Source organism: Cyprinodon tularosa, unplaced genomic scaffold (assembly GCF_016077235.1).
Source record: "Cyprinodon tularosa strain WSP-4 unplaced genomic scaffold, ASM1607723v1 ctg117, whole genome shotgun sequence".
NCBI classification, from domain to species: Eukaryota; Metazoa; Chordata; class Actinopteri; order Cyprinodontiformes; family Cyprinodontidae; genus Cyprinodon; species Cyprinodon tularosa.
The window spans coordinates 273,169-345,257 of record NW_024037970.1 but is presented as its reverse complement, the minus strand read 5'-3'; the positions used below and the strand labels follow the sequence as shown (position 1 = coordinate 345,257).

General features: G+C 36.4%; 3 protein-coding genes and 2 long non-coding RNA genes across 6 annotated transcripts in view; 4 read left to right on the top strand and 1 right to left on the bottom strand.

The window, feature by feature from the left end:
• The window catches only part of LOC119798527, an 11,744-nt gene extending 347 nt beyond the window's left edge, over nucleotides 1–11,397 (top strand). The window contains exons 2-3 of the long non-coding RNA XR_005282730.1: nucleotides 8,453–8,881; nucleotides 9,854–11,397. This is a non-coding gene — a long non-coding RNA (uncharacterized LOC119798527). The remainder of the gene's footprint in view (nucleotides 1–8,452; nucleotides 8,882–9,853) is intronic.
• A 16,015-nt stretch (nucleotides 11,398–27,412) lies between these two features.
• Nucleotides 27,413–44,288, bottom strand: LOC119798520. Its single transcript, XR_005282729.1, has 2 exons — nucleotides 43,971–44,288; nucleotides 27,413–27,875 (listed from the first exon to the last, which is right to left on the bottom strand). It is a non-coding gene; the product is annotated as an uncharacterized LOC119798520 (long non-coding RNA).
• A 1,058-nt stretch (nucleotides 44,289–45,346) lies between these two features.
• On the top strand, nucleotides 45,347–55,269 carry tmem33 (transmembrane protein 33). Its single transcript, XM_038308023.1, has 8 exons — nucleotides 45,347–45,471; nucleotides 46,132–46,198; nucleotides 47,866–47,960; nucleotides 48,057–48,244; nucleotides 48,519–48,586; nucleotides 48,829–48,962; nucleotides 51,312–51,395; nucleotides 54,362–55,269. The coding sequence occupies exons 2-8, from the start codon at nucleotides 46,151–46,153 to the stop codon at nucleotides 54,489–54,491; spliced, it is 747 nt and encodes a 248-aa protein (XP_038163951.1). The 5' UTR covers nucleotides 45,347–45,471; nucleotides 46,132–46,150; the 3' UTR covers nucleotides 54,492–55,269.
• A 1,029-nt stretch (nucleotides 55,270–56,298) lies between these two features.
• On the top strand, nucleotides 56,299–66,328 carry bbs7 (Bardet-Biedl syndrome 7). 2 transcript variants are annotated; one of them, XR_005282725.1, is made up of 20 exons: nucleotides 56,299–57,002; nucleotides 57,072–57,137; nucleotides 59,429–59,491; nucleotides 59,579–59,754; nucleotides 59,846–60,032; nucleotides 60,293–60,365; nucleotides 60,456–60,563; nucleotides 60,878–61,008; nucleotides 61,533–61,617; nucleotides 61,751–61,853; nucleotides 61,949–62,141; nucleotides 62,284–62,358; nucleotides 62,440–62,508; nucleotides 64,246–64,385; nucleotides 64,532–64,696; nucleotides 65,192–65,301; nucleotides 65,378–65,481; nucleotides 65,568–65,691; nucleotides 65,782–65,981; nucleotides 66,221–66,328. XR_005282725.1 is itself a non-coding variant. In XM_038308008.1 (19 exons), exons 1-19 carry the CDS (start codon nucleotides 56,967–56,969, stop codon nucleotides 65,913–65,915), a joined length of 2,142 nt encoding a protein of 713 aa, XP_038163936.1. In that variant the 5' UTR covers nucleotides 56,299–56,966; the 3' UTR covers nucleotides 65,916–66,206. The 2 variants fall into 2 exon arrangements, 1 of the variants encoding a protein (XP_038163936.1); XM_038308008.1 differs by lacking the exon at nucleotides 66,221–66,328 and having other exon boundaries at nucleotides 65,782–66,206.
• A 999-nt stretch (nucleotides 66,329–67,327) lies between these two features.
• ccna2 (cyclin A2) lies at nucleotides 67,328–70,841 on the top strand. Its single transcript, XM_038307994.1, has 8 exons — nucleotides 67,328–67,902; nucleotides 68,257–68,506; nucleotides 68,581–68,687; nucleotides 68,758–68,981; nucleotides 69,065–69,269; nucleotides 69,347–69,460; nucleotides 70,098–70,231; nucleotides 70,298–70,841. The coding sequence occupies exons 1-8, from the start codon at nucleotides 67,690–67,692 to the stop codon at nucleotides 70,347–70,349; spliced, it is 1,299 nt and encodes a 432-aa protein (XP_038163922.1). The 5' UTR covers nucleotides 67,328–67,689; the 3' UTR covers nucleotides 70,350–70,841.
• The last annotated feature ends 1,248 nt before the right edge of the window (nucleotides 70,842–72,089 follow it).

Sequence of the window (72,089 nt, the reverse complement as noted above, 5' to 3'; positions counted from 1 at the left end):
ACACATACTTCTTTTTTCTCTATCCCTCAGCTCTTTTCCGTCTGACATACTTTGCAGATGTACCATCTCTGCACAAACATAAACCCCTTGGACTCGTGTTCGTGTGTTTGTCTGTGTGTGTTTCCAAGGTCTGGGCAGAGCGTCTGGGAGGAGCAGAAGGAGAGCCATTAGCCTAGCAGTAATCAGATTAGAGAGACGTTAAAGGGGATGTGAATTTAAACAGCCAGCAAAGAGAACAAGAGGAAAAGTCTGAGGTGTTATTAAGGTTGTTCATTACTCATACACTCTGCATGCTCATGCTTGTCTGCAGCATAAGCTAAAGTTTGGTTTGCAAGTGGACTTGTGTATGCAGCTTTTATGCATTAGAAAAGTTGAGTTGTTTTTTTCTAGATAGTTGGTTGTGATGTAATAATAAATAATCTGACAACAAATAATTTGCAGGTCAGTTCTATTTATAGTCTCTACCATCTTTAATCTACTAAATCAGGATAGAGCTAACGTGAAGTGAATAAAGAATAAATTCTCTATGGAGGGTGAAGGATAATGTTTGACTTTATGTTGGGGTGAATTTAGGTGTATTTAACATGCACAAGGTTAGCTGATTCTAGTCAGGTAATGCATTACATCAGCGTGGGTCCTCAGAGAGATGGAAGTCCATCTGTTGGTTTCAGAGTGTTGCTTTATGCAAAGTATGCAAGCTGTCAAAGATGAATAATATGTGTTGGGATCTGAGCATTAGGTAATGAGCAGCATGCTGTGAGGTGAGGCGTAACACAAACCACCACACCATCCTACCCTGTGCACCCATAGGGTTCACTTGTAACATATGCATCTGTTTTACCATGTTGTGATGGCCTACAATTATTCACTATGTTCACTACTGTGACAGTGCTTTAGTGATTTTTGATTGTGTTGTTGATGGCCAACTAAAATAAAAAATAACACACTTTGTATTTTTAACATAATCGCCACACTTCTGGGGTCTTAAGTCAGCAGGTGATTCATTAGCAATAGACACAGGAGACCTGTTCTGTCTAAGCTTTTCATACCCATGGCTGGAGTAAAATAAATTCTCTGAGCTGAATAGGGACAATATTTGTTAAATGCACCAACAGACACATATCTATTATCTTGACTAACTGAGGTGACCCTGATGTTTACTCCCCTGAAAAACTTCTGGTTCCTATTGGAGATGAAAGACACTTTAAAAAAATCAAATGAGATATCAGTGCTATATATATGTGTGTGTATATATATATACACTATATTGCCAAAAGTATTTGCTCACCCATCCAAATTATTGGAATCAGGTGTTCCAATCACTTCCATGGCCACAGGTGTATAAATTCAAGCACCTAGGCATGCAGACTGTTTTTACAAACATTTGTGAAAGAATGGGTCGCTCTCAGGAGCTCAGTGAATTCCAGCGTGGAACTGTGATAGGATGCCACCTGTGCAACAAATCCAGTCGTGAAATTTCCTCGCTCCTAAATATTCCACAGTCAACTGTCAGCTGTATTATAAGAAAATGGAAGTGTTTGGGAACGACAGCAACTCAGCCACGAAGTGGTAGGCCACGTAAACTGACGGAGCGGGGTCAGCGGATGCTGACGCGCATAGTGCGAAGAGGTCGCCAACTTTCTGCAGAGTCAATCACTACAGACCTCCAAACTTCATGTGGCCTTCAGATTAGCTCAAGAACAGTGCGCAGAGAGCTTCATGGAATGGGTTTCCATGGTCGAGCAGCTGCATCCAAGCCATACATCACCAAGTGCAATGCAAAGCGTCGGATGCGGTGGTGTAAAGCACGCCGCCACTGGACTCTAGAGCAGTGGAGACGCGTTCTCTGGAGTGACGAATCGCGCTTCTCCATCTGGCAATCTGATGGACGGGTCTGGGTTTGGCGGTTGCCAGGAGAACGGTACTTGTCTGACTGCATTGTGCCAAGTGTAAAGTTTGGTGGAGGGGGGATTATGGTGTGAGGTTGTTTTTCAGGAGCTGGGCTTGGCCCCTTAGTTCCAGTGAAAGGAACTCTGAATGCTTCAGCATACCAAGACATTTTGGACAATTCCATGCTCCCAACTTTGTGGGAACAGTTTGGAGCTGGCCCCTTCCTCTTCCAACATGACTGTGCACCAGTGCACAAAGCAAGGTCCATAAAGACATGGATGACAGAGTCTGGTGTGGATGAACTTGACTGGCCTGCACAGAGTCCTGACCTCAACCCGATAGAACACCTTTGGGATGAATTAGAGCGGAGACTGAGAGCCAGGCCTTCTCGTCCAACATCAGTGTGCGACCTCACAAATGCGCTTCTGGAAGAATGGTCAAAAATTCCCATAAACACACTCCTAAACCTTGTGGACAGCCTTCCCAGAAGAGTTGAAGCTGTTCTAGCTGCAAAGGGTGGACCGACGTCATATTGAACCCTATGGATTAGGAACGGGATGTCACTTAAGCTCATATGTGAGTCAAGGCAGGTGAGCAAATACTTTTGGCAATATAGTGTATATATATATATATATATATATATATATATATATATATGTTTATATATATATATATATATATATATATATATATATATATATATATATATATATATATATATATATATATATATATATATATTTATATATATATATATATATATATATATATATATATATATATATATATATATATATATATATATATATATATGTTTATATATATATATATATATATATATATATATATATATATATATATATATATATATATATATATATATATATATATATATATATATATATATATATATATATATATATATATATATATATATATATATATATATATATATATATGCCTCTGAAACAATACAGCAAATAACAGCAGGGTGTAAAATAAATGCAGGCAGGAAGTGCATACATGTAACGCCACAACCAGGTAGCTGTCATAGTGTACAGGAACATCTGCCATGAGTATGGGCTGGAAGTCCCAAGGTCAAAATGGAAGACACCTCCTAAGGTAGTTGAGAATGACCGAGCTAAGATCCTATGGGACTTCAAGATCCAGACTGACAAACAGATGATGGCTAACCAACCAGACATCGTGTTGATCGACAAACAGCAGAAGAAGGCAGTAGTGATAGATGTGGCAATCCCAAGCGACAGCAACATCAAGAAGAAAGAACACGAGAAGCCTGAGAATTACCAAGGGCTAAAAGAGGAGCTAGAAAAGATGTGGAAAGTAAGAGCAGCAGTGGTGCCAGTGGTAATTGGAGCACTGGGGGCTGTGACTCCCAAACTGGGAGAGTGGCTACAGCAGATTCCAGGTAAAACATCAGAGGTCTCTGTCCAGAAGAGCGCAGTCCTAGGAACAGCTAAGATACTGCCCAGAACCCTAAACCCCTAAATAAGACTGTTTATGAAACTAAACCAGGTGAAACTAAAACTTTTCCACATGGTATGAGGAGTACTGGATAGAGCCCATTGACAGATGAAAAAGATTTTTATCTTTAACGCAGAATGTTAACACATTTTTTTTCTTCAATCTTGGTGCTGCTCTAAGTAGGTCACTTTGTCAGCTTAAGGCATACTTTAGAGTCAGTCCATTTTACACGATTACAATAATAATGATTAATCAGTTATTAAATTAGTTGACAAATATTTCAAGTCACAATTCATCCGATTAATTGTTTCAGAATCAGACACACACACACACACACATATATATATATATATATATATATATATATATATATATATATATATATATATATATATATATATATATATATATATATATATATATATATATATATATATATATATATGTGTGTGTGTGTGTGTGTGTGTGTGTCATCATCACATTCAGTAGCCAGAAATTTCAAAGTGCCATGAGAAAGAAAGAAAAGCAAATTTTACTGCTGTAAATTTGATTCAAGAATAAAAGTGAGTAATTGAAATGAGATAATAAAATAAAAAGGTCAACTGAATGATAACTTTATTAATTATGTTTATATAGCACTGCCAAAGGCTGCTCTGAACAAATATGTTTCTAATCTTATTCTAAAACAAATTGGGGTTTCAGAATTGTTACCCTTTTCCGGTGGTTTATTCCAGATTAGTGTTGCATATGAACTAAAAGATGCTTTTCCATGTTTGGTTCTGGTTCTAATTATGCAGAATAGATTTGTGCCAGAAGACCTGAGAGGTCTTAGTGGAGATACACTGACAACAACTCTGTACAGTAATCCTAAGCCATTCAGTGATTTATAGACTGAAGAAGTATTTTGAAGTCTGTTCTCAGAGATATGGGGAGCCAGTCTCAGAACTTTAACCCTTGGATTATGTGCTCTGCATTCTTAGTTTTAGTGAAGATATGGGCAGCAGGAGATCAGCCTCAGCTTGCTGATCAAGTTTTTAGTCAGATCTGTGAAGTTCTGTTGCAGCAATCAGTTTGACATGAGTTCCTTTTTCATGATCCTGCTAAAACATTAGTACGTTAATCTTAGAGACATTCTTTAGTTAATAGAAGGCTGACTTTGTTGCTGCCTTAATGAGCCTCTGAAGGTTCAGGTCTGAGTCCATCCCTCCACCCAGATTTAGAGACTGATTGGTTGTTTCCAACTGTCTTAACTGAAGCTGTGTGCTAATATTTAAATGCTCTTCCTTTGATCCAAAATGCATTATTTCAGTTTTGTTTTAATTCAGCTGAAGAAAATGCTGGAACATCCATGCCTGGATTTCTTCAATGCATTTACCCAGCATTTGAATGGAATCATAGTCACTTGGTGGCATCATAATGTATATCTGTATGTAGTTTTTGTATAAGATTTAGATTAAGATATTGTGCTAAAACACCAAGATAAATACAATAAGTTGATTTTTACTTTTTCTAAGGGGGGTATGGTGCAGCTGAATACAGCCATTGAATCATGTTGCAAGTAGAAAAGAATATGTTTAGAAATATCTTAACATAAAGGTCTCCTTTGGTGTTTAATGAACACTGTGACTTTGTGTGTAAGTGAGGAGCCATTGGTAAACTTCACCTTATTTTTTAGAAAACATGTTTCTCCTTTAAAATTTTTGTCCCGACCGATATATGTACTGCAGATATATCTTTTCTCTGTAACACGTCATGCATGGACATTTGCACACACATAAAAGGATGTTGAGATAACATTTACAGGTCTTATAGATTTTGCCTGCAGTGGTATTGACAGGCGAGTCAATAAGCCAGCAGGGTAAAGACAAATCTAACCTTACTATTCACTTAACATCGACTTGGGTGGAATCTCCTGGAGGACACAGCGAAAAGAGCAATGCAGGGCAACATACCAGAACGCCATGTGCGATGTTAGTGCTCATCTGATGACTGACAGAGAAAGTGCTGCTACTAGTGACTCACAGTCACTTTAACACCAGGTGTGTGCATTTATCTGAATGCAATTTATTGCAAAAAGATTGAACTATCTAGGCACTATGTTTACTTTCTAGGATTTTACCTAGAAGTATTTTATAACCTTTAAAAGAACCTAAATGTTATCACTGCCCCAGTAAAGGTAAATAAATCATTTACCATTGATCTCTTGCTGAGGTATAATCCACTAATAGTAGAACCAACAATGGAAAATGATGTGCTGCAGTCTCTCCATAAACTCATTCAATACACACATCATACGCTCCAAAAATGAACTAGAAATAAGTAAAAATCTCTTAAATTACATGTATTAACCCCAATATAAGTTGTTAGATAAGATTATTTACCAATGGAATGAGCATTTTTAATCTTAAAATGAGACGATTAGATAATATGCACTTGAAAAAACACACTGCAATTGTTTTTTTTCTTATTTTAAATGTAAATCGTCTTGTTCCATTGGCAAAGTGTCTTACTTACCTCTTCATTTATAGAAAACAAAAGCACTTACTGTAAGAAATAATACCTTTTTTTTGCAGCCTATGGTAATTTTTTTCAGTCAGTTTTTTATTGCCATGTTTCCAGAATATGTTTTTTTTTTTTTTTTGCATTAAATGTTTTAAAAAATGTCCTTAATTTATATGTACAAGTTCAAATAAAAATATAATTAATTATGGCAAATTGCACTAAAACCAAAATGCTGGAGAGTTTAGCATCTGGAGAGCTGTGAGGGTGCTCCGTGGCTATTGAAATATAAAGCCAGAACTGTTACAGATGTTTCAGTCAGCCTAATTTAAGTCTAAATGACAGGTTTGTGTCCCCTGTACAGTTGGCTGTCAGTTGTTGAAGGGCAGCAGATCATGGGATGGTTCTACTAAAACCCAAGAGGTTTCATTGTGGTACAGAAACAAAGCAATTTTCACCAAAAACTTTTTTTTTAAGAGGAAAGACAAATAAAAACCTGAAACACTTGTATCTAATACTGTGTTCTAATACTTTTAAATTAAATAAAAATCAAATAAAAAAGATACCAAGGAAGATGGGTAGGGGGAGGTAATGACAATGATAACACAGACCTGTGTCAGTCTGGATTGAAAGATTATAACTCAACTACATGCTTAGTAAGACACAAAAACAGGCATTTTACTTTGACTGACACACCAGACAAGCACAGGATGAACTGGAGAAGCAATGAGGAAGCTCAGGTGGCAACTATGGCAGAGCTACAGACTCCCCAGCTCACTTTGGAAAATCTGTCAGATATTAGTAGGGCACTCCACAAATCTAGTAATTTTGGGAGGCTGGCAAGTATAAATACATTGTTGGGTAAAGTAATTTTGAGGTTTCCATAAAGTTATAAGGAAAATTGAAGGACATATTCAATAGTTAAGATCAAATTAGACTTCAGCTCAAACAACCCACCCAAAATTTAAGCCTAAATCTAGTTAATACCTGTGGCAAAACTTTAAGATGTATTTTTACAAATGCCCTTTGTCTAATCTGAGTGACTTTTTTACAAAAATATTTTGCTCAAGATGTATTAAGCTAGTAGATACATGCCTCACACATAGTAGCTGCAGCCACCACACAAGTTTGGATTCGGGGGGTTGAATACTGACCAGTGGTCTTAAACTGATGATGTTGCAAACCAAAAATTATTTTCATTTCATTTAGTAATGTGCCTTTGTCTATTAGATCATATGCCAACATGTATGGGGAGCTAATGTGTTAAATGGTAAAAACTTTAAAAAGTATGAAATCTTCTTAACCCTCAATTGAATATTTTACCTAAAACCATTCGTATTAACTTACTGAAACGTCTTTATTCATGGTAGATGGTAAATGTTAATCAGTCATCCAGCATTATTCATCCTGGCTCAATTTATCAGCTCCTTTGTTAAACTTGTTAACTAAAGGAAAATAAATGGATTTTGGGCCAACTGTCCAGCAACCCTGTTCCAGAGGGCATAAGGTCAACCAAATAAAGAATTCAAAAGTTGGCTAAAAGGCAGGAATCCACCAATTTCAGAAGCCTTTACAAGTTTACATTTTATCACACCTACTTCCTGATTACATATAAAAGACTGATAAATGTTATTGTAACATAAGTTAATTCTGTAACTTTAGAGTTTAACATTTTCTGAACAACTCCTTAAATGAGAATAAATTAGTACATGTAGAATGAAAGAAGTATCATCACTGACTAAGCTAACATAAAGGATGAAACCTGTCTGTTGTTAAGTTACATGTTCAGCAGAAGTCATGGTGTTTAAAAAGAGCAGTTTGTATTTTTGAATTTGAGTTCTGTGCAGAGGTCCTCAGAAGATTGTATCTGAGGATCAGTTGTGATAACAAACATAAGACATAATGAGAAGAAGACAGGAAAAGTGAACAGAAACTCACTTATTACAGTAAAACACCCCTGAACCAAAATAACTTAATCTCCTGTTATACTTTAAAATAAGATCTACCTGTAGTTAATACTGCCATGTACTGTATCGCTTATCATTCTTCACCCATCTTTCTCTCTTAGAGGCAAGAAGCATTCTGGGTAATGTAGTAAATCACCAGCTGAGCCAGACCAAGGGAAATTCTTCCTATTTGCAAGAAAAGAGAGAAAACAGCTTCAGCAGATGGTTGCTCACACTGAGTCTGGTTCTGCTGGAGGTTTCTTCCTGTTAAAAGGAAATTTTCCTCTCCACTGTCACTACAAGCATGCTTAGTGTGAGGGATTGCCTTCAAGTCGATGAGTCGATGCAATCAACTGGTTTTCCTTAGATAGAAAACTTTAAATCAATTTTGCTGTGTGATCTGGTTGAATTGTCTCTGTCTCTGCCTTAAGATGACGTTTTGTGAATTGGCGCAATATAAATAAACAGAATCACATTAAATTATATATATTATAGATTATAGCCTATCATCCCAAAGAATAAAATCTGCGGTACAATCATTTTCTACATTCTGAGCTCAGTTTAATTTAAAGGAAACTAGAACATTTGCCTACAAAATCATATAACTGCTTTTTTCCCCCTTATGTTTCCAGCTAAAGGTCCAGTGAGTGACCTATTTGAGCCACGCAGCAGAGTGACCCCCCATGCCCCCTCACACCCACTACCACGACCCGTCTCTTTGCCCCACTCCCCTCCAGAATGCTGAGGCATCACTGCTCCTGAGCACACAGTCCGGCAGCACCCCCTGACCCCGCGCTGTCCCCCATTATAGAGCAGTCAGAAAGCTTTTAGGGGCTCCGGTAACGCTGAAAGATTGATGGCGTAAAATGGGATGGAGGAGGGGAGAAGAGCAGGTGGTTAAGAAGAGAATGTCCTCCTTAATGGGTTGCCAGGAATGTAATTCAATAATTATGAAAAGTGACTCAAGAGAGCAGGCTGGATGGATGGATGGATGGCTTCTGATGGAGGCTGGTAGCTCCTTTGGTGTTCATGCCTTGGCATCCTCAAAGCGACAGAAACAGGTGAGCAGATTTCTCGCACCCAGTCTGCCTGTATTTAGGAGGAAAAGCCAAATACAGACAGAGTACGACTTGCATCATCAAAATCAAAACAATTTTTACCTTTTTTTGTTGTGTTAAACGTCATTGGTTAGAAATGCTGCCTATAAAATAAAATAGAAAATTATCTTTTTATTTAATGAAAATAATAGCACTATAATAAAGTAATTGATTCATAAGCAGTTAACAAAGATTCCCAATGTTTGGGGAATAAAAGGTGCACTCAGATTAAATAGTTTACAAGCTAATATGCACCGTCTAGTAAAGGGAATACTGTTATTCTGTTGTAGTAAGTCTAAAATGTATGAATTATTCTTACTTCTGTGGATAAAAGTCCACTTTTAATGAAGTTACTGCTAGTGTTTTCAGTTTAATATTTATATTATTTACAATCAGTTCAATCCTAAAATAATGAATAATTTTGTTAATTTTTTTTTTTTCTGGACTGCGAAATACATGCTTGTAAAACAAAGATCACTGATTATGTCTTCACTGATTATCATTTGAGGGCAAAGTTGAACTGTTTCCAGTAAAAAAATATTTTTTTAATGATTTACTCAGGTGGCATTGGGGCTTTCTCTAAAAAGCTGCAGGAATAATATGAAGTTTGTTTAAAAAAAAAAAGAAAAATGAAAAAAATATATGCTGAATAATTCAGTGTGTTGTGTTTTTTCATTTTATTCTTACTAATGATAATAAATTTCAAGTTTTTATTTGATTTAATTGAATTTATGATCAGGTGTTGTATTACTTGCCCTGCGTTACTTTAATGGACTTTCTAATTAAATTGTTATGCCGCCTCTGTTTCAAATGTATTTACAGGTGGACAGCTGATGTGAAACACAAAATTATATTCGAGTTATCAAAGGACAGGATAAAAAAAGAAAGAAAAAAAAACTCTCCAGGGGTGCAATGATAATTCTATTATTCTTTCAGGTTAATTTCTGCTCCCTTTCATTGCTCAATCATCTGTTCTTCCACTGTCAGGTGAGTCATGCTCTTTTGAAGATAAAGATCCATAGATGCGGAACATCTCAGATAACATTTTTTTGGTTGAAGGTACTTGAGAGAAAACCACTCTGGATATAATAAGATGTAAGATCAGCTGATGTTTGCCGGTGATGTTTTCACTTCACTTCTTTTAGAGCCTCCTGCCTGCCACTTAGTAAAGCACTTTGTAATTGCTGATTTTAAGTGCATTTTACATTAGATACTAAAGACATATGCAAGGCCTTTTCTACCATCTGAGCCCATTAGCCAGTGAAGATGCTAAATCTTCTAATGCATTAGAGAACGTAAGTCAGAGAAAGGGAGCTGGGCTTGGTTTGTGTAGAACACATTTTAGACCAGGCAGGCCTTCACCTGCCTGTTGTTACTCCTTAGTAGGTCATATTTTGAATGTTTTGTATAACTCTTAAACAGTCAATAAATCTCAAAAAAGCTTTACAATCTAATACAATCCATTATGGATAATAATTTTCTCAATACTTTGAATTTTAAGCTACCGGATTTTATTTTCAAAACTTTTGCATACATTTAGCCTTTTGTCAAAGGCTGGCTTTTTATAGCTCCCCAAATACATGCTGTGTTTGAGGACCAGTGGGAAGAATGCATAGAGCTGTGGTTTATCTTTAAACATATTTAGGCTAGAGAGGCATTCAAAGATCAAAGTTCTTCAAGAATTTGTGTCAAGAGCTGATGCTTCAAGGTGTCCTCCATCCATTGCGTGAACTTGACATTTTTTAATTACAGAAAAGAATCAGCTTGTAGAGATGTACTCCAAAAATGTTGGGTTAGGAAGGGAGGATTTTACTTTGATTTTTATTTATTTCCTTTCTCTTTTTGGGAAAATTTGGAACTAGAACTAAACTCTACCTTGTACTTTTCCATGACACACAGCTTGATTTTGGTGTATCATGCACCCCCGCATTCAGACAAAATCAGTCTCAGCTGTTCCGATTTTCTTTGCTTTTTTCATGGTAAAACTTTTAGTGGTAAACTTTTAGGAAATATTTTAGTGAAAATAATCATTAGAAGACATAAAGAAAATCAGAATGACAGCAAAGGGAGTGTAAAAAGAAAATTAATCAAATTAATTTAACTGAATCAAAATCCCAGTACATAGCGATGTGGTTGTATTGTAGTTGACTATACAAAGCTCTTCTGATATGAAGGCAGTTTTGGGCTATGTAAAGTTAGGGGTGGTAGGTCTGTTCTTTTAGTTTTTACTTTTAGGTCAAACAATTGTGTACAGTTGTATTTTATTTGGATTCCCTCCCAAATGTATGCAACTTCAATTACTCTGAATCCATAAGGCAGGACCTCAACAAGGCAAACATCAAACACCAGAGGCTAAATAATCAGTTTTTTAAACTTTATTTTAAAAATCAAACAATATAATCATTAATTTATATAAAACAAGTGTGAGCTAACAAAAAAAATCACAATTTATGTAAAAACAGGTGTCAGCTAAAAATCCCTTAAATAATGAGTTCCTTATATTCTAGTTCTCCATCATTTGACACAGTACCGGTACATAAGAGATTACTTTTTGACTTTAACAATTTATTTACAAAATCAAACAATTTAATCAATAATTAATGTAAAACAAGTGTGAGTTAAAAATCTCAATTAAAAACAGGTGTCAGCTAAAAATTACTTAAGGACCTAGTTATACTATAGTTCTCTATTATCTGACACAGTACATAAAATGTGGTTAAACCCCCATAACTCCATAAAACCCTCCATGTTCTGTGTGGCTCTGTGGAAGGGAAACTCCAGCCTAATCAAAGCAAAAATTACTCCTAAGAAAAAGTTTAAGTTAAAGTTTTCATAATGTTGTCATATCTCAATGGCAGAATCATTAATGTGAAAACATGCTTTAGGTGGCACTTGTGTTGTTCTGTTTTTATGGTTCTATTATCATTGTTTGTCACCTTTTGGTTGGTTGGTTTATTTGCATCTTTAAACAGCTGTTGATTCTGAATAATACTTAATGTTTACAATTGTTTTCTCATCAGACACTGAAAGTTTACCTTGTTTGACATGTTTGCAGTATTTTCTAAAGTTTTTGGAAAATGTTATTATAAGATATCAAACCAATAAAAATAGATACAGCTTGTTTTTTACTTCCGCCTTATATTGTTTGTGGGATTTCTGTTGATGTTCTTTTTTTTATCTACAATACACTTCCTCCTTTCCTCATTTTAGTATGTACCCACTTACTTACCACATTTACCAGGCGCACAATAAAGTGGGTACTGTGGAAGAGCAGTGTTTTGCAGTTTTGATGTGATTTGCAAACTGTAGCATATACATCTGACCTCAGCATGTCAATAAAGCCCTTCTCCAGTTGGTGAAAGTCTTTTATTCTACTCCTGCTCATCTTTCATCTGCTGTATTACATCCCTCCTCACTCTACCCAGGGTCTACTTTTGCTCTGTGTCTTCTTCCTTTTGCTCTCCAAGATGTATTGATAATTTCCAGCAAAAATACGATTTTGGGTTATTCTACAGAGCTAAAAATCTAATAGCAGACTCCTCAATTGAATTGTGCTTTACCGGAGTGGAGAACAATAAACAGGGAGGAGGGCTCCACTTCCAGACGCTCAACATGAGATTATTGTTCAAAAGAGATCTGATGCGATTACAGGAAGCAATAGATGATAATTACATCAGAACATGACTTTTCCTCTGCGAACACTTATATTCATCTGGGTTATGCATTGGCCCAAAACTGAAATGTGGCAACACACTAGATGACATGCCTCCAATGCTGTTGTCATGAAAGAAGGTGTGTGAAGTCAGAGCAGGGTCATGGGACCATTTCAAATGTCTGAAGGACTTCTTTCTCCATAATGGTTCTACTCTCACTCTTAACATAAACTTAAACACCTTATAACTTAGCTTTTTCCTAAAAAGCATACCTTATTTCTCTATTTTTTCGCAAGCCCTGTCTTTTTTGGTGTTTATACAGTATCATGTATTATCAGTAACTGCAAATATATTGCATATAGGAACGTGTGTTCCTATATCCAATTTAACTTAGACTTAGACAACCCTTATTGTCATGTTTTCTACACAGAGAGTATACAAAATGAAATCCCGATGCATACAACTTTTCACCAGTGAATGAGCAGTTTACAACAGTGAAATGAACATTACCATTTATAAGGTGTAGCAGTGATCAGAATATAAACAGTGTTGGAGAAAAGAAAAAAACTGTTTAAAGTGATGCTGCAAAAAGCATTGATATGGAAAGTTTCAGTCCAGGAGAGATTATGAAAAAAAAATGTCTATCAGTAATAGAAATCAGTAGTAGTATTAAAACTCAGTAGTAGGGATTATGAAAAATCAGCCATGTTGATAGTGTAAATATGATGTCTACAAGTGTGATGCAGAGTCTTGATTAGAGTTTCAACATTGCAACAGTCTGATGTCAGCGGGGAACAAGCTGTTGCAGAACCTGCTGGTGCTGCATCGAATGCTGCAAAGCCTCTTCGCAGAGGGCAGCTGGGAGAACAGTCCATGGTGGTGGTGTGAGGGGTCTGATAATGTTACGGGCTCAGGACACACAGTATGTCCCGCAACCAAAACAAAAATAATGGTGAATATGAAGGCATCAAATAATTAAGTATAAATGACTGTACTTAAGTAGCTTTTCTGTACTTTACTTGAGAATTTATTTTTCTGACCCCTTTATAGTTTCACTCACTCTCTTTGAATAAAAAAATATCTGTACTTTCTACTTATTACTTTCTCAAAACCTGAGTGTTTCTTCTCTGCATTTTGATGAAATCATAAGGTAGCAGCCACAACAAAACAGTCTGAAAATCAAAAGAATCTGTTCAGCTGGAGCTCAGTTTGTTTATAGAAAAACTCTGATAGCATGAATGAAGACAAGGGGGCTGGTAATGTTGCAGATGATGGATAAGTATGAGGTGCCCCCAGGGACATAAATCAGAATTAACTTGCATATACACATATTAAATTACACTCTTCCATATAATATACTGAAAACCTCACACAAACACTAGTAAAAAGCTCTCACATAAACTAGTGAAAACATTGACCTCTTATATAATCTACTCAAAAGCTCTCATACAAAGTAGTGAGAACTGTTCATATAAACTGGTGAAAAGCTTTACCTTTCATACACACTACTAGAAAGCTTTCATATACACTATTAAAAAGCTCTCATATACACTACTAGAACGCTCTCATATACACTATTAGAACGCTCTCATAAACACTATTAGAAAGCTCTCATATACACTATTAGAACGCTCTCATACACGCTACTAGAAAGCTCTCATATACACTATTAGAAAGCTCTCATATACACTATTAGAACGCTCTCATACACACTATTAGAAAGCTCTCATACACACTATTAGAACGCTCTCATATACACTATTAGAACGCTCTCATATACACTATTAGAAAGCTCTCATATACACTATTAGAAAGCTCTCATATACACTATTAGAACGCTCTCATACACACTATTAGAAAGCTCTCATACACACTATTAGAACGCTCTCATATACACTATTAGAACGCTCTCATATACACTATTAGAACGCTCTCATATACACTATTAGAAAGCTCTCATATACACTATTAGAACGCTCTCATACACACTATTAGAAAGCTCTCATACACACTATTAGAAAGCTCTCATACACACTATTAGAACGCTCTCATATACACTATTAGAAAGCTCTCATATACACTATTAGAACGCTCTCATATACACTATTAGAAAGCTCTCATATACACTACTAGAACGCTCTCATACACGCTACTAGAAAGCTCTCAAACACACTACTGGAAAGCTTTCATACACACTATTAGAAAGCTAAAATATATGGTCCCCCTCCTTTAATTTAGGCAAACATTGCTCAAATATCACCGAATCCAGATGGTTTGTTGTTGATGAAGAGAGGAATAAACACAGTTTAAGATTTGCAGCTAAATTAATTTGTTTCCATATTATGGAACTGCTATCAGGCACTTCCCATCATCTTATATCAGTAATAAAAAATTATAAATACAAATTTGGTATTTGGTGACTTGACTTTTATTTCTGTCAGGCTGACGTGAAAAAACTTGGAAAGAGACTGATTCTCTTGGCGTTTAAAATAACAACACAAAACAGCATAAGAAAACCGCATTTATTTTTTTTATTTTACAATTTTGTAAACAACAGCGGCTGATTAAACTAAATGTCTCAACCTTGTATAATTTTACGACTTTTTATTTAACCAAGAAATGATCCGAAAGGCCTGGGAAATGATCAGATCCGCTTATGTGGCTGCAACGCGCGGCGCGCTCCCGACACAGGTGGAACAGATTTTCACATGGGAACAGAAATTCGCACAACACCGGAAAAGGATCTCTGTTGAAGCAAAAACATAAAAAATAAAGTCGAGTAATGCCCATGCTTCTGTGAGTTGTTTAGCGGATAGCTGAGCATGAATCAATAATTTTATTTGATACAATTTCGGCCGGAGATAGCACAAAATGTACGGAGCTAGCCAGAATGACCTCCGTTTAAAACAACTTCCGGTGTAATGACGGTCCTTCCTGTTTCACTGAAACGCCTTCCGTTTCAACTGAAACACCTTCCGTTTCAACTGAAATCCGCTAATAGCTTTTCAGTAGTGTGTTTGAGAGCTTTCTAGTAGCGTGTATGAGAGCGTTCTAATAGTGTATATGAGAGCGTTCTAATAGTGTATATGAGAGCGTTCTAATAGTGTTTATGAGAGCGTTCTAATAGTGTTTATGAGAGCGTTCTAATAGTGTTTATGAGAGCGTTCTAATAGTGTTTATGAGAGCGTTCTAATAGTGTTTATGAGAGCGTTCTAATAGTGTTTATGAGAGCGTTCTAGTAGTGTATATGAGAGCGTTCTAATAGTGTATATGAGAGCGTTCTAATAGTGTTTATGAGAGCGTTCTAATAGTGTATATGAGAGCGTTCTAATAGTGTTTATGAGAGCGTTCTAATAGTGTTTATGAGAGCGTTCTAGTAGTGTTTATGAGAGCGTTCTAATAGTGTTTATGAGAGCGTTCTAGTAGTGTTTATGAGAGCGTTCTAATAGTGTTTATGAGAGCGTTCTAATAGTGTATATGAGAGCGTTCTAGTAGTGTTTATGAGAGCGTTCTAGTAGTGTTTATGAGAGCGTTCTAATAGTGTTTATGAGAGCGTTCTAATAGTGTATATGAGAGCGTTCTAATAGTGTTTATGAGAGCGTTCTAATAGTGTTTATGAGAGCGTTCTAATAGTGTTTATGAGAGCGTTCTAATAGTGTTTATGAGAGCGTTCTAGTAGTGTATATGAGAGCGTTCTAATAGTGTTTATGAGAGCGTTCTAATAGTGTTTATGAGAGCGTTCTAATAGTGTATATGAGAGCTTTCTAATAGTGTATATGAGAGCTTTCTAGTAGCGTGTATGAGAGCGTGTAATTTAATATGTGTATATGCAAGTTAATTCTGATTTATGTCCCTGGGGGCACCTCATAGATAAGCTTTTTAGATGCAAACAATCCCCATCAGTTCCCCTAATATTTAATTTCAAATTTATATGTTAAATTATGTTACAAGTTCTATTTCAATTTCAATGATATTTGCAAATGTAATGCTGTGGACTTTAGTTCAATCTATATAACCCTCTCTTCCAAAAACGTCAGAAAAATAGGAATACAAGGTTTTACAATAAAATTGTATAATTTCTATCATTTAAGGTAAACTGCACATTTTACTTGTGTGGATACTTAAGTACAATGTAAAACCTTTACCTTTTTTTTTACTTAAATAAAATATTTCAATCAGTACTTTTACTTTTACAAAAGTCATTTTTTACCCAAGTAAAGATTATGAGTACTTTTGACACCTCTGGCAAGCAGAAGCTGCATACTCTCATTTAAATGCATGGATTAGCCAGTGGCACGGGAAGGGGGGTGCTGCGGGGGCTGCAGCCTCCCTCGTCATAGCATCAGCCCCCCATGGTGGGGGGCTGTGGAGTAACATAATATTGTACTTAAAAACATGAAATTATTTATGTATTTATTTTTTAAAAGACTGTGTTTGATATGGGATTAAAATGATGGGCTGTGTATAAGATATAAACTAATGATTCATTATTTTAATATTTCATAAAAAACTAGGCTACTCCCCCGGAAGCTTCCACCACCTCACATTCATTTAGGCTTGGCTAGCAATAGGCAGCAGAAACGTATTTCTGACTATTTCGAGGTAAGAAATGGTTTTAATTCCCCTATACGCTAGAATAAGGCTGCATATCACTAAATATTGTCTGTATTAAGCTATTTAGTGACAAAATATGAAATTAGTTAATTTTTTTTGTGTGTGTGTGTTTTTTGTTTCAGATATGAAATCATTCCCCATATCCATAGTCGAATGGACTTTCAAGACGTTCAATGCTCAGTTTAGGCCATATTTAGGCCATGTTTTATTCAAGTATTCCTGATCCTGTTGATTGGGAGCTGTTGTTTGTTTAGAATGATTAAAAGAGAAGAAATAAAGTTTAAAATGTTCATGCTTTGTTCCGATGCATTTTAAATGGCAGTTTTTGGCGACAAATGTAGGCCTACAATATTATGTTAAAAACGTCAGCCACAGCCCTCAACATAATGACGTCACGTGTTTTCCAACCCAGCCATCAGCCCCCCTTGCTTGAAACAGCTTCCAGCGCGCCTGGGATTAGCTCATTAGCAATAAAGGTCACCATGAAGCAGACATTTTTCCAAGATGGCTGCTAACCCCATAACAAGGAGAAACAACATCTGCAATTAAGTTAGAAAAGCCAAAGATACGGTGTCTAAATTTGGGAAATACTTTAAGTACACTTAAATATTTGATAATGAGTTGTTTGCAGGAGTTCGCCTCCCTGCATGCCATAACTTTAAAATGCTCTGGGAAACTGGAGAAAAACCCATCAGTTTCATTTAAGATTCCGCTGGTCCCAATTAGTAAAACGTTAACTTTAGGAATAAACAGTTGGAAAATGGCTACACCATTATGATTTGTGGGGGTTCAAGAGAAAGATTCCTCTCACTTGAAATACAATAGCAAAAAGAATTAGGCTTGCATCATTTAATTTTAATAAATCACATCACTATAAGGACTCCTGGTCACCCCCAGCAATTTTAGATGCTGATTTATGATATCTGGCTTTCTGTACACATTGCTATTGCAGTTTGGATAAACATTCACCAAGTGAATTAAGCAAAGTGTAATATCCTTCTATAATGCTGTACATTTGATGAAACCTGTAGCTTGGTAAAATATTACTCCGCTGTTTACTGGTTTATGTGGGACCCAATTACACAATTTACATGTGACCAAACATTTCTCAGCGAGTCAGGCTAACAATACCAACAAAGATATGCAGAACAGAACTTTCCTAACGGCTTGTAATTTCTCTCTCACTAGCTCTGAATTGAGAAAGTCATTTGGAGAAACAGCACAATATTTTAACATTAAAAAATGTATTCTCATTTTTTACTCTTTTTTTGTTTTCATTTTTTTTTTATCATTTTGGATGACTGGGAATCTCTACCAACTATTCCAAAGTCATTATTGCATACATGAGTATTACAGTTTAATTACATGTGCCTTCTGAGTTAGTGTCTCAGCAAAATTTCATCATGGTAACATGTTGATCATAAAGAATTATGATTCTTGATTAATAATTGATATAAATATGTGTATAGATAAATAGATAAATATTTACCAATATGTGGACCTCCACAAATAAAGCCTTTTAAAATCACATCTGTCCATTTAAAGGCTGTAACTGTTTCCTACACTGGTACACATGACACTTGGGTCTATCTCCACCAGTCAATACACTGGAGGTGCAGGGCACAAAATACATGTGGCTAGTTGGTAAAAACCATTAAATAACATTACAGCAAAATTATAAAAAACTTTTTATTAAGTATAGCAAGTAACAACAAAGTATTTTTAGCATTAACACAATTGCTAACATCTTAATTCTTAAAGACTGCAGCCCAAGCCCCAGTTAAAGAAGCTTTATTAAATGTAGAGATATTAATAACTTAATTATATGTTGTTGTTGTTTTACAGACAAATACGAACTCTGCAAGCTGTTATGAATGCTCTAACGTCATTGGCTCTTTTAGACCCTTGGTGAGTCGGCCACACAGCTGCCGAGTTTGAAACATGGGAAAAAAACGCAAAACAAACAGAAAAACAAAGCTGAAGCAATGACTCTGAGCGTTTGCCAGACTCTGCTGTTTGGTGAAAAACGAGCGGTGGTGAGGGCCAGGCGGTGAAAGATGGCCACTTTTACAAGGCAGGACAATGCAAAAGAAAAATAACTAAACTTGCCAACTTTGATGGCCCCTGAATATATTGGGCACTCTGGCTTGGCTGTGTTTGTGTGTGTGTTGTGTGCGCAAGCCTGTAGCAGCGGGTGGGGGGCAGAAGGGTTAAGTAGGATAGAAGGCACCCATACTTCAGATTGGCAGCAAGCTGCCGCGAGTATAATCTAATCAGAGGATGCAATTCAATTAGCCAAGGTTCTCTGGGGCCACAGAGCCAGGGAGCCAGTGGCAGTACTGCAACTGAGGGATTCGCTGCCTCCTCAGCTGACACCCCAAAGCTTGCTTCTGCTGGGGCCCTGGCTGCTTCACATGAATGCAGATGAAATTTGAAATACGAAAATATATAATAATTTATGGAAGTTGTCAGAAACACCCAACCAAGCTGCTCCAGCTGCTTTGAGGTAAAAAGGGTTGGGGGAGGGAGGAGTGTTACCTTTCTAGGGTGGTATCGTTGTTTCACAGCTGCCTCTGTGGCTGTGTTAAAACTGCTATTGTAACAGATATATAGCCAATCAAGTTTGGCGTCATAAGCTCCTGCTGCTTTCTAGCTCTACATCTGGTTTGCAAAACGGCACCTCTGCTATATCAAAGAAAAACAGGAAAGTAGAGCTGAGATGCCAAAAAAATAATCTGCATATGGGCACACACCCAAAAATTAGGGACACATGTTTTAGGTAACTTTGCATTAAAAGAATATCATTTCAGGGTCATGTTATTTGACTTTAAAAAAAATTATTTATTAGTATTTTTATCTATTAGTATTTATAGTCATTCTGGGTATATTTACCATAACGACATCATAACGATGGGATTATGTCACTGCGCACCTGTACAACTAGTCAGCAGGCCAAAGCAATAGAGGCAATTGAGTGTGAAACTTCTAGCATAGTTGTGGAAGGAAAGAAAAGTCAAAGATTAAAAAGTTGCTAAAAGATGTTTGATTTTAAGAATGATAAACTTGAGTTTCACTGGGAAAATATACTAACAATTGGAGTACACTAATGCTGTAGCTAAAGCTTGGGAATCATTCCAATGCCGCTCTAAAGTTTAATACATTTCCTTGCCAATAGTGGTACTGTTGTTAACAATACAATAATATCCTCAAAGCTGATGGTTTTCAGCAGGGTATTATAGCACGGTCAGCACAGATGGGTCTTATTTATTACCTGCATTAATAGCCACCATCTGGCTTTCTGGTAGTAGTGCCAGTAGATGGCGCCACATCTGAATGTCAGCTTTTCTTGCCTGGTGCTGGGCTTCTATTTAGGCTCAAAAAGGACATTCAAAACAATATCAGGACTGCCGCTTAGAGTATATAACCTTATTTAATAATGATAATTAATCTAAATTAACCATAATTAATTTTGGATTTTGGTGTTTTTGGAATAAGCATATTATGTGACTATGTACCTTTAAACATTAATAGAAAATGTCTAATCATAAAGATTTATGAAAACAAAAATAACCTGATTTTCTGCTATTTCAGCTCTTGAACTCTAGCTGTCAGTTTTCTATCAGCTATTTTTTAATACCTATTTGCCCATATGTTTCATGTGAAAGTAAAGACGTGTTTAACATAAAAACAAACTTCACTCTGTTTTTCTGCTTTTTATTGGTCTCCAACATCTGTATGTGACTTTATTCTTCACAAGTCACTTCTCAATAGAGGTGTTCAAAATGCTACAGCTGCAAAAACTGTTTGCTTGACACTCATTCTTCTTTTCTGAGCATCTTTAATCCTGCAAATGCTTAATAATTGCTAAGGCTGGGGTTAAGTTGCTTACAGTATGTTTTAATGTGTCTTGTACAAAATTCAGATTGTAACATGTTTATCTTGAATATCCAACTGGCTATTTGTTCACAAAACCTATAGAAGGAGGTATATTCTTGTTTTATAAACTGAGCACTTTGCTTTTAAATGAGTGATTATAAATGAATAGTGTTATAGCTGCAGTATAATTAGGCATTTTCCACATGACCTTTAGTTCAACCTCATTTAGCCCTAAAACTAGCATCTCAACTAAGATCTGACTAAATGCTTGAATTTCAGCTAGAGAGTATTACACATTAGATAATTCAAGGAACCTTTGAAGTATTATTTTTTGTGAAAAGCATTGATAATGAAAATTAGGATCTTCAAAAAAATCATAGATAGATAAATAAAATAAAACTGAACAGCAACAACATTTTTAAATGTGAACGCTGTAACTAAATGAAGAAGATTCCTCACTATTTTCAGCATCTGAGATACTTAAAAAGAAGCATCGAGGTATAAGGACATTAAAATGGAAACTATATTCTATAAAGGATTTTCCTGTTGTTGTGAATATCTGCCTTATATGCAGTCATTCCGTAAAAATTCAAAAAATATCCACTGGACTTGGTTTTCAAGATTTGAAGACGTTTCGCCACCTCTCCAGGAAGCTTTCTCCATTCAAATGTGAATTGTCAATTCAAATGTGAACATCTGAATTTAGAAAGCTTCCTGGAGAGGTGGCGAAACGTCTTCAAATCTTGAAAACCAAGTCCAGTGAATATTTTTTGAATTTTTACGGAATGACTATGACCTGGATGACTGAGAACCTTCATCAGCTTATATGCAGTCATTCTCATAAAAAAAACCTAATGTTATTTAATTTTGTGTTGGGGCATTAAAGGACACTTCTACTCTTTTCTGTTACTGTATATTCTATTCTATTTAGGGCAAGGCTTGCAGGAAATTCATTTGTCAATGAAAGGTCAATGTTTAACAGAGATTTTATCCTTTTTGAACTTTTTACTTGTACCATGGAACATGCCAGGTTTCTAATTTAGCAGCTATTTTGAATTTTTAGAGTTATATTACACATAGTGCCTAGTAAAGCCAACCAAGCAAACTCTTCTAATTCAAAATATAACATGCTGAAATCTCTAAAATATTAACTCTGTAGTCAAACTTTGCAAACAGTTCTCTGGACATTTTCCCTCCTCTTTTTAAGTATCTGTGTCACAGGGCTATGAAAAATGCAGCTTTGTAGAAACATATAAGAACCTGATGAGAGGTGGAGTGGAGTGGGAAGGGTGAAGGAGGAGCAAGAAGAGGAGGAGAGGGAGATAAGATGAGAAAGAAGATGGAGAGAGAACCCAAACAGTAGAGAGGGAGAAGCTCTTAGACAGATTATTGCTCATTAGAGGCTGTCTTGCACCGTACCATTATGTCAGGAGGAATCCTTTTTCATTTGCACAAATTTGCCTGGAATTTTTCTTATTTAGCTTGGTCTCCATTATCAGAGCTGGAAATCAGATTAGCCCATGATTATTCTCTGGCTTGCTTGCCAACATTTCCCCGTGTGGCCAACGCCAGTGGCTTAAGCTTGTCTTGGCCTTTTGTTAACCTCTGCCCACCAACTATACACAGCTGTAATATGGAGTAATAGCTCCACCTGAGAATACATTGAAAGTGATGTGTTCATACGGTAAATAACTACATTCCTACATCAATAGGACACCATTGTAAATGCAAGATGATCCTTAATCCAGACATGGACAGAATTATGCATACAGAACATTTTAACTGATAAATTAATGGTATTTTTGCCATTTTAAAGAAGTAAAATGGAAAAATACATTTTCATCTCTAAAACACAGATACATCCATAGGACTGGTGTTATTTAAAGTTTCATGATAATTTATAATATTAAGACAAGATGTGTTTTGTCACTAGTTATGGCTGACTTTGGCCTAAAGCTTTCAAGTATCTGTGATATGAACATTTTTAAAAAGACCTATTCAATCGACAATTGAAGGAAAATTCACAGCTTTCACTAAGATGCAAAGTAGAAAACATAAAAACCATTGGTTAGGCTTTTTTAATATAAAGAAACAAAGTTAAGTATTGATGACATAGATAAAGCCATATAAAGGTAGATTTTTTTTAAATCACAATGAGATTAGAATTTAAGATGCACAGGTGAAATCTAGATGAATAATAAGATTTTCAATGCTGTTGTTGTAATGTCAGACAGTTTTGGTGAGAAAAGGCTAATTTCTGACAGTGACTTTAGATCCCGTGGTAAATTGGTCAAATTTACCGTCAAATTTGCTTTGACTGAGAATTATGATTGTCCCAGAGAAGTTGTGCACCTTCTGACCACAGGTTATCTTATTCACACATCTTCATAGTTATGTTTTTGTGTTGAGTGATGGATCACATTAGGGGCAAGGCCATTCATTCACTCAACACTTTACAATAATCATAATTTATATATGGTAATGAGAGTTTATTTAGTTTTGATAAGGATTTAATCATTTATAAACCAAATCTAAACCATTTACAAAGGTAAATTGATCATATTGTCATGATTGATTGATTTATTGGTTGATTAACTTTACTGATTTCACATTAGATACCGGTAAATGTACTCGTTACATCAGCTCAAATAGTCAAAGAAGAAGGTTAGTTTATCCCCTACTCTAACATTGTTGGGCGTGAGACCTGAACCTAACCTTTATTCAAGTAACTTAAATAAATAAAAAAGGACATATGCAGATTTAAAAAGGTGATGTTGGGACAGATTTTAAAGTAAAGGTTATACCGGTACTATTTTAAACCCAACTATTGCGACTCATCAAGCATTTCAGGGGTTTCTACAATATTTCCAACACCTGGGACTTAACTCTCCTGCAGAGAGTTAAAAAGTTGAATGGTTGGAACTCACTGTATGATTCTCCTTCTATACCATTACCATACCAAACCACAAACCCGCACTGTTGATCCAGCAGTGTTGGTCTGAGAATATTTTTGGTAATAATTGTTTCAATATGATTGAAGAAATCATTACAAAAAAATTATGACTGTAATTTTATCAAAACAATCTACAAATACACAAAGAAGGTACTTAGTATGGTGGCTGAGTGCTGCAAATGTCTTGTAAATTCATCATTTCAAAACAAATTGAAAAGGTCATGCAAACTCAAAAATTGGACTAGCAAACAACAATTATACTAACACAAAAGCACATGCTAAGGAAAAATGCTGCAAGTAGCAAAAACATCTGCCAATATATTGCAGATGCAGACTTGATCAAAGTAATTCAAATGACTCAGACCCCTAGGAGAAGACGACTGTCATCTCATAGGGGACCAGGCGGTCAGTAAAGGCATAAACAGGATGCTGAAAGATTGTATAAAAAAGGTTCAAATAGAAAGTATTCCTTTTTTTCTCCCTGTAAATTTCCTCTGGATGGAACTCTATGTTTTTGCAAAGGGACATTTCCACTTACATTCATTAGCAGTAACGTCTATGTTCTGGTACTATATGAGTCGATGATCATCTGCCCCTAGTGGCCTGGAGCTTTTCCTTTACATGATGCTAATTTGCAGCTTTTCTAAAATTGCAAACGTTTTTCCTACTTGCATTTTTTTTTTTTTTTGTTTGTTTGTTTGTTTTGTGTTTTCACTTGTATTTGCAGCACAGATTGTATAGTTGTGTGTTTGTCTCAATTTTGTGTTTGTCAGTCTTATTTTTGAGGTTGTATGACCTTTAAAAGTTGCTGTAAAATCATCTTTTTAAAAGGCGCTTAAACCTCTTGGTGTCCATCACACACAAAATCCTGGAGACCAATGAGGACAACTGCTGTTTGGATGTGCTGAATATAAAAACTCAAAGCCAGTGAGATTCCAAAGCAGAAAATAATCTCACAGGGGATAAAATAGATTTTTGGGGCTGGAAACCTGAAAGTAAATGGGGTTCTTGATAAACAGATTATTGGAGTTATGATCAGACTGTTAAAGCTGGTGTCATGATCAGTATTGACAATCAGCAAGTATGCCTGTAGAGCAATTAGGCTTTAAAATAGCTGTTAAGATTTATACCTTAAATTAATTAATTTAAACAATTTGGGATGTAACTGCTTGTGTCAACATCAAATTGGACTGAGGCCTCCAGAAAAACAGAACAGGTGTAGAGGTTTCCTATTGCTTAATAATCTCACAAATTAGACAATTAAAATCAGCTCCAAAATCAACTTATAGAGACCCCATGAATAAACACCCGCAGTAATCACATATCAATAAAGACAAACCTGACTGTTGAGCTTTTATTAATCTGTTGTTTTTTTAACTGCTCACGCTGACTTAACACCCTTAATTGGCTGCAGAGCATCAGAATGCAATTTGTTGCTAGTTAGTCAGATTAGGCTTCATTAGTGGATAATATGAGTCACTGATTTGAATCATGAAATGATTATAAAAGTTAACAAGCGAAAATGAGTCTAAATGCCACACAGCTTTTAGTTTTACTTGAACAGAGGTTGTGTTGCCATCGCTCTACAGTTATCTACATGTATCAGTTGATTTAGCCTGTCTCTCATTGCAGCAATTCATTAATCAAACTCGTTACTTGAAATCCTTTACTCTGACCTTGCAGTGTCTATTAATGTATTTTTTTTTAAATGCTGTCCACTCACTTAAGCATGCATTTATTTTCTCTCTTCGAAAGAGTCTTAAGGGTTAGAGTGTTCTTTTCATCGAATCCCACCTTTATGAGCTTCCTTCACTCTCTTTTATTTTCTTCATGAAATGTATTTAGGAGCATAAATGTATGAAATGTATGCCTCCATCTCAGTAACATTTGCTCGATGTATACACACCAGGGTTCTTTTTTTCCCTCTACCTAAAGATGTGTGAGGATATACATTTTTTTCCCAAATATTTACCCATGCAGTGTAATGCCTTTGGTTCCAGATTGGCTCTAAGATATACTGATACCTCTCCCCATTGCTATTGCTTCTTCTTTTATTGGTGCAATTGCTTTTATCTATCTTCTGAAAAACTAATGGAGCTCATTTCAGAGCTGGGTTTTGTTCTATATATATTATGCATATTATTTGTGTTGGCACCTTTTTGAAATGTTGGTTAAACCTTTACATAACATACTCAATAACGTCTTTGTGGAAGTTGGTAGCTAACTGTTTTACTGTTTAATAATCCATTTCAAGCACTTATAAGTTTCTGCAGAAGTAAAATCACTCTCATTGAGGTAAAATGTATGTTTCAGGGTCTATATTGCGCCGTTTCCTGGCATGATCCTGTTTGGGGTCTTCATTTGACTCTTGCACACTATCAACCCTCACATCACCCACCAAGAGCCTACCCAGCTCATAGTGCTGGTTTCCACCTGTCAGTGGCTCATCAGTTTGCTAAATGATCTTAGCAAAAATCTTTTTTTGTTGAGGATTTACAATTCTAAATCATCAATAAAAATTAAAGCTCATCGGTTAAACCATTTTTATCAATGTATTTATTTTATGAGTTTCAAAATAAAAGCAGGTAAAATCTTTGAAATGTATTACGGTAGGTTTCTCTTATACTTTATACTTTCACTGCCATTAGCTTTGAATTAATAATTTATTGTTATTAAAAGAACAATTATTGTACATGTTGGAAAATAAGACAGGATAAGACATTCCTTTTCAGTGTTCTTATTCTTTTGTGTTCTTAACTGACAAACACAAAAGCAGTTTGCACTAATTGATATGATGCATGAAACAGGTGTATCTGTGCAGGAATGAATACACATTGAGCAGATACAGTTTATAAAAACATATTTATTTATATATAAATATTTATTGTCAGCATATGCACCATATGCACCATTCTTCAAACTTCAACATGTAAGATCACACCAAAATAAGACCTTCTGTTGTGTTAGCATCCCAAATGCCTTAAAGTCTGAACAGACAAGTCCCTTTCCTGAGCCTGCCAAGTTAAGACAGTTGTCATTGTCATCACTGCTCCTTCTGACCTCCGTCCTGCCAACTCCAGCCAGGAGGGTCTGCAGGACTCCGTGTAGCCGTGCTGGACTTACTCAAAGCTGGCTTGGTAGGAGCAGATTGGTGCCTAATTGTGTTTTTCAGAGCTGCTGTGAGAAGGGGGTAACAACAGGGCTTCATGCAGTCTGAAGGCACAGCAGTGGATGCGGGACCAAGGAATCCAACCTTGCAGGGCCTCATTGATCTGCCAAAGCAAAGGTCACCACAGTCATGCATTGCCTGGCTGACTCATGACCACCAGAGTTGAGATGCGAGGGGTAGCATCACCACTGACTTTTTGTGGTCAACTTTTTTGGCTAGTTGATCATTCCTAGCATGCGTAAACAGCCAGCTTGCATCTCCCATTTCCAATCTGCTTCATCTTCTTCCCTTATTTTTCCCATTATGCATCGCCCCCACCCCCGTCTCTGCCTCTTTCTCCCCCTCCAGCTCTCCACCAGCCAACCCCTGCTATTTTCACCCCACACACATCCGTCGCTGCACTTATCCAGCCTCAGACGGCTGCTGCTCGACAGCTAAACAGATTATCCGACAACAGAGCACCTTTCCTTTTCCCTCTCTTCCTCTGCCTCCCTTCATGCACTCCTCTAGCCGTGGGTCCTCAGAGGCGGAGGGGCCCAGGCTCTCCACTGGCCAGGCTCTTTATTGAGGCGTCTATGGAGCTTTATGCTCCCAGCGCTCGGCCTTGCCCCCGCCGTCATCAATCATTCTCGGCTCCAGGGCTGCTATCACACCCAGACAGCCGGCCAATCACAGCCTTCCAGGAAGCTATAGCTAAGGGGAGAAAAACAGAGGAGAGAGAGGGAAAATAGAGGATCAGTTTGTGTCATTCAGATTTGACTGACATTTTCTGCAGCATGGATACATGATAACAATAGTATAGTTTAACTTGTGAGCCATTTGATTTGGTTGGGAATGAAATTATAAAGAACCAAATAATACATTTTATTTATTTCTTGGGCATGAAACAAATATTTGCACAAAAATGTACCAAAATTAACATAAGAAAGTAGCATAAGGGAAGACATTTTATAAAGTGATTGACGTATGTTAATACACAAGATAAACATGACCTTATATGAAGTGAAACTTCGCTGAAAAAAAAAAAATGTATTTATGAAAAAAAACAATCTCTCACACTAATCGCATATCCCAGTCAAGAAGCTTATCACTCTGTGGCTTCAACACATATCATCAACACACATTTTTCTATTAAAGCCAGAACTTAAAGCAAAACACAAATTTGTTAATAGGACAAATACATTATGTACTTTTATTTCCTCACAGAGTTTATATTTCTTTATATTATCCAACCAGATATAAAGGTTTATGGGTCTGATTGCTGCGTGAGTAAATGCAGTTATTACAAAGTTTGTGTCAGGAGTCTTGTGACGATCTCCAGAAACCCAGTTTCATTTAAAAAGATTGCTATTAGCATATTAGGTATTACAAGTACTTTATCTTTGTTAAAGTGCAGTAAAATAACATATTCTGTTTAAAACCTTAACTTTCCCCCCAGTGTCATTGAATATAAGTCACTTTAAACCAATCGAAGAGCAATTATCATTTGAACAGTATTCTTTTTTTTTTTTTGCTCCAAATGATCGCAGACTTAAGTACTAATCCCGCTTTAGCGAGAGAGATAAGAGGAGTGCTCTAAATGCAGTATTAACATTAGAGTTTACTGAAGTATGTGCTAAAGCTTCCGATGTTGATTAGCCTATGGATATTAGGTATTTACTCCCAACAGATGGGGTATAAAGTTTCTTTCTGCTGATCCTGCCCAGTGCAAAAACCCTTTCAAAGCTTAAAAAGGACTAAGTTAACACTTTCTAGATGATTGCTTAGTTATATTGCTATATTTGAACATGCAATTTTGTTTTTTATGCTTTTTTTATAAGCATAGCTGGTGGCTAGGTCCCTTACGTTCTTTAAATACAAGGAAAGTTATTTTGCGTGATAATCTTTATAATTTCTGACAGAATTCTGTTTATAAAGGTATCTATCAGAATATATTCTTCATCACTGAAGGATGATATGATGCTTCTGCTCATAGTGCGACATAATGCAAACAGCTACTGTCTGTGCTTGCTCTACATTTCACTCTTTTCACAGTTCTCTATTACCCTGTACAGCTTATTGTGAATATGGATTCATGGTATCCAATGATGCACATGGACCTTTAAAATCCTAAGAGCCACGACTGGCTTAGGAGCTGCAGGTTGCAGACCCCTGATCATGGATGTCGGTAGCTCAATTTCAAACCACCTATTCTATGTTGATTGCAAGGTGTAGCAAAATGCTGAGTCTCTGCTTGAATTACTCTTTGATCAATTGTGTCTTAAAATATTTTAGTGCCACTCCAGTTTTGGTTGCAGTTACACAATATTTTTACAGTTGTTTATTGTTGTTTTACATGTGTTCATTTATATGATCATTTGATTGTTAGAACAGGTCAGGCATTTTCAAATCTGGGTTGGTTGAAGCATCATTCTAAAACCACAATAACAGCTGCCTCCAATTTGGTCAGACCACTAACGCCTGTCAATATCGTAATTTAATCTCAATAGATCAGAAACCTTTCCTTTATATCTTATCCAACACAGTCAGCTTAGTTTTAAATACGTGTGCCAACAATTGAGTAGATGTCTGTAGACCCTAGTTACAGATTTTTATTAAATGATCTTCATGAGAAAACAGGCGGGAAACTCAAATCAAAAGATTTATTTTTATAATTCTTTGACATTAAATTAGTTTATAAGACAAGCTCCTCAAAAAAAATATTGTTAAAATCTGGACATAAAGACAATAAGAGCCTCTAAACTCTTTGATTGTTTGTGCACATAAGTACACAGCATTTCTCTACATCTGTACCTCAGTTTGTAGATGATGATTTAGCACTCTGCTGTTGCTCTAATAGTAAAGATTGATTGCCCCTGCAGGTAATGTCATTTCAGGGATGAGAAATTTATCCATCTGTGAAACTTTTATGGACATTATTTTGTAATGCTTAAACCCACACTGACTTTGTTTTCTGTTGTGTGTATTTTGTCCTTCTTTCTAATATTTCTTATATGGTATTCTGGATCTCTTTTCTTTTATTTTCTTCTCATTATTTCTTGTTTTACTTCATCCCACTTAATATACACAGCAGAATTGTGTGTGGCTGCAATAACTGCTAAAATGATTGCATTTTCCAACTGAATATCATGCTGATGTGACTTAAATAAGATATTGTGTCAAAGATTTAGCCTCAAGGAGTTTTTGGGGATTGAGTCATTCAAGTCATTTAAGATTTTGTTTCCTATAACTGTGAATATGAAATGTAGAGAATAAGTTGTTCTGCTTTCTAAGCTTCCTACTTTGCTTTTTAACGTTGTAAAATTGGATAACCAGTGCTTCAGCTGCACTCCTCTGTGGGAATCTTTGTTCATGTGGTTGGAGGTCACAGGTAACAGGCAGGGATCTGCAGCCACCAACACAGTTTCATTTTCAAGGGTGAAAAACAGGTGGGGAAACCAATTATCATTCAACAAATTATGTGGATAATCTGTACAGTTTTACTCTGTTTGGAGATGGTCATAAAATCCCATATTAGCCAGATCAGGCTAGTTATGTAGGTCTTTAACTCCTCTTTTTAATGATATTCTTAGTCTTAGTGGAGCAGGTACACATGCAGTTTTTGGGTGTAGATGCTCAAGTTAAAAAAGGCAGTTATTACAAATGTTATTAAAGAAATGAAAATGAAAAATGCTAATATATTTAACTTAAGGGTGTAAAGTTATCAATAGGTTTAATCAAATAGGGCAACTCAAATGATTAAATAAAATAGATAAAAAACTGGTAAAAGCAAATAGCAGAAGGCTGTATTGTGCATGCTGTTTAGGAAAAACAGATAACATATAAGATAATGATTTAAAAGTGAATAAAATCTCTGTTGTGAATAAAAAAGTGAAGCATCAATTATTCTGGTCTTAACAGGTGAGGCTCACCAAAGGAGTGAAGGGAGCTTAAACTGCTCAAGTAGGTCTTTCACAGAAACACTCTCCTTGATCTCAATCTCTCAAAATGCACAAATACAGCCACAGAGTGGTTTGGAATCAAAGATTTCTTAAGTACCAAACTTACAGACCCTGCATTATGCATTCGGGATGTCCTGATACCAGATTCCTTCTAATTGCTTATGAGTACAAGTACTGACATTTAAGTACTTGTGATTCCAATTACTGATGAATGTGCTAAAAAAAGCATTGTCAAATTTAAAAGTTTTTATCTTATTTCCTAAATGCTAAGCTGATAAATTCAGACTTGTACACTGCATCCAGCACAGTTTAGTTGCAGTTGGTGGGCTTTTTTTCCGACCAGAAAGGGCATCTTGACAGCTGCAGCTAGGATTAACTTAACTGTCTTGATACTGTGACCTTAAAATATAAAATATAAAAATGGTATCAATTCAGAGTATCAGGTTGTTTTTACAAGTACAAGTACAGTAATGACTACTTGACATTGGTACCCATACCAGTATGGGTCCATCCCTATTATGCATACTCTTAGCAGGAAAAGGTGAACTCCCTTTTCTTTATAGCAAACATCAAGCCAGAGACCATATAATAAGCAGAACTATAATGTGTGATTAAATTTGCACCCAACACTATTGGTGATCCCACAAACACTGTACTGTATTACTTGTCTTGTCTGAAGTGGTGACATGTAGCTGCAACAGGTAAAGACTGCATGAGGGCTAAGTGTAGGAGGAGAAGGGATGTGGAAGGCACAAGAATAAAAGTAGGCTCCAGCAGAATAATCTCTCACCCAGGACAAAAGGGCGAGTGCCTGAGCACCAGAAGGGGTCTATATGTGCACATTATGCCTGAGGAAAAGAGTGTCAGGAATATGATTTAAAGGCTTGAAAGATGGAGGATTTTTAGGTCAACTGGTACATGGTATGTTGAGAAACGAATGGCTCTAGCATCATTCGATCCCCGCAGCCTCTACTCTGGGTCCCAGAGCAAAACCTTAAGTCCTGTTTGCTCCCTGGGTGCCACACAATGGCAGCCTACTGCTCCCCAATGGGATGGGTCAAAATGCAGATAACAAATTTACCCCATTGTGGGACAATAAAGGGATTTACGTTATATCTATATTGATTTATAATAAGCTGTAGGATTTCATTTATGGAAAATTATATGAAAATGCAAACCAATAAATCCTTAAAGGAATGAAGTTAAACTAATCATTATAGAGTGCTAAACCCACACTGTAACATTTAGTATAAATAGCAGGTTTATTTAAAGAGCAGAAAATCTAACAAAGAGCACAGTATGTTTTCTTTAGTGGGCTTCCCCGTTTTTTCATCAAGTCTCACCAGTATGTTGCATTTCTTCTCATGGCTTAACTTTTTTAATAATGATTTCTTTCTCTCCTCTTTGCTTTCTTTTTGGCCCCCATCTCTGTCTTTCTGTGCAGCCCTGAGCTCTCATCCAGCTCCAGGAGGAATAGGCGGAATCTGATTACAGACCTATTTTACAGCAGACGCCAGGGCGCAATAAAAGGAGAGAGAGCACGGAAACGGGACTCGGCCCATCAATTAGATCTCTATTAGCAGCCAATGCAGACTTCACCTCAGGAAACGCCAGGGCCCTGAAATTAAACAATTCTTCAAGCCCGACAAGCCAGTCATTTCTGCTACATCTGCTGGAAGAGGATGAAGGGGATGATATCTAAAAAAAAAACATATACACATATATATATATATATATATATATATATATATATATATATATATATATATATATATATATACATACATAAGAAATTATATATGCAGACAATGCTGTATCTCTATATATAGATCAAGATTGTGATCAGATACAAAGTAAAGGATTCCTCCTTTTTTTAAATGTGTGTAAAATGTGAAATGTTTTTATCCCTTATCTGTTTCTTCTATTCCTCCTTTTTATCAAACCTTTTACCTTCAGACAACTCCAATCTGAGTAAACAGAAAAAGTTGTTTAATTATCATTTTATTCATTAAGGAAAACTATGCAAACCATTCCAGCCCTTAAGGAAAAAGTGATTGCAACATTTATGAATTGTAATTTAAGACTTTTTTTGTTTTCCTGATAACACTCATACCTGGTTACTTCTAGACGAACAAAATTTAAAAAGTTAAAAATCACTTAAATAAAACATATCTCATTACATGAAGTAGATAGATTTCAAAAAGCTATTCATCCTGCCCAATTTTAGATGCTCTATCAATCTAAAGAAATTTAAGAATAGATAAAAATAATTACAAGACATTTCTAAGAGTCAAGCTGCTCACAAAGGGAAAAATTGGCATCCATGGGTGACTTTCAAGTTCAAAACCCCTTCCCAATCAAAATTAAATAAAGCCTGCCCTATATTTCCCATAAATACATCTAAATAATTCTCCAAACTTTAAGAAAAACATTTTATTGGCTGACAATATTGAACTTTTGTGAAGGCCTGCTTACCAATGGAATCGGTGGAAAACTCATTTCAAAGAATAGTATTCCTGTCAAACATGATTGTGGCAGTGTGAGCCTGGTTTGATGCTTCAGCACTCAAGCACAATTTGTCATAACCTAGAGAATCTCAAAAGCTGCTCTCTGTATATCTTTAAAATATGTGACTGAGCATATTATTTCATTATATTTAAGCACTGCAAAGGTTTTATATGCATAACTAAAATATTCAGATGTGATCAGATGTGGGGAAATCTTTTGACTACTCTAGTTCTGTTTTAAGAGATACCATTAAAAGCAGAAGGATGATAATTGGGTAATAGGTTTTCCTGACTTTAAATGGAGAACATTCAAAATAGAATCCATCAAAAACAAATTTAAAATAAATCATTAACCCAATGCTAAACCAATACAGCCGTACTGGGGCTACTTTCCCTTGTTTCCTGGTGCCATTAATCTACAACTGTTGACCTGATGACCCCAGTGAGACAAAGTGTCAAGATAATTAGGCGTAGCATTTAGGAAAACACCTTGAGAGGTGTCAGGATAAAATCATTATTGCATTTTAGGAATATGAGATGTTCTTTTACTGGTCTAATCCAACTGAGATGTACTATAGATATGTGGTATGTGGAATCCTGCATATTGATAGTGGGTTATTGGTTTGGCATGGGAGCAAATAAGCTAAATCTTGCTTATTTATGAGTTCTAATCTGGTTGAGTTGCTGCCATAGCCTGGAAGAAAATGCCAGTGTCACTAGGAGGATGTTGGACCAAGTAGCCTGTTTGTCACTCAAGAGTTTTAAACTGCATAAATGGGATGTGGTTCCAGTACCAGTACAGCGCAAAGGTAATAACTCTGCTGAATGACCATTGGGTTTGTGTGTCTTTCCACATCATTTGCTCTGAAGTCCAAAAGATGCCATTGGTTTGGGAAAATGCAGTTGCTTTAGAGTCTAATGTTTGGCTGTTATTCATTTCTGTCATGATCTGACGCAAGACAACAAGTCCCCTCTTTCAACAACCATCGTTGTTGTTTTTTTAAGAGCTGCGGCACGAATTTCTCTCTTTGCGCAATCAAAGGATGGCCATTTATCATCGCCAAGGACAGCTTCGTATTTTGCACCTTGTGCGCTCGGTTCCAGCACCAAATTTCAGCATTTTTATGGAAAACTGCAGTCATTTTGATTGATGAAATCCAAAGATGTCCAAAACAATCCGAAAGATCCCCAACCGCGGCGCACCGGCGGGGTGCTCCAGTGTTGTCATTGTTTTGCAGAAAGAAAAGAGCGCGTCCGGAGATCACCAGGGGGAAAAAAATCACGATTTTCAGTTCAAAAGGAAGCAGAAAAGCAGCGTTTCTTAACAGGCAGTGGGAAAGTTGAGGAAACCCTTCTTTCCCTAGCAGACCAAAACAATACTTGCCTTGCTTTTTCCTCTTGACGCATTCTGCTATAATGGCATGCTCTAATAGAAACAGACCAGAATAATGAATCGATTATTTTGCTGTGAGAGCTGATGTTATTTGTGTCTGAGTCAGTGGAATGACTAGTGAAACAAACACCCCTCCTGCATTTATGCAATTTGTGCACATAAGCTCATTGCGCACCATGTAGCTGCGCGAAAAGTAAAATAACTTTCCCCCTAAAACCGATTTCCCAGCGCTTTTATTTACTCGCTCCTGTCTTGTTTGCGGTGATTTATAATGTCACAAGAAATGTCACCTGTCTGGCCTAATTGCGACCTTCTGTTATTAATACCACTGACGTGGCTCCCTTTTGCACCCGTGGAAATAAGCCTATATTGCGTACTTAATACACCATCACCCAAAGGGAGATTCAATAAATCTCCCTTTAACGGCGTTTCTCCTCTAAACTCCTCCAGGCGAGTGGAGGCCGTGTCAAGATTGCGATTGTGCCCCAGTGCTTAGGACCAGCTGCTCCCAGGACAGACAAGCCCTTGTCAATTAGGCGGTGACAAGCAGGTCCTTCAGCTGCCTGCAGGCGCTGCAGCAGCCAGCAGTGTACAGTCCCTGCAATTAGTATCAATTTCTGTCGAGACCTCCGCGGAGCGCGCAGACACAGGGCCGGCTAAATGGCCAAACATTGTCCGAATAACAACCGCTAGACCTGGATGACAACGTGTAATGAGGCCGGTGTTAACCGCGCAGGGCAGGGAAAGAGAAACAGTGGTTTGCACACCTGTAACTTCAATTCACATTTCTGGTATCTGTTCAGTAAGTTGTGATTGGCGTTTAGGTCTATTTATGTCTTTTTATATTATGAGCTATTTTTGTCGAAAATAAAAGTAGATTTGATTGAACATGTAGATGCATAAACAATCTAATTCTTTTTAGTATAAAACAGAACTTAAAATACAGAAATGCTTAACAGAGCACAGCTGACAGTGATTGCTACCCTCCCAATATAGGTCAGTTGGTCATTTTACAGAATGATGCATTCAACCATATTATTGGAAAGTTAAGTGGAAGGAAAAAGTCTGGTAGAACAAGTTGCACAAGCAAAAGTGAATCCTGCTAGTGAAAAGAGAATTGTGAAGCCAAGTCTGATTAAAAGTTTAAAAAAACATTTTATCAGTGTGAAAATATAAAGGTTGGGATATTTGCCTTGACTTCACATTCTACATGTTAATGCACTCCTAATAAAACGGAGATGGGTTAAACTATTCCTCAGTGTTCCAAAGTTTTTACCTCTGATTAAATAATTTTTTTTATCTACTATGTAAATCAAGGTCCCAGAATCTGGAGGTCCAGTGTCAGGTTTTTATGCTTAGTGATGATCTGGGGAGGCATTTACTAGGTTGGCTTTGGTCTTTGTCCAAAATCTCCACAACCTCCTATCATAAGACTTTAGAGCTCTTATTGCTTCCTGCTGCTAAACTGTGTTGTTGAGATGCTGATTATATTTTCAAAAATACCATTATCTCCTTCATTGAGCATTGCATTACTGTAATCAATTGGTCAGCAAATTAATATAATGAGTAAAACTTTAAATATAATAAAGCAACCAACCTACACTGATTTTTCAGCAGGATTTAATGCAAAAGGAGACCCAGCAATCTGAGTTACAACTGCTGACTCTATGAGATAAATGAATGTCGCTTTTATGAAAGTTTTATCAGCTGATTGAACCAAAACTAACATAAAATAGTGAAAGCATTTACCAAATGGTGAGACAGATGCATGCACATCTCTTTCTGACTTGCTAAGTTTAAGGTTATTCCATAATAGTGATTTCAAAGGATATTTAATATGAATTGATATGAAATTACAGATAAAGCACCAATGTGACTTAAACAAACCACCACAAATCCCTTTGTTTTACTGCACAATAATCAATAAGAGAATGTTTTATACAAAGTTATATATGAAGCACTCAAATTAGTGGTTTGAAAGAGAATGGTGATATGCATATCTAAACTAATCAAAACAATGCATAACAGAGACTGTAAACCCATTTACTTGCCTCAAATTATGATTGTTGCCAACAGTTGAAGCAACCAACCCATTTTTTTTCCATTTAGGGAAGCATACTTGGGCAATAAGCATCTGGGTAACCAAAAAACTACCCACAGATAAAAAAAAAAAATCCTGCATTTTTGGATTTGCATGCTTCGTTTTTTTTTTTTGTTTTTTTTTTGCATTCTTTTACGCAGTGTTTTTCTAGTAATTTACTGCAGTCAAAGCTCCACTATCAGAAATAACCCCAGATCAGACTAGGTCCTTCCTAAAACATTAAGGTAAGGAACTTTTTATATTTCACTGTGTCTTAGCGGGTTTTAACAAGGATTCCTGATAACGTGTTGTTTGAGTTTTTGCTGTTCCAAAAATCACCCTGAATGGGGTTTTTTTTAAGTCTTTATTAGAAAAATCATTATCAACAAATTTTGTCTGTATTTTTAAACATGCTTGTGCCTTTTGAAACTTTAAGTAGTCTTTTAAACATCTGCTAAAACAGAGGATGTCTCCACAATAAAAAGATCTTCAAAAATGCCCTTCATCTAGTTTATTTTAATTTCCAGCAATATAGGAAATTCTACTCTTTCTGCAGCCAAACCTTCACTTTTTGGTCCAGTGAGCAAATAAATGTCAGTCCAGCTCTGACACCGCACTGACAGCCTATAGAGGGATAGCTCACCAAGCTTCTTTTGTAAATGGTGTCACTGCAAGCAGCTGGTGGTGGCATTCCCGGGCCTTGGACGTTGCCCTTTGGCCCCTGGGGGGGATGGACTCCGGCCAGGGCGGTCCAAGAGTCTTCGCAGTGCCATGATAGTTCAGGTCAGCGAGGCCAAGTCTCCAGCAGGAGATGCTGTGGCAAAGTAGGCGAACAAAAAACCCCAGAGCTCACCAGGCCAGTGGGATCATTAGTATTAGCGTTTGTTTAACTAATTAGCAAGCTGGGCAGCCAGAGGGAGGCTTGTATAGACGACATGGTTGTCATATATGGCAAAGGTGTATGGGCATCCATCACACTGCATCTGGAGAGGCATGACTGAAGTTTTGTGTGTGTGTGTGTGTTTAAGGAATCAGCAGAATCAGCTTCTGCCTGCTCAAGAACCTTGAATTCATCTGGTTTCCTTCAAATGACTTCTGAGGTTTATGAACAATGAATCGTTATTTTCAAGGAAAATTATGTGCAGGGTTCAGAGTACAGGATGGGGACAGGGCAGCACCCTGAAGTTCAAGAACAGTGCAAACAGCACATGCCAACAGAAGAAGCCACAGAGCATTGAGCTGCAGAAGGAGCCCGCGGGAGGGAGGCTGCAACTCCCGCCTTGAATATGGGAAAGTTTGGGGAACAGGGTCAATGGGTCAAGAAAAGTCAACAAGAGAGCAGTCTTGATGACAGAAGGAATTTAATATCAAAAATACATAAATCTTCAAGTGAGGGCAGGCACATAATGGGCACAAAGGAAGCGAGTGTTAGAGTCAACACAGTTTTGTTGTTGGCGATTAAATGGATCAGGCCAAGTTGTTAACATTTAACACAAAACGTTGGCACTAGAATAGTGGGTTGGGCTTAAGGGGGTTTACTGGATGGAGACGAACTGACAAGCCGGCTCATGTGTGGCACCATTGGGCTAATTTAACTTTTTGCAGTTTTGCAGCTAAGTGGAAGTCACATTTTAAAAAATGAAATTAAATGTTCATTAAACGTTCCTTCAGCTGCTTAAATCTGTTTTCTGCTGACTGAATCCACATTTCAACTACTTACTTACATCTGTTGATTGAGGAGGGTGTGGGCCTATGGTCTCTAGATATTTGTGCTCACCTTTGTTTCACAAATGCAGAAAAGCTGATAACCCAATAAATACCAACTATAAGATTTTGATGCCGTTTTCCCAGCCTTGCAAAACGTATTGTCTGTGATGTAGCTCCAAGTCAATCTCTTCTCAACACATTGCCACATTATTCCTTGCAACTTCCACAAACAAACCATGCTTTATGCCCCTACCTATAGAAACTTCAATAAAATAGTTTTGGGTCATAAGTTGTAAACATAAATCTTGTTTAATTTGGTCCTATTTTAATATCCAAACTATGTATCATTCTGACCACCTTTGTGTCAGCTGACTCCAGTGAGAGATTAGAGATTGAGACAAAAAAATATGTCATAATCGATGACCAACTAGGAGCAAATTTTCACTGCAGTAAAATAGAAAAGTCGGCAAATAAGCTAAAACAGTTAGAATTAGAGGTAGTACCAACGGATTGCATTCTCCCTTTTGGATGCTCTTTAGGTGCTCTAAGGTGTGCAGTAACTTTGTGCGCACAAATTTTGCACAATTTGTGTAATGGCTGCACGTACGCAGAGTCCTGAATCACTGTCGTCACATTGATCTCGTTCGTCTCGGACAATGTGGAAATTAATCTTCCCATGGTGCAGCAAATAGACCCGCATTTGTCTGCACATCCCCTCTGACTGCTGCGCCACACTGGCCGCAGCTCTGAGAACTCTGGCTGACCTTCGCCCTCGTCCCCACGAAGCCCTGCAAGTCCCCCAGCAGTTGCAAACAACTCTGAATTCCATAATTCTTCACCAAAAGGCATTATTAGGGGAAAATCCTTCCTTTTTGACAATTTAATAGTGCAAACTAATCATCTGGTTGACACGGGCCATTCATCTCGGTACAGGCAGACAAAGACAAGGCCTTTTCCATAGGTTCGTCTGGTTCCCGCAGTCAGACTGGCCTCTATTTTCAGATCAAGTGCACAATAAAAGCATTGTGACTCCTTAATGGCTATGTTTGTGAAGCCACCCAAAACCCAGTGTATTAAATGCATTTTTTTTAAACTAAGAATGAAAAATAGGCAAACACAAACAAACGGCCGTAGAAGTGAGAATAAACAGCAGGGTGCTGCAAAAACTTTGGATGCTCGAAGCTATCAGAACCTGAAATAAAAGAAGGTGAGGATTAAAAACTGGGCGCTGCGGAAATGCTTAAACGCCTCAAGTTATGAATTCGTTTCTGAATCAATTTAGCGGTGCAGGCATTTTCCAAACATCCTCTTGCGGGAGTAACAAGACAGGGAAATTGATCCGGTGAGACCTCACCTCTCGGTGCGCCTCAATAAAAGAGACATCAGCCTCTCCCGACGACTGTATAATTTTTAATATATATGCAATAAATGTTCAATTTGTTTCCAGAAATGACGGGAAATAATAACGTCAAAATTTAAAGCCATCCATTATAGCTAAACAATGCTCAGGCATATAGGTGCTCCAACACAGAGATCTTTGATTAATTCACATTTAGATTGCGGTTGATAAAGCAATAACGTTATCATCCTGGCAAACCAATCCTGGCAGTATTATAAGTTTAAGATATAGGCTACTTATGTAACTGTATAATTGATCAAGCTGATATGGATTATTTTAAAATCTTTATATGTTGTCCATTTGGAGACTGGTAACTCTAGGGGGTCATTTGAAAAAACTGCTGTAACATCACACACCTCAGTGAAAAAAATGTTTTTTTAGCAGAAATAATCCAAATTCAACGTTATGTGTTTTTCTTTTTTTAATTTCTGCAGCATCCAAAATCATATTTCAGCTAAACAGGTAATATTCGGTTTAACAAAGGAGACAGCCTGTATAATCTGATACTTTTCATTTCAAGTGTACAAAACATACAGATGAAACAGTTCATAAACAACATAAAAGCATGTATTATAAAATTAAATCAGCAACTTTGGTGGATATTTATTGATGTAATTTAAATTAAGTACTAATTTTGATTTAAATGTGTTGTAGATTAAATATAACAAATGTGTTTTAAACTGAATTAAGCACCATTAAAAACAGAACATTTAAAATTTTATTTCAGTTATTGCAAAAGGGCTTGAAACATACTATATATATATATATATATATATATATATATATATATATATATATATATATATATATATATATATATATATATATATATATATATGTATGTATATGTATATATATACATACACATATATATAAAGAAATGTATATGTATGGTATTTACTGACTGAATCTTTGTATGGTCTTTATTTGGAGCTGTCCCTTCAGAACCATGTCTGCAGGTACAGACAAAGATATTTAGGGTCTCGGATCACTGTAGACCTCGACACAAAGTGCATTAAGTTAGCTGATCCCTCTCAAACCATATGATTAATTCACTCCCATTCAGACCCTAGCAAGCAAGGAGTGGAGGGACGTGACCAATGACATAATAGGCTCTGTCAAACAGCCCCGCAAAACGCCCAGACCATTTGTGGTGACAATCCTGATGCCATCAGTTCCATTATGGGGCCCCATTGAAGTCACAAACAAACATAGCTTTAGTGTGCAAAAGGGAAAAAACACAGCTTTTAGGCGGAGCCCCCTTTCTCTGTGTGTCACTCGGCGCAGAAGTTCGGGGAGGCCATCAGATATCGTCTGATTAATCACTAAGCAATGAGCTGTTATCAAAAGAAAACCAACATCAGCGGACATATCCCTTCTACATTATCTAGAGTAGGCCTACACTAAGAAATATTTTTTTTCTTTTCAATTTTATTTCATTGCATCACTATTGTTGCTTCAATTTATATCATACCGCAATAGAAATATACTTTTTAAAAATTGTATTTTATTGTATCACCATTCTTGAAATACTTTTTATCGTTTTTATATATATATATATATATATATATATATATATATATATATATATATATATATATATATATATATATATATATATATATATATATATATATATATATATATATATATATATATATATATATATATATATATTAAAGAAATGGTTCAGGTGTTTCGGATAAAACTACAATAAAATAAAAATAATAATACAACACTGCCTCAGACAAGAAAAAAAGGACTTCAGGGACACAACTGAAGCCATCTCCATGAAGATGTTTTCTGTGCGGCAAAGGTAGAGAGGGTTCTGCGCCCTTTATAAGTGCGCAAATTCTGGTGCGTCATTTACGATAGTTCAGATTTTTCCCGCACCGTAGACTGGGGGACCTTTTTCTTTTTTTCTTTTTTTATTTATCATTAATCTATTCAGTTGTGGAACTACAACGAAACATATGTCAATAATAATAATAATAATAATTAATAATAATAATAATATATATATATATATATATATATATATATATATATATATATATATATATATATATATATATATATATATATATATATATATATATATATATATATATATATATATATAATTATTATTATTATTATTATTATTATTATTATTATTATTATTATTATAAGAAGGATAATTCTTATTATTATTACTCCAAATCTATGTGTTACAGTCTAGAAATTATGAAAACGATTATTGAATGTGGATCATTTTTGTTTCTCATCTTTTAGATTTGAATTGTGATGGTTAAAGTAACGCTAAACCAATTCGTGCAGATCAAAGCGCGCCTTTCTCCTCTATTTTACCACGGTATAAATGAGCACAGAAACACGGCTTTGATGGTGCAACAAAAAGAAAAAGAAAAAAAAAAGAACTGCAAAAGCGGTTGACGACCAGCCTTTCGGGGAAAATTCACCGTGTCCTTCCCTTCATCCCCATCGAACGCACTAGTTTGTTCCCATTTCCACCTCCTTCCACACCCTGTTTGTTTTTAGCCATGATGCTGAGATAAAGACATTGTTTATAAGGCATTTATCCAGTGTGCCACCAGTCTCTCTCCACCTTATCATGAAAATGAATAAAACGAGGTGAAAGAAAGAAAAATTAGATTTTTTGCAATTTGTTTTATCAATTTGTTCATAGACTGTTACAGAGTTATACTAAAAACTATGAATCATTTTACATTTTTAAAGGTTTAATCAAAGAGTATCGAGCATTATTAATTCTACGTAATTTTCACCCATGTTGAACAAGGCCCTTTTTTTATTTTTCCTCTCCCTTAAATACATTAAATTATTTCGTTATATTGTAAAGCCATATAAACCGTGGCTATAATCTAAATTTGTGAATAAAATACTTCAAGAACTTACATGCAGAGTTTTTTTTTTCTTCAAATTTTACCTACAAATACCCTACAAGTAATAAGGCAATAAATGCATGTGTTTTAATCTGCGTTTTTTTTTTTTTTATGAATTATAAAACAGGAAAATCTTACACTATAAACGCAACCAATAATTTATAATAGTTGCCCGGTTTAGATAGCTCACTTAGATTAAAGTCATGCAATTAAAAATGAGTTAGTCCGGGGATTATGTAACATTAACCATCATTTATGAGAACAGATTTATTTGTCATTTTGTTTACACAATTGTACAACAAAAAGAAATTTCGTTTGGAACAGCTCTCTAGACAATTTCATTTCTTCTTAAATGCAGCCTTTAAAAAAAAGTAAAAAAAAAAAAACATATATATATATAATAGAATCGGCTCCACATTTTTGGAATGTAATGGAAATAATTAATGAAGTAATTGGAAATCTTAAAAAATCAGGGAATATTTATGGTATACGCTATGTTTTTTTGTTGTTGTTTTTTTTTTTTTTCACCTGCTGATTCTAGTGTCGTAAACATCCATAAGGTTATTCAGTTTGCGGCATATTCTTTGAGTTTTCCCTATGGAGCTGCATCAAATTAAAACTCGGAGAGGAAAAAGTCTAATTTAAATTCTCACCTTGAGCTCTCTAGTGACTGTTACCAGTCTGAAAGGAGCGGACGCTCTAAAAAAAACCCAACACCTATATGATCGTCTCCGAGATCTATTGCACTACAGTATATTATATTTTTAAGGGGGAACCCTTTTTTGCAGCAGCAGGCAAACAGAAGTATCAATTGAACAAAAAATGCATGCAAAGCAGGCCGGGCGCCGAGGCTTTACTTACTCTGTGCGCTGCGCTGAGCTGAGTCTCCGCTGTTTAATTACAACCCCTAATTTCCCCAATCGGAGATAGTGTCAAAAACCTGCGACTATTTCTCAGAGATTCCCTTTAACAAGTGGAAACTTTGTGTCCTCCTGCACCATTTTATACATGATGAGCCGGCAGTAATGGGATTATTAAACAAAAACGTTTCAGGCGCTGGCGTTAACCTTTTTTAATGCCTAATTAGGTTTTGCAAAGAAATAATTAGATTCTACAGTGCTTACACTGCCTATATTTTCAAATGGCATCTGCAGCAAACACATCATCCAGCGACACTGCTGCCAATAATCGTCGGACATATGCCTCTCGGAATCGGTCAGATGTAAGATTTTAAACATGTTTCGAGCAAATAAGTGCACTTAAAGCTAAAATAATTTTCCTGAACGACCACGGGCCGAGTTTCTGTAGGAGCATATCTTGGCCAACTGCGCCCCCTGGTGGTCTTTATTTGAACAGCGACACAATGAAAACAATAGAACGAATTTTACACGAAATAACATTCATGGAATTTAAATATACTATGTAGTATCGTTTGTTGTAAATTATAAACGTATAATATCTTCATTATTTATTTTGGGAAGATAGTGGAGTAATCGTAGAGCTGAAATTAGGGTGGGGGTGTTGGCGCATGCGCAATCTTGAGTTCGCAAACGTCATGCAGGTTTTTCTTTGCAATAGTCCTCAGAGCAAATGCAATGCTCTTAAAAAAAACAATATTTCATTTGACATTGCAGAACTGTTTCTTTTTACAAGGAACACTTACATGTGATCATTAATATTATGATAGATTGTAATGCCAAAATATCTTACAAAAAATATCACAATATATTGCTATAAAAATAATAGCAAATACCGAAACAATGTGACCAGAAACAAAACAAGGTCACCGCTGCTTAAATTTAAAATATATATATATTACTAAAAATGTTAATAAAGTTAATTATTATATAGTGTGAAATACATTTTCAACAACTTGTTTATTGAAGGGACCTACAGCAGAAGATGATCTCCTTATTTTTTAATGACCAAGGGGTTTGATAAGAAGCATTACATTGCTTATTTGTGAGATTAGTTACTGAAAAAATAAAAAGTGTAATTAAATTCTAATCCCTGATGGACATTGCTGAAGTAGAGCTATAGGCTTCTGTTTTACCAGTTTCTATAGTAAGATACTTTTTTAATGCTCTGATATAACATTCTTATTTATATTTTAACAAAATTAATCAAGTGTGTTTCTCTTGTGAGTTATATCTGATCGGGTTGACAATTTAGTCCACGCCTAAAAATTCCACCACTAGAGGGCGTGTGTTCTGCTTGGTCCTGGAACTTTCCCTGAACTATCGCGAGAGGTGATCTATCCTCTCAGAAGGTCAGCTGACCATTTCCTTCATACTGTAGTGACCCGGTGAGCTGCATGACACGGGGATATTCGACGCTGTGACGCCCTTTATTATATTTACATGTAAGATCACAAATATTTTTGTTAAGCTCTCTCGTGATGTGTGTGAACAGCCGCCTAGAATAGTGAGAGTAACGGGACTGCAGGTGGTAAGAAGGTGCTAAGTGGCTAACGTTAGCTAGGATGGGAACAGAATATTCTAGACCACCGTGTGCTGCTATTACGGGCTAAATTGCCTTTTGACGTTTTTGAGAATTTAAAACTAGAAATATTTAAGTGTTATTATTATTTTGTTTGCATATTTCTACCATTATTCTTGTTATTAATGGCCAGGCTCGCCAGTTAGCTCGATAACTCCTCATTAGCTTGTTCTACGGACAAATAAGATGTAATTATCAATGGTTAGTCTTTGTGATGGTGTCAAAACCAGCTTCCATTTTCAGTACACTTCTAAAACATCTATGTTCACCGTTACATGTGATTAATCTTATAATATTATACTTTCCTGGTGTGAGGCACAGTTTACAATGAAAGTGGCCATTTTTGATGAACATTGACAATTTAAGGAAAGCAAAATCGAAGATTCTGGTCATTTTAAGAGATTAACTCAGAGGAAGAATTATAATTTATGGGACGCTTTGGTTCTTTTGCTGAACCATTTTCAGTGATTGATTCCCAAGGGCTTTCTGGCTGTTAATGTTTTATTTATTTAATTTTTAACAGAGCGACTTCTAAGTGAAAGATGGCTGATAATAACCAAGGAACCCCTCCTCCCCAGCTTGGGCCTGTGGTAAGTTGCTTGGTTAGTCCTAATCTCAGTTTAAAATCTTACAGATTGACTTAGGCTGGTTTGAATAGGTCTGATACTGCAATCAAAAACTGTTCATGGCAAAACAATTGGATAATTTTGAAAGAGCATTGAGAAAATTTAATTTGCCCCCTGGTATGTGAAAGAAAATTAAGTTGAAAGTGCTTTAAATTAAGTTCTAGTTATTAATCAACCACATGCATTTTGAAATTAAGTGCATTTTAACATAATTAGCAAAATCCTTGGTTATTTTAAGGTCTCTCGATATACATAAAAAAAAAAAAAAAAAAAAAAATTTGTGTTGAAAGACCCAAACGATTGCATCATTCCAGAAGATTATTGAGGATTTATAAAAGGTTGATTTAAAATCCATGGATATGTAAAGAATATCTGGGATTTTTGCTTTGTTTTAATGGAGACTCCACCAAATTTCCGTCTTTTTCATGTTCAAAGTGTGTTGTTATTGGGCGGCAGTTAAAACCAGCCAGAACATCCGGCATGTGAGAGTGGAGTCCATCTCTTTTTGTGTCAATCTCTTGTTCAAACCCTAAAAGCTGTTATCACTGCTGCACTTTGAGAAAATGGAAATGTCTTGAGAGCTGTACAGAAGGAAATGACAAAGTTTGTCTAAATCTAAGAAAATCCCACCAAACCCTGATCTTCACAAAGCTAAATTTTGATTCTCCTTCTGTATTGATGTCAATCATGGAAGGGTGCAATCACCACTCCCGTCTCTAATTATACCAAAAGGGAAGATTCCAGCAATCAGGAACTCAGCCTGCAGATAGTCAGTAGGTGTTGCTATGGCTAAGGAACCATAGCAACCTACAGATGTTGCTAAGGTTAAATCAATATCATCATGTATACACAGACATCACATTTTACTCTTAAAAAAGGGGAAATGAAATGTTAAATATTAAAAATTAATTTAAAAATGATTTCATAAGAAGCGTATGCGTTAGATGCCAGGCTATGAGGCATTTAAGTTTAAAATCAATTCTCTGTTTACATTAAAATCTGAAAAAGTGTTACCAACATCGGCAATTCTCACAACCGACTTAATAGTTAATTTTTAATATTGCCGTAAAACTTTTTAATGAACAATGGATTTTGATGACTTTAACTTTAAATAGTCCTTAGGGTCAGAAAATTGTATATTCACTGAAAACAAAAGCAGCGTCATTGTGGTATAAAATAAAATATAATATTATCTAACCTTTGGTAAACAAATTACTCGGTTGTTTTGTTGAACTTGAAGAAGATGTTAGCCAAGTGGCTTAACTCGGACTCCAGCAAATAAAGTGTAACATCCCCAATGTAGTAATAATTAAATAAATCTTGTGTTACGTGTCTACTGGCTTTATTTTAATGTACATTTAATCCTTTTGATTAACATCAGTTACATCAAGCTGCAAAAAATAAAGCTTGAGATTAGTCATTTTTACATTACTTTGAAAGCAGTAAAGATGTTGCTGGAAAAATAAACTACTCTTGGATTAGGTAATATTTTTTATTTTTTTTTTTTGTCTCTTTTAGGTTCTCTCACCTACAATATGGAAAACTTTAATGTTTCACATATAACACCTTATTCATTCCTTGGTATGCATACATGTTTATTTAAAAATCCTTCATTTGTTTATTACCAACAGCAATTTTTAATGAGCAACAAGCTGGAGACTGCAATGTGGCTTTCACGTCTCTTCACGGTCTACTGCTCCGTAATGTTTATTCTGCCAATACTAGGGTGAGTTTACATTTTACCTCTATACAGTTCAACAGTTTAAGGGCCAATCCAGCATTAATAAACTTTGACTTAACATTGTTTCTTTTGTGTTTTCAGACCTCATGCAGCAGCAAACTTCTATCAGAGAGCCTTGTTAGCAAATGCCCTCACCAGTGCACTTCGGCTACACCAGAGACTCCCACGCTTTCAGCTGAGCAGAGCTTTTTTGGCCCAAGCTCTGCAGGAGGACAGCTGTCATTACCTGCTGTACTCGCTCATCCTGGTCAACTCTTATCCCATCACAAGTATCCTTTGATTTAAATGCAACAGACTTAAATTAGCAAATTATCTAAAGGTGCTGGTTTAAGAAACAATTTTACTTTTTTTTTTTTTTTTTTTTTTTTTTTTTGCAGCAGCAGCAGCAGCAGCAGAACAAACTGTGTTAACATATCATATGACTATATTTAGTTGGTCACACATTGTTTTAATGCAGCCATGTTTTTTTCTCAAAATCCTTTCAACATAGCATTGCTATTTAATCTGAAGAGCTTTTCTTTGGTCCTTAACATTCGTGTTCAGTGAGCATTTTCCCAGTTTTCCTATTTTCTTTGCTTCATGCAACCACCTACACAAAGAAAGTTCTTGATGTGAGTATACGTCGTTTATACTAGAAGGTCTAAAAAAGGTCATTAGAAGCAGACAGTTTTAATTATCTGTCTGATAAAGCAGCTGTCGCCTGGAGACACTATTTCTAACCATATATAAACGTAATAAATAGAAATGTGCTTGGTTTTATTTTAGTTTATTTCTGTTCCCCAATAAAAAGCATTTTTAGCACAGTGTTGTCATCAGTAATTGACTTCTTCTTTTTTTTTCTCTGTAACAACAGTCAATGGGACCAGGCAGCCTAATGTTCATCAGAAACCTCCTCGACCGACTAACAGCCAACCAGCAGAACATCCTGAAGTTTATCGCCTGTAATGAGATCTTCTTAATGCCAGCTACTGTTTTCATGCTCTTCAGGTAATACTAAAACTAATGGTGCTTTTTGTTTCCATATTACATATAATCTGTCTGATTGTATTTCATTATACAGTTAGGTTAGTGGTGCAACAATGAGATACTAGATAGCTATTTGTTTTACACAGACTTTAGTCATTTATGAATTCTCTTTACGAACCATGTCAGTATCCTTTCCAGCTTTAATGCTGAGTCATGAACTAGATCTATGACGCTGTTTTCATGAAAAGGAGTTTTTCTGTAAAACTGAAATAGAAATTATAATAGAACTTGATTGATCTCACAATGGAGAAATTAACTGTCTGCATTTAACCCATCGCCTTAGGGAGCAGTCTGCCTGAGTTTCACTAGTTAGCTATAAGGGGTCATTTTTAGTTGTAGTTTTAGATAATTATAATAATTGCTTAGCACCATTACTAATTGAAAACTTTGATCTTTATGCATATTGTCTAAAAAAAAAAAAAAAGTTGACCTGCAATTTGAGTGAGCTATAGATAACGTTTCACCAGTTCCAAAGATGGCATCTCTTTAGAAAAAGTGTTTCCCTTGAATACATTCAGCTTAATGTTATCTGCTGAGGTTCATTTGACTCTTTCACCGTTTTAATGAGACGTCCCTAAAGCAGGGAGGAGGAAAGGGCTTTTGCCATCTTGAATAGGAATGAAATGCCTAACACCAGCCTAACCCTTAGGACGATTCACACAGATTCATTCATGTGCATATTATGTTCTCCGTTATTAAAAGAAGCCAGTATAGTTGATGCAGTAATTCTCCCTGGTGCTGCAGCAGGACGGAAAGCTGTCCTTTATCAAATACTAAAATGCGATTAAAAGTCTACCCAAATTACCATGGCAACAGTGCTGTCAGGCTTTCACAGAAAGACATTGTCAACACACCTTGAGGGTGACCAACATTTTATTGAATGACTTTATTAAATCACTAAAGAAACCGTCTGAAAATAAAATGTTTATCAGCTAAAACCCATCTTCTTCCACAATGTTTCTATGAAGTCCAAAAGGCGCAGACAAGCTGCAGCACTGAGCCCAGGTACTTCTTAATGATCATAATGTTCTACAAATCAGTATTAACATGCGACACTATCAACACTATTCAGACATGTGAAGTCGGCTACACTTAATATTTAAATCAATGAAGTAACTATAAAATACCTTCAAGCCACTTCTCCAACAGAGGTTGAAGTCTGTTCCCAATGATACTAATCATTACAGATGCTGTTAGAGAATCATGTGCTGCAGGTTTTCTGTTCATAGACATGCTGTGTACATGAAGCCTCAGAAGAAACGGGCAGGAAATCCGACACAGGACGAATAAAATGAATCTGGTATATTTCTAGTGAATGTAACATGCCTAAAAAAGGAAAAGAAGAAAAAAAACATCAAATACAGTTCATTGAAATTGCCTTTCACTGTTTTGAGCATTTTCTCTTTTTAAACACTTAAAGGTGCTGTAGGAGATGTTCCAGTAGCTGTATTTTCAACATGGTTTCGAAACCACGCTTTCAAAACACATGAACACACATGCTGTCTGCAGCGCGTCTGAGCAGCTGAAGTAGCACTTCGCATGAAGCTGGCAGGGAGACAGACAACACTGATGATGCAGAGCGCTATGATCATTCCTCTGAAAAAGTTTAACACCTAAATTAACTTAAAATGCCGAAATCTACTGGCAGAACATGTTCGCTTTTATTATCCTGGTGCCTGCAGTTTGGATTACGTACATAAAAAAGGCCTTCCTGCCGCCGCGGAAAACCATGGGTTCGGCTGCTGGGCTTCCCGTTCTGGTCCAGTCAAAAAAAAAAAAAAAAAAAGTGTCCTCCTTTTCAGAAACCCTAATCTGGTCACCATAGGTGTGAACGTAGCATTTCAGTGGCTAGCATTAGGGGGGCGATTTGTTCAGGTGTCAGGGTATGTGCACAGGGGGAATGGTCAAGCAGACGACCATGATTGACGTGTAATGGAACCAGTCGTGTATAACTGACCGTCTTTTGTTAGTGGTTCTGGTTATTCATTGATTTGTCACTGTAGCAGGGATCATTTTGTTTAGTTTCACTTGAAAAAATGCATCAGATAATATTTCCTACTGCAGCTTTAAGAGCAATATTAGAAATCAGTCCTCAGGAGCCGATATCTTGTGAGTTTTTGTAGATTTTCAGGAAATCAGTTGTTCTGAAGTAGGGAAACCTTCAAAACATGCAGGACATCCGCCCTTGCGGACTGACTTGGAAACCCTGATACTCAGGTTTTCATCTTTTAGTGATGGTGTCTTTGAGTGATATTCTTTCTCATGCCCAAGTAGCAAATGCTAAAGTTGCTCCCTTTGTCTCTCTAACAGTGGTCAAGGAAGTTTGCTGCTACCTTTTATCTACTATCGATTCCTAACGCTGCGTTATACATCCAGAAGAAACCCATACTGCCGGTAAGTTGGTAAAAAAATATATGATGAACTTTCATTCAGGTGTAAGATATTGAATACATTTATTTGTTTACTTTATTGCAAAAATCTGAATTAATGTTTTATACAGTGTTTAACCATTACTAGTTTATTTAGAAGAATATTTGTTTTAAAATTGTTTGTTGAATTGTTCTTTCAGTTTTCAGTTCTTTCATTGTGTTATAATGATCATAAATGTGATGGACGTAACATTTTTTATGTTCTATATTCACTGTAAAAACAAAAGTTCATCATTTAATAGATTGGAGACTGTGACCTGACAGATTTCCATCACCACTAGGGGCTCCAGTGAGCATTTAAAGTTTAAATAAGACTAAGAAATGAAGAGCTTTAAATCTTCAACAAAGCTTTAGCAAAGCCTCATCCTCTCATAACTAGACATAGTCATGTATTATGGATGTAAAGGGAGGCTATTAATATCATTAGTGTGAGTGTAGGCTATACATTTGATTAAGGTGACCAGATTTCTGAAAGTTACTTATGGTCTGAAATAAAATGTCCTCCGCTCATAGATAGATAGAAATTAGGAAAGGTGAAATTAGGAAACTGGGACAGTGATGGTTTCATTTATTTTTACATATTTATTAATATTCAAACAATGAAAATCAAATGTAAGAGCCAGGAATGTGCCTCTCCACACTGTTAGTATTTCAGTTCAATTATGTAAGATTAATAAAATGAATAAATCAATTAGGTTATTAATAGAAAACTAAAACTGTGTCTCTGGGTTGGGGTGGAGGGTTTGTGGGTGTGTGGAGCAAGGCAAGGGTGGTTACCAGGGCTGTCCAGTTGTAAACAGGTTAGATAACCCCAAAATTAAACAGTTTGTCCATAAACAGCAATATAAGTGGCGCATGTGGCCTGCTGACTTAGCGACACCTTGTGGCAGCGGCATGTCACTGCCGCTGCCACAATGTGCCAGAGTTCCTGCCACTGAACTGCCAGCTTTGTGACTCCTTGTGACATTCACATGCCAGTGCTAGTCTGTGTGAGTTTCTTTTCCTTCTTGCCCTCTTCTGACTTCTTCCTGCTCTCTGCTTTACTTGTGTAATTATATTTTTTTCCTTCTCTGCATCTGTTCTGTCCATCAGTGTTCCTGTTTTCCTTCACTCCTATCAATCTTCTTTTTATCATTCTTCTTATCTTCTTTCTCTCTCCTCTTCTATCAAGCTTGACACTGTTGTAAAACAGAGACATAATATAATCACAATCCCTTCCAAAAACATTAGAATGCACATCATCTAAATATATAAGTTGTTAGCATTGATGACATGATATTGATTTAATACAGTTTTGCATTAAAATCATTTAAGGGGGCATAGCAGGAGGTTCAGTTATTAATCAAACAGGCTTATTTTTAACACTAGAAATCCCAAGGCTGTCATTTTGATGGTTCTGGGAATTTAAAGAGAAAGAACTTTATTTAAATTAATTATATGTTGGTCATGATCTTATTGGCTTTGTAACATTAAAAAAATTAGGATATTTTGATGGCAAAAATTAGTGTCAATGTACTAACAAGAAACACCAACTTTCCCGAATATATAAAGAAAAATAAGAAAAGTGCTTCTATAAGCAAGTCAGGAAAAACACACACATTTATTTTTGGTACAACATAACCTTAGAGACATTAATGCTGATACTGGCCCTTTCATTTTTTAGTTTATAAACCTAAATATAATTGTTAAAGCTGAAGTCTAAGTTTTTAAAAATCACTTTTTTGTCATATTGGCTAAAACTGTCCCTATGCCCAGACAGCAGTACATGTGATATGTAACCTGTGAAAAAAACTGCTTCAATTGGTACCGCCTACTGCCTGTATTTCATTCTGGAAAGAATAATTCGGGACGAGCCAAAACAACCAATCACAGCCAGAGGAGCGTCTGATGGAGTGTCAATCACAGCTCACACACGCTGAATCCCGCCCCCCCTTCTGGTCGCATGCGGTAGCCGCAGATGCAGTGAGAGGGGTGGAGCTTGGAGGTGGGGCATGAGTTAAGCAGAGAGGGTGGGGGAGTGGCGTGAAACCTGTTTTTCTTCAAATTTTCAGTCGAAGTCTGCTCTCTTCTCAATGTTACAGACTACAGCTTTAACTAGGCTTATCAACTTTTTAACTTTTCAATTGGCTTTCTACCTTCTTTTTTTTTCTTGACTTGTTCACTTTTTTTCTACTTAATTTACAGTAGGTAATATATCAACCATGTAGCAGTATCTTTGCTGAATGGCTGGATATAGATCTTGTGCTTGTAGACCTCACTGAGGGATGAAGGGAGAACCAATTTGTAATGGGTATGCCAGTCATCAAAAACACTAACTTGCCCTATAAAGGGTTAACTGACTTTTCCTCTTTGTATATTTCCTTCATTTTTACATATTTGTTTTATTTTTATATAAAATAGAAACGTGAAAACTAAATATGGTTAATTTTACCTCAATCTCCCACAGCTGTAATTTTGACGGTTATATTAGTTTCATTTTTAAATTCTTCCCGACGAGAACTAGTGAGCTAAACATCGCTCTTTGATGACATAAACTTGACTAGTCATGGGTTTGAGTTTTAGTTGAAGGGATGAGACTGAATAAAAACAGCGGGTGTTTTGTCAGTCGATGCTAATATATTGTACCATATTCAACGATGGCTTTAGGTTAATGCCTTCGTACATGAATTTCAGAAAACTGATCCTAAAAACACCCTGAATTTGATGTCAACTGCAGTGTGGGAACCCTGGTTATTACATACAGTAAAAAATAATTACAAATTAATAAGAATACTGAAAGGTCAAATGTTGTCTTATAAATGGTTTTCCTGTCTAAATGGGTGTTTAACTGGAAGCAAATATACTGCATACTGTTTAAGAAGTGTACGTTAATTTGTCTTAAAGAAATGGCTTATGAGATAATTTTTTTAACACCTCATCTTCTGTCTCTAGCACCTTGTTCACAGAGCTGCGGATTCTTCTGGAGCATTTTATTATGAAGCCTTCCTGTCCTGCTTTTTTGAGAAGGATGTGCCTCAGCAGCATCGCCTTTGTCAGCCGTCTGGCCCCCACAGGCGTCTGATTAGACTACACAGAAGTTGTTCCAGTTTTCATTTTCAGCCGTTTATGATATGACTTAAACTATGAAGGGGACAGACATTTCCATCAATGGAAGAAAGCTTTTTTGAATGTCAACTATTCTGTCTGACCTCCCTTTTTTACCTGTATATTGACGACAAGCCAGTAAAGCACTGAAGTCTCTTAGTGATATTTTTTTCTGTTTCTGGAAATTCACTGTTTCATGTTGGCTGAGCAGAACAGATATCTGGTGCACTCTGTACGATGGCTGTTTTTTTTTTTTTTTTTTTACTTTCATGTCATTATTTATTCATAAAATTGTTTATTATGTGATGACACATAACATTCTAAGATTATAGAGACTTGAAGCATGAATACTTTTTTTTTTTTTTGAGAGATGTACTTTTGTTTGCAACTTCTACATTTACATACTGTCTGAATGCCTCCTCCTCCTGACATAAGTACCATCAATTAATATTCTTAAGTATGTAGCTATGTCGTCCAAATGATTGTTTAGCTGGGATAATATCTGCTGTATTTTTAAGAATATTTTAAGGTATCATAGTTTTTTGTTGTAGGATTTGTTTGAAATCATTTGCACAATGCATGTCATCCTTACATCATTTTTAACCACAGCTTATTGATGTTGCCATAGGTTCTTCTCCTCAATGCCTGTCACTTTTTTCATATATGATGTGCTTGTATGCCTACAGAGACGCCACATTTTTATGACAAGAATGAAGTTAAATATTAATAGTTTCTGATTGTGCAGTTGACTTTTAGCAGATCTCAATTACTGAGTCTATCAATTTCTTTATTCCTACACTTCTTATTCAAAGAGCATACAGGTTTTTTTTTTAATACAATTTATTCTTACCAAAAGGCAAATTTAACCTAATTAAAAGATGCATATTAATTAAACAGTACTGCATTTTCTGAACATTTAAGTTAATTACTATGCCTTGTAGCTAATACAAATCTAAAATACTAAACGTTTGCTAAACTAACAGCTCTCAAATGTTTCCTGACCTCTTTTTTTTTTATCTCAAAAAATACATTGGACCACTTCTAACAGTCAAGTCAAAGTAAGACTTCTATCTATGATTCTGGAGTTTCTAAGCCCGGTGTATTTTTTTCTTCCACGTTACAGTTTGTGTGTACTGTACTGCAAAAAACGAACTTCTTTAAACTGGCACTTACACTGAAAAAAATGCCACCGTTTTTGGCATTTACTTAATCATATTTAGTTACTTTACCACAATTGTTTCGTGTTAGCAGGGTAGGATATAAAACAATTGTGTTAAAGTAACTAAGTATGATTAAGTAAATGCCAAAAGCGGATGCATTGTTTTTTGCTTTGTTTTTTTGAGTTTAGCCTACTCTCTATAAAGGACTAACGTGCTAGAACTTTCATGTAAGCTCACTGTTCCCAGTATTATGGAGATAACGGGCCCTTTTCTTTATGAAAACCCTTATTACTGTTATGCAATGTTCTACTTTTCATGATTTTTTGTTGATTTCTTTGCCTAACTCACAATCTTTTCACTTAAAAGGAATAAGCACTTTGAACAATTAATAGTATGAAAGAATCTATCTTATGTTTAACTTTTTTTGTTCACAAAAAATACACATTTTAAATGAGAATGCAAAAATGTGGATAAGAAGTAAAAAGATGAGAATTACGACGAATAACTTATACATTTAAACAAAACAAGCCCAGAACCAATCAGCATGCAGTGTTTATCTCTCAGGTCTACTTTAAGCCAATGAAATTGCAGCTTAGAAAAAAACACAGGAAGTCAACGTTGCCATGGCGACGTTAGTTGGGGTTGTACTAGTGGTGGGAAGCTCGGCTCATTTTTAGAGATCCTGTTCTTTTGCCTCAGCTGGTATAGCACAGCCGAATTTTTCGACCCCCTAACGACAGAGCCGTGGATATAGGATTGTATTTTATTGTCTTACCAATTTTATATTTACTCTTCGGCTTTGATTCAGGCTCTGTCTGCAAACGAACAAAGCGAGCAAACGGCAAGAAGAAAATGCGAACTACCTTTCCGATTCATTTTCAAGTAACATCTCTCTAAAGCGAATCTTTAGCGAATGGCACATGGACAAAGCATATCGTTGTCAATTTCTCTTCAATATTAACCTTAAATAGGGCTTTAACTCTTTTATCGGACAAAAATGATTAGTTTCGCTTAGTGTTGCTCTTTCGGTGGCCTTAGGACTTATATATGCTCAATGATTGAGACAGCTGGCAGCTAATCGTGTTAGTCAATTAGCTTGCTAGCTAACGTTAGCACGTCGAGGTAATCCTTTTGCTTAAAGTAATCCCAACCTTGAAGAATTCGTCGTTCTTTTTTTATTTAGTTACAAAGAAGAACACACTATTCTTAAAAAAAAAAAAAACATACGTCATCTGATTTATATTAATAGCTGGAATCCTATCTAAAATACTTGCTTGAGATATTAAAAGAAGATGGAGCTCAACCTACATAGAGTTGATTATACTCAGGTAAACGCTACTTCTGTTTTCCCCTACTAAACTGAAATGAATCCTTAATTGTGTGCTGTGCTCTTGCAGGTTGGTGTGACATCACAGAAAACAATGAGGTTACTTCCAGCTTTGGGGAAAAAAGCAACCCAAAAGGTATATTGCTGGGAAAAAAAACGTTAAATGTTACTAAGAAGTTAGACAACCACCCTAAAATATAACATTGCACAGATTCTTAGAAAAACATAATCTCTACAGATAAGTATATGCACCACATATTCAACACATGACCTGTGGCACACATAAAAAAAAAAATATTTTATTTATTTGCTGCATGATAAAGTATCTTCTAATAAACCATAAACATCTTACCTGTCAAACTGTCATTTTGGTATTACCATAGGTTTAAGGCAAGGTAAGAAAAGTTTATTTTTATGGGTCTTATTGACACGATGTGTAAAAGAAATAATATACAGTAGAATAATAAAAGCAAAATAAAGCAAAGAAAATAAATCACTTAACAGCCTGAATAATGAAAGTAATATAAACAGAATGTGTTTCTTTGTGCTATGATGATTGAAACAAACTGCAGATCTAAATTGTCTGTTTTCTGTATATTTTCTATGACTGCGTCATTCACAGGTTAAAGTTAAGTGACTTAACCAACAAACTCCCTCATACAGAAAAAAATAAATAAAACACTTCCTCACCCATTGCGGGAGGTCTTCCCCCCTTTTTCCTCCAAACTTGGGTCCTCTACCAGAAGCCTGGTAGCTTAAGGGTTCTGCGCAGTATCTTTGTTGTTTCTAGAACTGCACTCTTCTAGACTGAGAGGTCACTGCCCCCAGTTCCTCTATGACCACAGGTATCACTGATGGCTTGACCTTCTAGGTTTTCTCCAGCCCTTCTCTGAGCCCCTGGTATTTCTCTAGTTTTTCATGTTATTTTTTCCTGATGGTGCAGTCACTTGATATTGCTATGTCAACCACAATGGCTTTCATCTGCTTTTTGTCTACCGCCACTATAATATCTGGTTGGTTTGCCATTACCATTCGGTCCGTCTGTATCTATAAGTGCCACATGATCTTGGCTTGATCCTTCTCTACTACCTTTAGAGGTGTTTCCCCCTGTGACCTTGGGGTTTCCACCCCATACTCTGCACAGATGTTCCTGTTAGGGTTGTCACGATACTAAACTTTTCAACTCGATACCGATACTTAGGAAAATATTCGATACTCGATACCATTTTCGATACCACAAGGATAAAAACAAAGACTCCAAAATTCTACAGAAATATTTTCATTAATAAATAAAATACAATAAATAAATACAATAAAGGTTGTATGCTGTGCACAATATTAAGCAAGCTTGATAAAAAACTTATAAAATTAAAATTAAGTGTTCCTTCCTTGGCTATGCTTTGCACACATAAAATGACACTAGCCAAACCGGTTAAGAAACAAAAATAATTCTCAGCTGCACCTGTTACAAAAAAAAGTCTGAAACTGAAAAGTGCACAGAATTATTCAATCACACAGTGTTCTGAAAGTGCATTTTCCTCTTCTGCACTTTAGATGAATGACTGCTTAGGTGCCACTGGTGGTGGCACAGTATCGATACTTTTAAAAACGAGTATTGTATCCGGATACAACATTTCAGTATCGATACTTTTTTGAGTATTGATACTTTTGACAACCTTAGTTCCTGTACACTATTCCAGCCACTTGGTTATGACGCTCCATGTAAGCTTTCCTTGCCAGCATCTTACACCCTGCAGTTATGTGCTGGATTGTCTCAGGGGGCTTGTTGCACAGGCTGCAACTTGGTTCTTGTCTGGTGTGGTAGATCTGGGCCTCTATTGCTCTGAGGCATAAGGCCTGCTCCTGTGCAGCCATGGTGAGTGCCTCTGTAATGTCCTTAAGTCCGGCTTCGTCTAGCCATTGGTAGGATTTCCTGATATCTGCCGCTTCGATTATGTTCTGGTGGTACATCCCATGTAGGGGCTTATCCTCCCTTGACGGAGTCTCTGACACCTCATCTTCTGTTCCCCAATGTCTGAGACATTCAGTGGGGATGTCGTCTGTTGAAGCCTTGTCCTTGATGTACTTATGGATCTTGGATGTTTCATCCTAGATAGTGGCTCTTACACTCGTTAGTCCTCTGCCTCCTTTCCCTACGGCTGGCGTACAGTCTCAGGGTACTAGATTTGGGGTGGTAAATTGACGAGGTACAACTTTGGGAAGAAAAAAAAAATAATAATATATATATATATATATATATATATATATATATATATATATATATATATATATATATATATATATATAAAATAGGAATTGAACAACAAATAGCCAGTTGGTCAGTATTTATGACTGAAAAGTTGTTAATAATACTAATAATACTAAAGTATCCCATTATTTTTTGCTGTGGTTTGTGTTGTGTACCAGGTTGCCATAGCTGATCATGATGGTGTAATTACATGTTTTGGGATGAAAAGGGGGGAAGCTGTGGTGAGTTAAATTTTTTTTTAAACGATTTAACTGTTGTTGAATCCAGAAAAGTCACATGTACAGTAAAGTGTCTTGTTTTTTTTTTAGCCCGTCTTTAAATCACTCCCTGGACCAAAAATATCCAGAATGGACCTTGGAGGTGCAGTGGGAACTCCACAGGAGAAGATCTTTGTCTGCTCTGGTTCACAGGTTCGAGGATTCACTAAGAAAGGCAAACAGTTCCTCACCTTTGATGCCAACCTCACAGAGAATATTAACGCCATGTAAGAACCGTCTTACTCCATTTGCCTGACTTCTATAGTACTGTGTGACTTGAAACTATGTGAATTATATAATGGCGATGTTTTTTTCTAGGAATGTCTCAGGAGCGGACCTTTTTGTGTGTGCAAGTTACATCTACAACCACTACTGTGACTGCAAGGACCAAGACTACTTCCTTTGTGGAGACAAAATTAATGATATCACATGTTTATCCTCTGAAAAACTTCCTCACCTCCTTCCTGTGTTGGCTTGCCAAGATCGAGTTCTCAGAGTCTTACAGGTAATTCAAACTTATATAAAGTTCTAAAAGTATTTAGCTGGATGATTTTCATTTTTCAGTGGGGAAAACATTTCTTCATGGAGAACTAATACCCAAATGAATCATGCTTATAACAGGGCTACCTTTGAATTATTTAATTTAAGCATTCCATTTAAATAAATTATCTTTTAACCCTTCTGCTCTAACTTTATTTGAGCTATTGCATCAGACTGATGAGCTTACCGGTACTCTGAAGTGATTTAATCAAACTCTAACTTCAGGGATCTGAACTTGCTTATGATGTTGAAGTTCCTGGCCCTCCATCTGTTCTGGAACTTTATAATAAAAATGGAGGTAAGTCAGCTTTTAGTCTACTTTTGAAATTATAAATCATACCAATTCTAATCTGAAGAAAATACAACACAATGTCTTTTTTTGCTTCAGGGGAGGAAGTCCTATATGGAACCACAGATGGAAAAATAGGCCTGGTTCAGATCACAGACTGTGCTGCTGCAACCAAATGGGAAATTGAAAATGAAAAAAAGAAAGGAGGTATAATTGATATAAAGAGCTGATCAGAATTAAATAGTCATCACTGGGATGAGGGTCGTATTTAACCTTTAATGATTTATTGATTGTAAATCTTGCAGCTTCATCTTTTGTAAATCAGAATTAAGTGAAATTGCTGGAATTTATTGTGGATCAGTATTCATGAAAATTATACGCGTAACCTTTAAAAAAATAGTTTAAAATAAACATGACCTACTGCATGGTGACTGAATGCACACTTCTTTTTTTAATACAGACTGTATTCTTGTCTGGTCTACATCTAAAAGCACCAAAACTCTTTTTCTTTTGTCCATCAGGAATTCTTTGCATTGATAACTACGACATCGTTGGAGATGGAGTGAATGATATTCTGGTTGGCAGGGATGATGGGACAGTGGAAGTGTACGGTTTTGACAGCTCCAATGAGCCAGTGCTACGCTTTGAACATGTGAGTTTTTCTCTGGTAGAATAAGGATGCCTTTACTCCTTCTAGTTCGTTTGTTTTTCCTAAATAGAAGATGCCTTTGAAAAACTTTGTCATGAAGGCATTTCTATACATTATCTTATGAATTATGATATGATCAAGGCTTTCCAAACTGCATTTACTATTGCTATGTGTGTGTTAACTTTGCACCTCTGTAACTTAAATGCAGTTTTTATTGATTTTCTGATGTAGTGACATACACAACACTAACTAGTGAAGGCGCAATCATCAGTTTAACCACCAGCAGGTTATTTGAGGATCGATAATTATGGAAGATCATTGGGTTAGCAACGTGTGCTCAGCTGGGTGTCAAAATAATTTTCTATGCTTAAGATTGGAGGCAATAAATCCCTTATTTAATATATTTTCGGGGAAGTAAAAGCTTCTAATGTGGCGCCAAACTTATTTCACAATATTTTGCTTCAAACTCATTCATATTCATTATTGCTGACAGATTCCCTAATTTATAGTGACATTTTTACTTTCAGGTATTAACAGAGAGCGTAACCTCCATCCAAGGTGGCTGTGTGGGGAAGGAGTCTTATGATGAGGTCTTAACCGCCACCTATACAGGTTGGAAAAGATTTCATTTTCCTTCAGATATTAAACGACAAAAACAAAACATTTCCCAAAATTACATTTTCAATTAGTCCAAAATCTGTTTGGACTCAGTAGTTGTATCATTGAATGCTGCCTGCCTCTTCAGGATGGGTGACTGGGCTAACCACTGAGCCCCAGAGGGCTGAGGCTGCAGCAGGAGACGAGGTCAGGATGAGCAAAGAGACTCAGTCTAAAATAGAAGCACTCAGGTACGAGCACCGCTCTGTATTTATGAGGCCACTGCTGTAAGGTAAAATCAGACTTCAGCGCACATTTGTTTCTCAGTCATACCGTTGCCTTCTAGGGCAGAGCTCGAGCAACTGCAGATTAAAGTCCTTCAGGGTCGTGAGAATTACCAACAGACCAGTCAGTCCAGCACGGCCGTCTCTGCCGTGCCCATCTTCAACATTAATGACAAGTTCAACCTCTGCCAGGATGACGCCAGCTACAGTCTCACTCTGGAAGTGCAGACGGCCATTGACAACCTGCTCCTGCAGGTATTTGTGAAAGTCATGCACATCTGATACAATAAACCAAGATTCTGTATTTTACATAGAGGGACTCTAAATCCTACAATCTTGTTGCAGACGTAAAGAAGCAGCATGCATGTTGAATTTAGTTCCTTTCTTTTCCTTTCAGAGCGATGTCCCCATAGACCTGTTGGATGTAGATAAAAACTCAGCTGTTGTCAGTTTCAGCGAATGCGACTCAGAGGTGGGCTCTACACAGTGTAAAGTTAGTCACAGCTGTAGACCTGCTCTGCCTTTAGACGTCTGACTGAACATTTGTTTCCAGCAACCTAATGGAAACTTCCTTCTGGCCACATACAGATGTCAGGCCAACACAACCAGACTTGAACTTAAGGTAACTATTACATTTAAGTCTTTTACAGATGAAGCAGGTAAGTTTTTTTTTATTAAGACTCTGTGATTATGAAAAATTCTATTTGTCCATTGGTTTGATAAATTATTACTAACCCCATTAACTTTTCAAAACATTTTTTTCACATAGCAACGTCAAATTTGAATGAATTAATTTTATATGATTATGACTGTGAAAGAGGACTACATTTAGAAAAAAATATTTACAAATAAAAAAAAGAAAAGTGTAGGGTGCATTTATATTCAACCCTGCTCAAATCCTTTTTATAACCGCGTGATTGCTTTGCTGCAGCAGGTCTTTGTTGTACGTCTCTATCAGCTCTGCACAACAACACATTGAAAATTTAAGTAATGCTTTAGGCTCAGTCAAATTTGGCGGAGAGTGTCTATGATGATATACTTTAAAGTGTTGCCACAGATTCTAAGTTTTTATTTCAGAATCACTTTGGTTACCAAGAACAATAAAAACGTTCAATGTTGCACAGTTGGGAATTCATGTGTGACGGTGAAAAAACAAGTCAACAGGACAGAATTAATTAATTAAGCTGTACAGATTGAAGAGACAAAAACAATTATTTATTAATAATAAAGGTATATGCGGTTGAAAATAAGAAGGTCAAGATAAGGAAAATAACAACAGCCAGTTTACAGAACAGTGGGAAAAACTGTACAATAAGCATGATTGTAGGAACAAATACTTCCTGGGCAGGTAAGAAACCGGCAAATAGTCATTAGCATCTGGAGAAAATAACATTATTTGGATTCATTAAGCAGGTTTAGAGAAAAAGAAACTAATTCTTGATCAGATCAACACCCTGTGTATCCACAAGCTTATTGCTAAACACACTAGGCCTGTTGGGAGCAGCAGAGATTTTAAAGTCTATTCTAAATGCTTCCATCTCTAACCAGCTGCATCTGTTGTGTCTATTTAAAAAAAAGACAAGTTTCATTGTAATTATGAGGTCACAACGCAAACAGTGACTCCACCCTCTAGTGATTGATAGATCTACAATCTTCTGACAAAGCATCTTGGAGACAAATGAATGCAGGTGCAAAAAATTTGTAACTCTACCACATAATCATTATAATTAAAAAGCTGAAAAAGAGAATTGACTCCTAGGGAATCGCTCCGAGTTGGTACTAGTGGAAAAGTGGCACAAAAGAAGCTATGAGGAAGATTTACAGAAGTGCTCCTTTGTACATCTAAGATGCAGTAATCTGTCACTGAAGGAATTCTCCAGAAACAGTCATGCTATATTTCTACAGTCCTTAGCAAAACCTGCTATTTTTCTTTAGATTGTTTTACTGCCTGTTAAAAATCCTAGAACGCAAAACCTCTGTGGAGATTTGGAGAAATTTTTTTTCTTTTTTTTTTTTTTATATTGTCATTACACTTTTACAAGTACAGAGCAACAAATTTAACTTTAATCTAACTTTATCTTCATTTCACCCATTCCCTTGGAAGGCGATGGGCTTCCATTGTGCGACGCCCGGGGAGCAGTGTGTAGTTAAGGGTCTTTGCTCAGGGACCCAGAGTGGCAGTCTGTGGGAGTGGGTTTCGCACTCAGAACCTGAGCATTCCAAGCTCTATGCCCTAACTACTAGGCCGCCACTCCCTGTGAAATGCTGTGAAATAAAAATAAAAAATGTCAATTAAATATTAACATGTGATTCTTTGTACTATACAGCCAAGCAATAAGGTGTTTTATTCCCAATTCAGGTGAGATCCATTGAGGGACAGTATGGAACCTTGCAGGCTTATATCACACCCAGGCTGCAGCCTAAGACCTGCCAGGTTCGGCAGTATCAGATCAAGCCGCTTTCCCTCCACCAGCGGACACACAGCATAGACCCAGACAGGTAAAGGTTCAATACGGGAGCATCAAATAACTATTTAACTGATTGAACACATGAATGTAAAATGTTGGGATGCAGTCCATTTTCAAAACAGCATTGATAAAATTGAATGTTTCACTGAAGAAGATCTGTGTGCATTTCTGTTTCAGGCCAATGAACCAGCTCAGTTTGGTTGGGCAGTTCAGTTTTGCAGAGATTCACTCCTGGGTGGTTTTCTGTTTGCCAGAGGTGCCTGAAAAAACGCCTGCTGGGGAGAGCGTTACGTTCTACTTCCAGAACACTTTCCTCGGCACACAGCTGGAAGCAGCTTACTGGTAAACTTGGGCATAGACCTCCACCCTATTAGTATTTGTATTGTGACTATTTCTCTTCATAAATGACAAAAGAGTGAGCAGTTAAAAGAATCTGCTAATCCCATTCAGAATCAGAATGAAGTTAATTGCCAAGTAGGTTTTTTATATACCGTGTATATATATATATATATATATATATATATATATATATATATATATATATATATATATATATATATATATATATATATATATATATATATATATATATATATATATATATATAAATATATATAACATACAATATACTATATGCAATATATGGTACATAGCTAAATACAACAACACTTCTGTGTCCTATCTAAGATATATTTTTCTCTACAAAATAAAACAAAACAATAAAATATATCAACACCCTTATAGTGAATGCATACTTTTTCATTTGATAATTTAAAGTTGTGCTTTTTAATTTTTAAATGAATTTTATTAACTACATGTCTGATTTGATTATTTCAGCAAAGGGGAGGGTCACTTTAAGTCGGACAACATTTCTACCATCTCTATACTCAGAGATGTCCTCTCTAAAGAGGCAACCAAAAAGAAAATTAATCTAAATATTTCATACGGTAGGTTCACTATTTCTCCCTGATCTTTCTTCTGTATTGATCAAGAAAAAAAAGAGTAGTTTTTTGTATCTACCAGATATAAATGAAGATTCTGTTGGGCACACTCTTCGGATGATCCATCCAAAGCTGGAATACCAGTTACTGCTGGCTAAGAAAGTTCAGCTTATTGATGCTCTCAAAGTGAGTTTTAGTTAAATGGCAACATATTCCATCAATGTTCAGGCATTCATTACCTGGTCTCTTATCCTTTCTCCTGTGGTTTTAAGGAACTCCAGGTCCATGAGGGGAATGCTGATTTCCTGATCCCAGAGTATCGCAGCATCTTGGACGAGTCTGCCGATCTTCTGGAGGAGTACAAGAAGCAGCCAGCACATCTTGAAAGGCTCTATGGTAGAGTCATGATATGTTTTGCTTTGAGTGAATTCTAATGGTATTTGTCATTTGGGTTGCAGTCATTTATTTTGTTTATCCTTCCTGCAGGAATGATCACTGATCTTTTTATCGACAATTTCAAGTTCAAGGGGCAGAATGTGAAAACAAAGGTGTCATCATTGCTGGAGATTCTTGATAATTATGATTTGGATTCCCTGTTGGACTTTTTCAGTGAGCCGTGAAGCCAAACTGAACTTTTTATTTTCTAGCTGCTTTGTTAAACAAAACTAATGTTGAAATAAGTATTTTATTGTACTCAGAAAGTACTTATGTTAATAGAATATTGATGTTGTAGGATTATAAAATGTTAATTCATATTTTGGTATGGCTTGTAAAACTAGTATATCCTGATCAATTATAAATTATTAAAGGATATGTTTGATGTTGATGTAACACGTTCAACAATTCAAAAGAAAAAGCTGTCTGCAATAATATTGGATTATATTCAGTATGCAATAAAATCAATACATGCTAAATGCTAGTTATGTATATGCATATGTTTGTGTGTATATCTGTCTGTATGTGTATAAACATTAAAGCCCCCATTAAAGAAAATGATAAATTCACATTAGTAAAATACGATTTTGTAAAATAATTTTTTTTAAATATTTTTATTTAAAAAATATTTCTTAAAAAAAGAACAATACCAGACAAATAACCAACATTCCTGTCAACAAGTGCTGAAGTCAGACTGAAAATATCCTAAACATTACAGAAAACACCTGATTTCAGTGATTGCCTCAACAAAATTTTAGTTGAGGAGCTCCATTGGTCTTGTTTATATATATAAAAACAAGCCTGATGGATTACATTTATGCATTTTTTCTATCATATCATTTTTTATTATTATTAATGGTTGCTGGCAGATGTTATTTTTGATTTTAATGGAAGGGTATGCAAACTTTAAAGCATAACTAGATATTATATTTACATGTATTAAACTATAATATATATATATTTATATATATTATAGTTTAATACATTTTTTTATTTACATTTAGATAAAAATAAGATCTAATCAAACAAAATATGCTCTAAATATGATATGGATGAGGTTCTAGGATTTTTATTTAAAGCTGAAATCTAAATGGTCTAAATGCTGTACATTTCCTTAATAGCAGGTCAATAATAAAACGGATTAAAATCATAATTGTCATGTTTACAGCTGCAATAAATAAATTGTATGCAGTCTGATCATATTTATGGTGATAGATTCAGATTAGGTTACATGCTTGTTAGTTATGTTTACTAAATAAATTGTTATGTATTTTTACACACTGGGAAAATGTCCCAGCTATCTCACATAATTGGCATGTTTTATCCCCAATGCAAGGTATATATAAAATATATGTTACATTTTCGAAATGATTTGAAAAATTGATGATTTTATACAAACTATAGCCGTTTATGTGTGTATGTTTATTTAGTTTTTTGAGAAACATTTGTTCAGGACAAATCTTTTAATCATTCTCTTGAGGATGATCTTTGTTTCCATAACTGGTTTTGAATTTGCAATCAGAGGTTTATTGAATTGTTCCGGCCGCCGTAGAAGAACAACGTCATCCAGTCTGCGGCGTCTGATTGGTCCGTTTCAATCGTCGCGCGCTACTTGAACTGGGAGAAGCTGCATCTTTTCATGATTCTCTGTAAAGGGGTCCAACGATAGCTGCTTTGTCTGCAGGTTGGTACAGCTTCCAGACCGCTTAAAATGACTACTTAGCTAGTTTCCTTCCTTTCTTTAGTAATACCCCTGCAGCGTATCCGCTCTCTGTTGTCTGTTTTGTTTTTAGCGCCTCGGTTCCAAGTGTTGCTATCTCAACAGTTTAGTTTTGATTAGAAACGACTGTTCCTTACAGCAACCGCTCACACGCGATCTCAAAAGATCTTCCGTGATTTACTGAGCATATATCTAAAAAGAGGCCAAAAGTAGGTTATTTTTTTGTTTGAGAGGGAAACATGTCAGGAGCTAACAGGCAAGGAAGCGCGGCGAGCGAGAATCACAACCAGGAGAACATGCTAACGAGGTTGAGAGGCTCCCTCAAACCCCGGGCTGCGGCCAACGACAACCAGGAAAATCTTGCTCCAAAGCAAGTCGGCAACAGAACCGTCCTGGGAGCCCTGCAGAACAACCAGAGGAGCAAAGCCCAGAACCAGCGCGGCATAAAGCAGGTAACTATGCTGTTGCACGGCCTGTATGACTAGCTAAAGCTAACAGCTGGCTACACGCTCTGAATGCAAGAAGCTTCAAACTCTTATCAATTAACATAATAAAATATGCTCAATTGCTTAATTAACTGCTTAAATGGGCTTTTATTTGCAAACTAACTCTGCTATGACCTGCAACTGCCTCATTGTCCGCCATTTTTGTCGCCCTACTTAAATAATCTAAAAGGTACATGTGTTTCAGAGATTTCTCCTGCAATCTGGGATTTCACTGAATATTTGAGTCATAACTGAACTATGTTTTAAATGGCCTTTTCTCATGCCAGGTTAAGTATCCTGATACGACTGTCTTTCTTCCAGGAGTCATCGCAATCTTTGTCTTCCAAAAATGAAGATGCCAAGAGCTGCTTTGAGAGGCCACCTTCCAAGCAACCTGCTTTCCAGATCCACGTGGATGAGCCCGACTCATCTTCCTCTAATAAGGAGAATGAAGCCAGCAAACAAAAGCCTACTATGGAAGAGTCTCCTCTGGCAATCACCCATGCCTTGGGACAGCTCCGCCAGCCTCTGGCTACGATTGACGTCCCATCGTCGATGGATACTAGCTTTGGTGGGTAATAAAGTTGGCTGAAACGTGAAGTCATTCACATAATCTGAATGTAACTGACTCTTTTTGGGGTTCAGATTCTCCTATGGACATGTCTGTGGTTGAAGCGGAAGAAAAGCCAGTCAATGTAAACGAGGTTCCAGAATATGCTGCTGAAATCCACACCTACCTCAGAGAAATGGAGGTGAGAAGCACATGTTTTCTGTTGTCTCTGGTTATATTTGGACTTTGGTTGAATATTTGTTTTCCTGTAGGTGAAAACCAGACCCAAGGCAGGCTACATGAAGAAGCAGCCAGACATAACCAACAGCATGAGGGCCATCCTGGTGGACTGGCTAGTTGAGGTTGGAGAAGAGTACAAGCTCCAAAATGAGACCCTTTATCTGGCTGTCAACTACATCGATCGCTTTCTCTCATCGATGTCTGTCCTGAGGGGCAAACTTCAGCTTGTTGGAACTGCAGCCATGCTGCTGGCTTCGTATGTACCTACCATTTAAAGCTATGTAATCAAAGGTGATGCACCTCTGTCCCTTATTAAAGTGACTTTCTGTTTAAATGCAGAAAATTTGAAGAAATTTACCCTCCAGAGGTGGCAGAGTTTGTCTACATCACAGACGACACTTATACAAAGAAGCAAGTTCTGAGGATGGAACATCTGGTGCTTAAAGTGCTCTCCTTCGATCTGGCTGCCCCCACAATAAACCAGTTTCTCACCCATTACTTCTGTCATCAGGCGGCTGGTAAACGGGTGGAAAGCCTGGCCATGGTGGGTATTGCAAAAAAATTTGTAAATCACAATGAAATGTTTAATTTGAATAAAACCAAATGTGTGGTCTCTCCCAGTACCTCGGTGAGCTCAGCCTAGTCGACTCGGATCCCTTCTTGAAGTACCTGCCATCACAGCTTGCTGCTGCTGCTTACACTCTGGCCAACAACACAGTAAATGGAAGCTCGTGGGTAGGTTGCAAAATGTGTCAAGATGACACCCTGTTGAGCTGTGAATTATTTTGCTTTCGATGCAAAACGGCTGAATTGACTGGGTTTTCACATTTCCTGACTTTGGACTAAAATCATTTCCCTTGCCTTTACAATGGGTAGTATACTCACACATTGAATGTACTAGCCCAAAGTTCCATGCATGTGGATTGCAAGTTAAATTGCAGATAACCTTTGCTACAATGTCAAAACTGACTTGAGGGGAGAAACCCTTTAGTTGAGCACAATTTTGAATGGAACATTTTTGATCCTACCAAATACGGCTGTAACGATCGGATTGTTGAAATATTCAACTAATTTAGTATTGATAACTGGAGAATTAACTCTTAAACATGCCTTTAGTTGACAGGCATGTTTAAGAGTTGGAGTAATTGTAAAATATTTTGCATTTTAGATGAGGAAGGAAATTCCTGTTGGTATGCTCTCAGATCTTAAGGGGAAAAGGTTTTAGTTTCACCTGGTTTAATTCTCCAAAGTATTTTACCAGTTGACCAGGCTAATCAAATTTTCAAAGACATATACTTTAGTGTCTTAAGCGTGCTACACTGAAGTCCTGCAGTGGCTTTTAAATTACAAGCCTTTTTGGTTCCCTCCTTAGCCAAAGTCCCTGGTAGAGATGACTGGTTACACCTTGGAGGATCTCATGCCATGCATTGAGGATCTTCACCGAACATATGTTGGCGCTGCACAGCACGCCCAGCAGTCCATCCGGGAGAAGTACAAGAGTTCAAAGTAGGTTATTGGTTTATTGCAAAATCTAATGCTATCACTGGTGAGCTAAAATGTTGCTTCTTACAGGTACCTTGAAGTCTCCTGCATCAGTGCACCAACCAGACTGACACTGAACTGACTCCTTTCTCCACCGTAGTGATGGAATCCTCCTGTTTTTTGTTTTTGTAAATGATGTGCAACATTTTCTATTAAGCCCTGCTCTTTTTGGAGTAGTGCCAGATATTTTAGAGGTTTTAATATTTTTGTACTCTGAATCCCGATGTTCATGCTAGACATGTCAGGTTTTTGGCTAATCAAGAAGTTTAAATGGGTTTTTTTTCAATAGGACAAAATGGTGAGTTTCTAAGACTAAATGCCATTTTGGGCCTACAGTGTTGATTTTAAGGACCCATCACTGTACCAGAACCCAGACTGGCTGTTCTAATTTTCTGGGTTGTTGGTTCTTACCTCTTACTGATGTAAACCATTTGACCTCATGGGATACAGATTAAAGCATTTGTCTCTTAATGGGTCATCTCTCATTACAATGGTGCCTTAAGGTTCTGCATTTTGAGGCATCCTCTGCACTGTAAAATATGGCTCTTGTAAATAAAATCCATTTAAACTATGACCTGATTGAAGCATCTTTAATGTTGGCCTCATGGGGGCGGCAGAGGATACTTTTTGGTTTGAATCCATCCTGAAAAAGATGTATGTAGAAATCAAACTTCTCGGGCTGGAAAACTGAATTTGGTGGCCATACATGCAAAGTTATCCAGATTGGTCTGGGGGAAGTGGTTAGATTCTAGAACTGGCTACAGTAAGTTTGCACCCCCCCGCCTTCAAAAAAAAGGCATGACACTAGGTGCAAGTGTGTTAAGAAATTCATGTTGCAGATAAAGGAGTTGTTTCTAACTGACTCAAACTATTAAACTTCTGTCAACATGATAGTAAATCTAATCTTTTGCAGTTTATCATTAAAATCAAGAAGCTGAGTGGCCTAAAAGGTATTGGAACCTTTCCCCTCAGTTATTCAACTTATCTGAATTCAAGTTGACTTTTTACTGTACTGTTTTAAAAATATTCTAGCATATTTCCCCCTAAATTTTCATGTTATAGTTTTACATTATTGGTTGCATCTAAAAATATCAAATTTCAATTTAAACATGACATAATACAGTAACTTAAATATTGTAGGTCATCAAATCAGTTTAGTCTGTCCAATAAGCTTCCTGTAGTGCCTTTAATGTCCACCAGGTGTCAGTATTCTGAGACGCTATCAATACAGTTTGGTAATGTGTCCAAATGCCTCATTTACCCATTACTAGTTTTGACCAACTTTCTTTTGAAGGCAGCCTTAGCAAAGTTTTAGCAAATGTCACACTCTAAAAGGTCCTTTGCGGTGCAGATTAAATTGTATTTAAACATGAGAAAGTGGGATGTTCATGCTACACTTCATCAGGCAGACAAATTTCTAACATGTTAGGACTTTTTAAGAGTAATTGGCTTACTCTAAGACTTGATTTCAGTTAAGTCTGTAGGGGCAGTTGAGTTAAAGCAAATGTGTGTCCAAGGTTTTAAGCACTGGCAGGAAGCTATAGCTATCAATAGTCCCTTTAGCATATATGTGATCTTATGGAACTGTACAGATTCCTGCAACGTGTACATGGACTTGATAGTTTCAGCCTTCTCTACCCTGCAGCCTTACGCTGCAGCACTAAGTTGCTTTTCAGCTGCAAAGTGATTATAGGCCATTTTTTTTGAAGCACCACTGCCGGTCTCTGAAACTTGTGCTCTAAAATATTCCTACCATTTGTGAAATGGCCTTATGCTCATGTCTTTATTTGCTAATGTTTCAGAACTAGTTTTTGGACTAACA

Excerpts from the sequence above, each read along its gene's own strand:
- tmem33 (XM_038308023.1), top strand. The coding sequence starts at position 46,151 with ATGGCTGATAATAACCAAGGAACCCCTCCTCCCCAGCTTGGGCCTGTG. Across the intron at positions 46,199-47,865 it reads CTCCCCAGCTTGGGCCTGTG|CAATTTTTAATGAGCAACAA; the intron begins GTAAGTTGCTTG and ends TATTACCAACAG. Across the intron at positions 48,963-51,311 it reads ACTGTTTTCATGCTCTTCAG|TGGTCAAGGAAGTTTGCTGC; the intron begins GTAATACTAAAA and ends TCTCTCTAACAG.
- ccna2 (XM_038307994.1), top strand. The coding sequence starts at position 67,690 with ATGTCAGGAGCTAACAGGCAAGGAAGCGCGGCGAGCGAGAATCACAAC. Across the intron at positions 69,270-69,346 it reads GGGTGGAAAGCCTGGCCATG|TACCTCGGTGAGCTCAGCCT; the intron begins GTGGGTATTGCA and ends GGTCTCTCCCAG. Across the intron at positions 69,461-70,097 it reads CAGTAAATGGAAGCTCGTGG|CCAAAGTCCCTGGTAGAGAT; the intron begins GTAGGTTGCAAA and ends TTCCCTCCTTAG.
- bbs7 (XM_038308008.1), top strand. The coding sequence starts at position 56,967 with ATGGAGCTCAACCTACATAGAGTTGATTATACTCAG. Across the intron at positions 57,003-57,071 it reads ATAGAGTTGATTATACTCAG|GTTGGTGTGACATCACAGAA; the intron begins GTAAACGCTACT and ends GTGCTCTTGCAG. Across the intron at positions 61,009-61,532 it reads CAGTGCTACGCTTTGAACAT|GTATTAACAGAGAGCGTAAC; the intron begins GTGAGTTTTTCT and ends TTTTACTTTCAG.